This window comes from Ammospiza caudacuta, chromosome 9 (genome assembly GCF_027887145.1).
Source record: "Ammospiza caudacuta isolate bAmmCau1 chromosome 9, bAmmCau1.pri, whole genome shotgun sequence".
Classification (NCBI taxonomy): Eukaryota; Metazoa; Chordata; class Aves; order Passeriformes; family Passerellidae; genus Ammospiza; species Ammospiza caudacuta.
The window spans coordinates 31,345,017-31,396,323 of record NC_080601.1 but is presented as its reverse complement, the minus strand read 5'-3'; the positions used below and the strand labels follow the sequence as shown (position 1 = coordinate 31,396,323).

General features: G+C 41.2%; 1 protein-coding gene across 2 annotated transcripts; it reads right to left on the bottom strand.

Moving 5' to 3' along the window:
* Positions 1-16,470: 16,470 nt before the first annotated feature.
* Positions 16,471-43,387, bottom strand: TRUB1 (TruB pseudouridine synthase family member 1). Of its 2 annotated transcripts, none has more exons than XM_058810720.1 (8): positions 43,222-43,387; positions 41,475-41,567; positions 38,154-38,209; positions 24,901-24,982; positions 20,588-20,660; positions 19,267-19,412; positions 18,105-18,161; positions 16,471-16,716 (listed from the first exon to the last, which is right to left on the bottom strand). In XM_058810720.1, the coding sequence occupies exons 1-8, from the start codon at positions 43,361-43,363 to the stop codon at positions 16,502-16,504; spliced, it is 864 nt and encodes a 287-aa protein (XP_058666703.1). In that variant the 5' UTR covers positions 43,364-43,387; the 3' UTR covers positions 16,471-16,501. The 2 variants fall into 2 exon arrangements, with proteins under 2 accessions (XP_058666703.1, XP_058666704.1); XM_058810721.1 differs by having other exon boundaries at positions 19,273-19,412.
* Positions 43,388-51,307: the final 7,920 nt, after the last annotated feature.

Genomic DNA, 51,307 nt, shown 5'->3' with positions numbered 1-51,307 from the left:
GCAAATAATTATACATAAAATATAATTTATGAGTGAGGAAAAAAAAAATTTGCTTGTGATGAAAACCCCTGCATTTCCTACAGGGTTTTCTGAGGAGCTGGGAAAAATATTCTCCTTTTCAGAGGAAAAGGAACATTTCCCTTGCACTGTGTCTGCCCTACAGCTAAGGAAGGAGACAGCATGGGCAGTGGTGGGTCAGGACAGCATGGAGCCAGGTCAGGCAGGGCTGGGCAGCTCTGCCCACTCCCAGCCAGCAGAGCTGCCCCTTCCCCACGGGGTGTGAGCCCGCAAGCTGTGCCCAAACGCTGCACATCTCATTAAATGCTCCCCAGCTCCTCAGAGCTGCTGATCCGCGTGTCAGCTCTGCTCCTCGGGAAAGAGAGGCTGCATCATTAGTGGCTTTCTGCTACAGAGAGGGAAAAAAAAAAAAAAAGATTGTAACATCCCTTCAGCACAGACATGACTCAAAGCGCTGAAGTTTTCAGGACACCGGCTTTTCACATGGAGAATGAAAAATGTGTTCCCGGTGAAACAATAAGAGACATAAAGAAATGGCATCAAGAGGTCAGCATATACTCCTGAGGTGGCTCCAACAACCACCCACTCTCACTGTGCACCTTCAGAGCCACCCTCCCACCAGCTCTGCAGGACTGGACTGCCATGAACATCCTCTGCCTGCAGATGCTCTCACACCAAAGCCTAAACCCCAACCATTTTGTGCAGACAAAATCAAAACAGAGCTTGATGTTTTAATTTTTAATTATTAGAATTTTTAATATTTTAATATTTTAATATTGATTTTTAATATTTTTGAATTAATGTTATCTTCAATTATCGCCAAATTTCAAAGAGAATTCTTTCTCCTATATCAGGGTGTCCATGGCACCATCTACTCCCACCCAGCTCAGAGAGCCAGGGCAGCCACCCACAGCCCAGGATGCTGCTCATCCCTGCAGCAGCCACAGCCCCTTCCTGACAGCCCCAGGAGGGTTTGCTACTTTTTGTTTCATCCAGAGCACGATGAGCTTTTGATTAATCATATGGTGATTAATTACTAGCACTGTTTCTGGTGTGGATCCAGCATAGCAATCAGCTCCTCCCAGCAGCATTCCCGAGCTCTGGAGGTGGGGATTACCTGTCACTGGCTGCACAGGGACACCTCTGCACATTCCTCATGTGCTTGGGTTCTGTTCCTGGAGCCCTTGCATGGAAGAGGCAAAAATCATCCCATTGAAGCATCAGCACTCTGCAGTCAGCACCACGCAACAAGAGATATTTTTAACACCTTTTAAAATATAACTGTAACTTTTCACCAATGTTATTGAATCAAGAGGCTGACCCAACAACATTTGTTATAAATAGTAAATAATAAATACATATAATATATATAAATAAATAATATATATATTATAAATAATAAATATATGTGACCAGACAATGTATTTTCAAAGCAAAATTTTCTTACATACACAAATATCTATTATAGACAAAAATATTTCATGTAGTAGAGCAGAGGCCTATATGGGTGAAGACAAAAATAAAACTATGTCCAACTTAGACATGCAATATGTGGGACATACTGCTTTTACCTGAGGCTCAGCTATAGAAAAATTCCCATTTTTCAGCTACAGAAAAATTCCCTCTGCCTGTAACAGGCCCATCCTTCCAAGGATCAGTGGACTGACAGCTCCAGGAAGGACAGATGTTTGTCCCTACATAAGCCCATCTGTGTCAGGTCACATCCAAGACCATCAAACCCAATAAATTACCTTTGGCCATCCTCCAATAAGTAATCAAAACAAAGAACCAGCACAGGGAAATTAGGGAGAGATTAAAGTACTGTCCCAATCTCCAGTAGCTTGTGGCTCAGACCAACTCAGCCAGAGAAGGTTTAACAGCATTCAAGTAGAGAACCTGCAATTGTAACTCTGCCTTTTATGGGTTTCTGACAGTTGCTTAAATCCCAAATGTTCTTTCTAATTAGCATGTACATAAATATGCATGATCCATCTACACTCCTGCCTTGTTTGGGGCCTTGGGAGTGGCAGAGTGCAGGGCCTTCTCCCATTAATAGGAAGTTACCATTTTTGTGAATTATCTGTTAGAAACAATTCTCTTTTTTAGTGCTGAAAACAAAACCCAAAATGGAGGTTAACTACAAACCTATGAAATCTATTGTCTGATTGACATTTTAAGAAAACCACTGCTTTTTACTTCACTTATGCTCTTTTCCAGGCTTAGGACTGCAGAGCTGGAGACCCTGCATCAGCACAAAGCTTTAAATGTTTATTTTATTTGTAGGCAAAGCATCGTTGAGCCTTACACAGAGACACTTTCCCAGCGTATCTCCGCCTGCTCACTCGGTGCCATTTCCCCAAGATCTGATACAGTGTTTGAGCAGAGACATTGCCAGAGTAATTTTAGAAGTTTCCCTGGTAACCACTGCTGACATCTCTAACTCAAAATTTAAGAGTACAGCTCTCTGCAGCACCCTTCCATGGCAAAGTGCCTCGCATCAGCTCAGCTCAGGAACCTGACAATTCAATTCCTTCTGCTGTTCACAGAGTTAAGGTACATGCCCACAGACATTCCCTTCACTCAGAGAAAGCTGCCCCCACCTTCCCCAGGCTGCGGAGAGGGAAAAGGCACAGATGAAACCCTCAGAAAGTGGTTCAAAGGAGGGAAAGTGAGGCTGGGAACAGGTAGATGCTGGAGAGAGCTGGTGAGAGACACCAGGGAAGGGAGGAGCTCAGGAGCAGCAGCATTTAGAAGGCAACAGGAACACCTGAAACGTGTTGAGCTGGCAAGAGAGAACTGAAAACAGATGATTTTACAGAAATGAAGAAAACCATGAAAAAGGGGGAAATGGTATTTCTTTAGTCAGTCATTCAGTGTATTGTCTGGAGGACGCTCACCTTCCTCTCCAGGTCTGGGAGGGAGGTAAAAGGAAAAGAGGGTCACTGTGAAGGTAATACCTTTAATGAACAGCACTGCCATACCAGTCCACACCCTGCAGTCCCTTTCTGTGCCCCTGGGAGCTTTCCCCACTCCTGTCCATCCCAGAGGCTCCTCCTGCCCCTGTGCCCCTGCCCTGTGATTGCTCTGGCTCTGAGCTTATCCATCATCTCACACTTTGGAATTCTGGTCCACAGCAGGCTCCTACTGTTACAGGATCCTAGGTCAGGGTGAGACAAAGAGAAGGATGAATACCAAGAGACATGAATAAAGAACCAGGGAGAAAATCACTTTGAATAGAGAATATTGCCTTGTCTTCATTCTCCCATTTTCCCAGGTACATGAGTGCATATTGGAAGAAATCTCTAGGAATATATTTTCCCCCTCACACATCTTACTGCTTTTGTTTTAACTCCTCAGGGATTGGAGTGCTGTAATTCAGCACAGGAGATTTCTTGGGCACCACTCATCACTCTGGGCCCCATCTTTCCTCCCATCCTTCATCTGCCACGTTTCAGGTTCTTTGACATAGAACCTCTCCCTCTGTTTGTGTATTGCTTATCACAAATTAAGTCCAGTTTCTTGTTTTGGAGCTGACAATGAAGGGAAAGAAAAAACAGTAAATAATACAGCTAAGGGCAGGATAATTTAAGAAAATGCTGGAGAACCCCTGTTGATTAACCTGCATTGTACAGGAAACCTAGGGAGTGTGGTGCTCATTAAGGTGTAAGGAAAAATAGACAATACAAAGGGATAGAGGAAAGGAGAAATCCAGCTGTTTGGGCCCTTGCTACAGCAAAAACAGCAAAAAAATTCTTAAAAGTCAAACCACAGTGCCAATCAAGGACAGAGAAAAAAAAAAAAGAAACAACAAAAAATAAAGAATGTGTGTAGAAACAGTAGAGTGGGGTGAAGTAGAGACCAGAGAGCTCTAACCCATTATAAACAGAAAATGCTGAGGTAGGGAACTAACACTGCCACCACAGAGGTCACCAGGAAACTGCTGGGAGAGGGGAAGGAGGAGTGAGGGGGCATCCCTGGGACAGAATTCACCCTGAAAGGGTCAGAAATAGCTCCTGCCAAAGCAGGTTAGCTATAATTAGTGCATGGGAACAGACAGTAAAAGGATTGTGATGCTAATGTCTGGGATTTTCGAGGTATTCAGAAAGCTTTTTGTTCTGCACCACTTGGAGCCCCTCATTGTCTTTGCACCCCGGGTTATTGATGGTTTCAAGCACAATTTGAATGCAGAAGGAACACAGAGCTGATCATCTCTGGCTGCTGTGGCTGAGCTCAGCAGCCCTTCAGAGACAAGCAGGCAGTGTCTCCACGGATGAACATTTCCCCTCTAAAATCTCTGAGCCATCTACCACAGCCCCAAGCTTGCAGCATTCCCCCAGAATCCTTTAACATGTTTTTTTCTTAGATGACTAGATGTGAAAATGTGCTTTCCACTCTTATTATTACATTGCTGTGCCTTCTTTCCCTCCTCTTCTTTATTTTCTAACTGCTTTAACATGGTTGAGAACAAGCAGTGCATGAGAGTGCAACTTGCACTTTAACAGGCTTCCATAAATTGAGACTGGAACTACAGTGCTGGTGCCATGCTGTGCAGCTGCTGGGGGGAAACTAGGCCAGAAGAGAGGAGTTCCTGACAGAAGAGATTTTCCTGTAATGGCACTGTTAGCTACAGCCCAAGGGTCAGCATCTCCACTTTCCAAATATCTGCAAAGAGGCACAAACTCCCTCAGACTAGCTGCAGTCCAATATTGCATAAAATGAAAACCAAGTAATTTATCTTCCAGAAAGTCTAGACTCATCACCTGAACTTCATGGGATACAACTGCCTTGGCTGCAACACCACAAACATGCCCACAAGCAAATGAAAAATCAAAGTTTTACTCTCTGCAGTTCCTACATTATTGGATGTGTCTCTCCTTCCTCCTGCACTGGCCTAAAACTAAACCAAACCTTCCAACAGCATCTGACAGGGCTAAGGGAGCTACAGGTTAGGACCTGAACTGAAAGAGATTTAAGCTAAACTGACATTTAACTCTGCTTGCAGGTGGCATCTGCAGAGTCTAAATCAAATCTTCCTAACAGAAGACACAATCCTGCAACCTTGGCAGTGAATCCAGAAGAAATTTTAGCTTTTCTCACAGAATGCTGGATAAACTTTCTCCAGGCTTTAAATCTTTGTCCGTGGTAGGGAGAAGGCAGGAGAAGGTCCTCAGAGTCCTCAGAGAAGATCCCATCAGGAATGAGGATAACAAGGACCACAGAACAAATTTCCAGCCATGAAATTTCTGGTCCATATTCTCATGAGTGGAATCTGTAGCTGCACATGGAACAGCTCTGAGGTTTACCCTTCATCACCAGCACACTTCCATAATTTCTTAACATTTTCTCACAGAGCCTCGTGCTCCAGGGCATCACAGCTCCTACAGTTCTTCAACATTTCCCAAAATGCAGGTGACAGTATTTACTTGTTATATGATTGTAGTGAGATTCTTTCTAATAATTTATAGGCCTTATATTTTTATTGGTTTAGTACTAGTCTTGTAACTAATAGCAAATTCGGTTTATTTTTGCTGGATGCACTAATTGGCTATACATCAGTGATTTCTCTGATCATGCTAGAAACCAATGTTTTCTATCAATCTGTTTGTAAACCAAAAAAGTTCTGGAATATCTATTCATTTGCAAAAGGTAATTTTATTCTCAATTCTGCAAGGCTGAGGATGAGCTGCTCAGTCAGGGTGGCCAGGGAAGCACAAGCAAGGTCTGGGTGATAGTTTGTCCTGTTTCCTCTTCACAGCTGGGAATTGCTCAGTGTCTTCCCACCCTGGGAAGCTGCCACCCCAGAAATCCGCCTGCAGCCTCTGCTGAGGTGGCCCAAGCTGCAGTGGTGCCACACCAGGGCTGTCTCATGCAGGTACAAGAGAGATTTTTTAAATAACACAGTCCTTCACTACCCTTCCTCTCTGCTCAGCAGAATTTACTACCTGCTAATCAGGAGCTGATGATAAGGTTTTCCTCAGGCTGCTGGAACAGCCAGCAGTGTGAGTGGGCCATTGTTCAGTGCTCATTAGGCACAGGGAGCCCACCAGGGCACACAGACGTGGGACTGCAGGTGCTGAGTTTGCTGCCAGCTGCTCAAAGCCCTCCCTGGATTCTGCAGCTGCAGAGCTGGGGACACCTCACCCCACAGCTTTGCTGGCCCACGAGCTGCTCCTTCTCATGGATCCACCAGCAGATACCACATTGAGCCCACAAGCATAGACCCATTTATGTTATGGTGTTCCTAAAGGCCAGAATGAAAGAGGCTTGCCCACATTGGGAAGGTATTTTTGCCATAAACAACTTCAGAACAAAGCAGCAGGTAAAGGAAGGGCAAAGACAGAGCAGTCAGGAGAGGTCAAGGTCAGTGAGATGGAACACAGGACCCTGCACTGCTCTCCAACCCTCTCCTAACTCATTATTTTCCCAGAGAAAATCTGTCAGTGCCTCACCACTTGACTAAGGTGGAACCCTTAATTAACATTTGCAAATTATTTTCCTATCCCCAGGTAAGAGATGCAATACGAATATGTGGCATTATAAAAGAACAGCCCTTATGCCCAAACTCCTTTAGTAGTGCTGAGTAAAAGGAATTACTTAGAGAATAAAGAAAATAGTAAAACCCAGACTTTGAAACGCCATCTGCATTTTTGACCTCAGAAATATAAAAGTATATTTAGCTGGGACATTTAAAGAATGCCAGAACCTTCCATGTTAGCTTTATCTCTACCCAAAACAGGACAGAGGTCATTGTTCACTGCATCAGAAGATGACTTGTTAAAGTGCAAAGCCCTTCTCAGAAAGCTCAGTGCTTTGAACACAACATCCTCGATTACATTTGAAAGTAGCCAGTTCAACAGGGCTCAGATAACAGCTCAGGCAACCAGCAAAGCCACAGGACAGGCTGATTAAAGGGACTCCCAGCAGCGACCTCAGAGATCAGCCCAGGGCTCACAGGAGACTCCTGGGCTCTGGGCTTTCTTTTGGAACCAGGACTGAGCCAGCAGCTGATGGCAGAGCCTCCCTGCATCCCTCCTTTGTAACTGGGCACAAGCAAATGGGAGACAATGACAAATGGCATTCAACTGTAACATCTTCTTTTTGTGCTCTTATTAAAAAATGGCTTTTGTGAATGCCTTTGGGGTTCCACATTCTCCAGGGCAGATTTCTGCTCTACATCACACAAGTATTAATCTGGAATAATGTCAGTGAAGTCAGAGGAAATATTTGGGCATTACACAGACAATTTTGAGCTGAAGTGGTTAAGACTGATCTAATTACAAGAAGGGACAGGCAGATATTCTGCCATTAGTGAAGGGGTGAGGGGAGCACAGCGGGTTGCACGTGTTGTTTTGATCAAATTTGACTTTATCACATGCAAGCTGGAAGCTTTAAGGCACATAAAACTATTCCCCAAAATATTAAAAAATAGTTTTATACATTTTATACATTTTTTGCATTTCCTGCCCTAAGGGACCAGTTTATATTTCCAATAACCTTATGTACCTGAATCCTAAATTATACGACAAGCAGAATTTCAATTTGGTGGAACAAGCCACGATCCAGGTAACTGCTAATCTCAGACTGACTAAGAGATCTGTTAATCTTAATTGCTGTTAAGAGTTCACACCCATAAACATGGATGTTTATTTCCTCTCCTCATGATTTGTCTGGCTTCCTACTTCAACTGGGAAACATATGGAGAGGTAAAACATCATCTGCTGTGATACACACACTGTCTGGGAAGCAACTCTAATGTTTCACATTAATGCTGTCTCATTCACAAGCCAGATCCTACTCTAAGTGAACTAAAATCCTCAATAATTGCCTTAAAGCCCTGCTTGACACCCTTGTGACCATGAGTCAACAGTCCTGAGTCCACCATTTGCTTATGAAATTAAAGCACATTAATTCCTTCATCTCCTGGACTCCTCCTCTGTGAAGCATCACTGGGCAGATGAAGAACTTCCAGATGTGCAAGACAAGCAGGTAAATATTAATTACTACTCAAAAATGCCTTTACATGACACAACCTTATGACACTGACAGTTCTGCAATTAGCAATAACAGCTCTGACCTGGACAATTTCTGTGAATTTGCAGCTTCTTTTCATTCTACCTTCAGCCTGCCATAGACTGCATAGACTAAGCTTGAGTAAACCAAATCCAAATAAATGCTAATAAAATAGAGTTGCAAAGCAAAAAAACCAAAAAAATTCCCTCCTCCTCACATTTTTCCCTGCATACCTGATGCCTACTCCAACTTCTGCTCCTTCATACGATGCCTTTTTCCTACAGAGTTAATTCTGATCTCTTGGACTCAGCCAGCTGTGTGGAAGCTCTCAAGCTCTGATGCACCAGGCTGTAACTTTGACAGAGCAGCCAACAAACTGACCAAGTTGGCATGACAGAAACACAAGCTCAAATTAAATCCTGTTGACTTAGCAGGAGCCTGTGAGGAGCAACCCCTGAGCTGGCAGTGAGGCCTGAGCAGCTCCCTGAACCCACTGACCAGAATATTCAACAGCTTGTCTAAGAATCTTCCTCTCTAAACAGACATTAATCCCTGCTTTGGAAAAGTTCCCTGCTAACCCTGAGATTACTGACAGGTTTATTTGCCAAAATAAATATTTCAAAATACAAATATTTTTTCCGCTTTGGAATCATTCTTGATACTCACTCTCTTTTTAAAGATTTTCATACTCAATGAAATAACAAGATCAGCTGGGCTTGGTTGAAGTCCTCAGCTCACACTGGAGTCTACAGAGAGCAGATTTTAGAGGCAAGAATCAGATCTCTCTCTGCAGTTATATACTGGGATGCACACAGCAATGGGGTTGAATTATAATTATTGCAGAATTAAAGTAATCCCCCATAATGAGAGAACATCCCAGGAAATTAAATAAGCTGACACAACAGAAAGCTTCTTATTCCTTTATGCAAATGAATTCAGGTAACTGTAGCCTAAAATTTCTTCCATTGTGGGCACACACCTGGTATTTCATCAGTTTGGAGAAATAAAGTGTTTTCTTCCCTTGGCTGCAGCTCCTCACTGGTCTCTCTGGGTCAAATAAATCTCCAGAATGGAAGATGAAGCCTGTGGCTTGGGTTATATATAACAGACAAGTCACTGGGCTGACCTTACCTCCAAACAAACGCTGAAAGACATTTTTCTCACTGAAGGGTAAAATACACTAACGTAGAGGCCAAAGATTTCTTTTTCTTCCCAGCTGAAAAAAAATCCCTGAAAAATGCCTCAACCTTCATGAGCAAGAACTCTGCACCCCACAGAATGGAGCCACAGGGCCCCCTCACTCCTCCAGAGCTGCTCCTTGGGAAGTGCACTGGAATTCACTGGAAATTGAGGTTGAATTCCAGCCTTGCTGACAACCTATTGCATTTTACTGAAGGATTTACATATACAGAAAATTCTGCCAGAAAATAAACAAATGCTGTATCAACTGAGCTTCCCAAAACCTGCAACAGTGTGACTGGATACCAACAATCCCACTTTTCTGAGTGCTGTTACATTGCTGAGAAAGAACAAAGCCAAGTGCTGTAAAAACACCTTGGAAAGCCAAATCCCATTTTTTTGCAGCCTTGCACCACACCAGTGTTTCCAGACACCAGCCATTTTTCTTGATTTACCAAGACCTCTCAGATGTTTCTGCCACTCAACAATTACTTGCTCCTGGCCAATTTTTTTTCTCCTTTCCAGACCACAGTCAGCAGCATCCCCAGACTGTAACTCTGCTTTATAGCCTCGGGCCAGTTATGAAACCAGCTCATTGTGGCAGTGAGAGATAAATGATTCCAAGGTACCAAGGAGCAGGAGGGCTTGGAAAAAGCTGTCCAACTCTGAAAAAAAACCCCAAGCGTGCACATGATGCAGAAGTGATGGGAGAAAGGGGTGTTTTTCTTACACAGGGAGAGATTCATGGGATGGCCTCTCCTATGCCAGGTTTACCTGACACAACAGGCACAAAGCAAAAAGCCTGTGCCTGAAACAGAGATGCTGCCAGGCATTCCTTTCTATTTTTTTCCCTCTAAACTAAAAAGGTGAAAATTTAAAAAATGCAGAGTCAAGAGCTGCTCTCTGAATCACATCTGGTGTGTACAGAGTCACTGCAGGAATTTTGAGAGCTGACCAAAGAGCTTGAAAACTCACCTTGGAGTGTGAGAGTCAAACAGAACCAGTGAGCTCCTTTAGCAAAGGAGAGATGAGAGTTCACCCAATTACTCTGATAATCCCACTGAGAAATGGTGGGAACTTGACTCCTGTGATCCTGTACTCCTGATGCTCTTCTACAAAATGCATTCCTTGGAAAATCTCTCTGGTGTGGTGTGTTCAGTATCAAAATATTGATTCATGGATAGGCAATCCTGCTGAGTTCTCTCTTTGCCCCCCATTTTCCCCAATTTCATCTCCTGAAATCCCATTCATTGCTTTCTCTGTGGTAACATGGCTTAGTTCTGGGTTGCTTCTATAAAATTCTGAAGGACCAACTTGGATTTGTTAAGGCAGGGGAGCAAAGGGAGGATGTGCACTCCCTATTTCCACTGCTGGAAAGGGATGGCTGAACAGCAGCTTGGATTGTATCACTGTGCTCTTTCCAGGAATTCACATCTATGGTACAGCAAAGAAAACCAGACAAAACTGGTACAGAGGTACAGGGATATGGCACACAATTCAATAAAAATGTTCCTAACTCTAGAAATAGATCACCAACACACTCAAATAAGTTTCTCCACTCTGTACAGCCTTTAATAGCACTCCCTAGAGAAATTAATTTCCTAGATAAACACATTTTTTTAAAAAATAGCACTAATTCTATTCTGACAATTTCTGTGTTTAAGTAGAAAATAGAAGTGCTACATATTCATTAGACATGGAACAATTCTAAGTGTTGTGCCACACCATTAATATTTATTTTAGTCTCTTTTTCCTTCTGTAGAAGCAATACAATTTTTCAAACCATCAGTTCGCATTACTAAAATGGAAGAAAAAAACCCCAAAACATGATAGGTGAAAATGAAACACACAAGGCCTTAATTCAGTGAGTAATAACTTACATAATTTAATAAAACAGGACAGGAGTCTTCTCATTGAGGTCAAAAGAAATGATCACATGTTTTCGGTGAGCTCTGTACCCACAGGCCTCGCTGTTGTTTCCCATCGATTCTTACTTGGAGGGAGAATTACTGGAAAATTGTTGTCCCCTGTTGCTCTCTCAATCTTTTGCTGGAGGTTATCAGGACAGCAGAATGAGGCACAGGCTCTTCTCCCACCATTCTGCTTTATTTGCACCATGAACATGCCACAGAGCAGCCCATGGCTGGCACAGGGGGGGTGACCACGCGCTCCTTTCTGCCGTCCTTGGGAATCCTACGGAGCAAATGGAGAGGGTAAAGCCAGGAATGTCCCTGTGTACGCAGCAGCTGGGGGAAATTAATCACCTGGACAAGAAATCAACAGTCTGCCAGTGCCCTTTGTGAAATTAAGAGTAAAAAACTGTACACAAAGCAACTCAGCACAGCAGCAGCAGTGAGGTTTAACGCAGCCTGGATGTTGTTTCACCAAAAGAGCAATCTGCATAGCAAAGATTACTGAGAATTTGTCCTGTTTCCTAAATACATTTGGTGTTTGCACAAAATGTTCCATTTCCACTGGGAATGCCTAGTAGGTACCTGCAGAACTTGAAACAGTTTTGTGATCCCCAGGACAGCCAGCTGTGGGAAATGATTTACTGTGAACACACCACTCACAAGAGGAAGTTATGCCAAGGATTTACTCTAATTTCACACAAGCAAAAGAAAACACTGCCTTTTGAAGGGCATCACAGAAAACTATCTTTTCAACTGCTGAAATGAAAATAAATGCCTTTTTTCACATCAGCACACAGTAACAATCTCTCAAGCATTTCCACATAAAAGCTTCTTAAGCTTTGAAATGGCATATTTAAGCTAATTGTTCTGTGCTAAAAGAAATAGAAAAGGCAGTAAAAAATGTGTTCCTTCTCTTTACTTTTTCTCCATTGTAACACTTGATGTCTTTTCTTACATAATTACCAAAACTGAGTTCATCTACTTTAAAAATATAAGAACTGAAATATGCATTTACCTTTGCTGTTCCTTTTCTACCCCCCTCCTTTTAAGCTGTAAAATCATGTTCTGAAGCCACTAAAAGTAGCGTGACATCTGTGAAATGATGCATTTTGTTTCTAATGCATGCACTCAGCTGCAGATTTGACTTTGAAGTACTTAAATCTGAAATATCTAGAATAATCCCAGATCCCAGGGAAATGGCACTAAAGCATTCAGAACCATGTCTTTCTTACAAAAGGGTCATGGTGAGAAAATGGCCAGACACACCTCATTCTTTTCAGTTCTGCTTTGTTACCAGCTTTCCTGTCCCCCAAAAACCATACACCCCAAGGCTCCCATGTCTCCAGAGAGGAATTCAAAAGACAGGATAAGAAAAGTTTTAGGATGAACTGTCTCAGACAGTAGATAAGGTAATGGGATGCAGAGTGGAAAGGCCAGATACAGAGCTGTAACCTAAAATGAATATGTCTGGCAAGAAGGAGGCTATTTTGTATTTATATTTCAATTTCCATTGCCTCATTTTTTGTCCTCCTCATTCTGTTCCTGTTAACTTCTGGGCAAGCCACACAATCCCCTTTAGAGCCCAGAGTTTGAGCTGGAGATTGCTCCAGTCCCAACATGGAGCAATGTGACATGGAGAATTTGGGGAGAGGCTGCAGCTTTGATTTAACCCACTTCTTGGAGCTAGAGGTGAAGAGGGACAAGGATTAAAGTCCCAGACGTTCACATTCATAACAAAACCATAGGCCTGTTTCTCAGGCAGCCATGCTACGACTTTCTCTGAACCATGGCATTGTTCCCAACATTTCCCCAAAACAAGAATTGCAAAATATTGGGTTTTTTCTTGCAATGTAGTCCTTTTCTTCTCCATCACTGCAACCACCCACTGCCAATTACCAATATCTTGCTTTGCCAGTTTGCACCTATATGATCTTAGCAGCTGATGGCAGAGATGTGGCATGTCCTCACCCAGAGCAGACATAAGCATTCACATGATAAACCTGCCTGCCTCACATGCCTTTAACTATTGGTGATTTACCTAATCAGGTCTCACAAAGAAGAGAATTAAACCCATGGCTATTAGAAACAATGACTGCCTTTTAATAGAGACAGTAATTTTGCCCAGGCTGGCTGAATCCATTCACTGTCTCTGTGATTTCCCTCTGGCTGTACATTGCAGTCACACCCTCACTTTGCTTCTGCAAGGACTTTTTAATCAAATTAACACCTCTGCAAACTCACTCCTTGACTCTGCCAAGCAAACAGCATGACCCTACTCATTAGTTGGGGAGCCATTCATACACAGAGTAGAAAATTCATACAGAGAGTAGCAAATTCACCATCTATTAAAATAAAAAAAATAAGGTATCCCAAAATTGGGGGAGTTACTCAAAGTTTTACTTTGCTGGTAGCAGGAATATATTATGAAGTGAAAATTACCATTTAAATAAGGAAGAAAGGCAGCCAGCTAGGCAGAGACACTAAAGGGAGACAAATTCTGAAGCCCTTGTCAAACTCACCAAAGCAGCAGCAGCACTGGAGCACTCAGGGCCAGGCCATGGTACCAGACTTCCATGGAGACAGCAAGTCCACACTAGGACAGACAATACTCAGCCCAAAAAGCAGGACACACTTTGGCATCAGGACTTTCCTCATGAACAACATTCATTTAAATCAGACAAATCTTTCAATCTGTGTCATGGGTATATTTGAAATGGTAAATCACAGACACATTTTCTGGCCAGAGTACCATAAAATTTCTATTAACTACCATTTGCTTCAGCTGTGATCTCAGTACTAACTCTAAATCTCAGAAACTCTTCTCACAGTACTAACTCTAAATCTCAGAAATATTGTATACACATTTTTCCTCTTGAATGTTATCATGACTGTCAGTAACCAAATCCAGGATCATGAGATATTTTCTTCTGACAAGAATACATTTTGCTGTGGATATACCTCAATTCTGAAGTCTGGTAGCTCTGGGATGAGCATGCTAGTAAGAATAAGGAAGTTAAAACAAGTATTTCTCTAGGTTCCCATGGGAACACAACATGTCCAAATCTGGATAGTTTCAAGATACTGGGTTAAACACTTATTAAAACATAACTAAAAAGGCTACTCCAGAACTTTTCAGCAGCTTCCCAGTAACTATTCAGTAGAACTACAAGCTCAGGGCACAGAGAACCATTAAAGCATGGAGGAACTTGGGATAAAGCACACAGGTGAGGCCCAGCACACAGGGAAAGCACTGGGAAGGAGCCTGAGGAGTTGGAATGTTTGAACAGATAGCTCAAGTGTTTAGGAATGGAATGGGAGTGACACTCATCAGTGCTTACTGCAAAATGTGTTCATGGCTTTAGTGCACTCTGCACACTGTGTTTTCCAAGAACACTTCCTGCTGCCTGCCATGGGTTTGTCCAGCCACTCACAACTCCAGCCAAACACACCTGCTACCCAGCTGCTGAGGGAAACACCTTCTGTACTTCAAGAGGATTTATGTGGGGAGAAGTTTGTCATTAACTTGAGATAAAGAAATTCTGCCTTGATTTCTGATGCACTGGGGAAGAAGAGAGGATTCCAGGAAAAAAGGCTAAAGCTGGTGAATTGGTGAACTTGGCACTGCTGGGGTAATGGTCAGGTCTGATGGTCTTTAAAGGTCTTTTCCAGCCTGAATGATTCTGTGCAGATTCCTGAACATGAACAAGTGCATTCCACCTCTTCCTGTGCTTTCCATATGTATCAGGACTTGCAGCCCAAACCAGAACTTGTTGATGCCCACAAGATGCCTTTTTTAATTACCATTCCATTCCTCTCCAGTGACTAGACTATGGAGCAGATCCTGTCTTCTCAGGATCACAGATCTGTTAGCAATATTTACAGCAGACCACTTGCAAGCTAACCAAAAAGCTGATGGAAATAGAATTGTTTTGAAACTAAAAATATCAGGGGCTCTCAAATGGAATAGCAAGAAAGGCTTGGTGAGCATTAAACAAACAGATGAGATTAAGAATGTGTTAGACACTTACAACACTGTATCCAAATGTACCCTATTAACAGAGACATTTCTCAATTGCACTGATTTTTAAAGAAACAAATCCCTGAAGATGAAAGAAGTAGACTAATAGAATTATATCTACTGTGCTATTTTTCAAAAATCAGGAAGATAAATAAAATGAGAACTTAATCTAGAAAACCACTGGGATAACATAAACTGGAAAATACAGATTTGGACAGTAAGAGAAGCTGTGTTTCAATGAAATGCTTTGATCATTCAAGATAAGTATACTGGAAAATTAAATTTTCTGCTTTTTTTGATTTCTTTAGGAAAAAAATCTCTTGTTTCCCTGTTTTTACCCAAAGTACCAGAAAACACACTCCAAAAAGAAACAAAAATCTCCCACTGTTACCTCACTGGACAAAAGTTTTTCTTCATCCTTGAAATCAGAATTTCTTGTATCCATTACTTCATTCATATTGTACTTTAAATATGCTGCTGCTGTAGTGCTCTACCATTTCAATTTGCTTGTGCTATTTTCAACATTTCCTTTAAGTTCTTTACAAGAATATAAAAAGGAAGAAAATTGTTTACTGAATAAAACAAAGTCTATTCTCCGTCTAAACAAAATCTTCATTAATCTTGCATAGACTTCAGTTTCTTATTGTATAGAAAACAAAAATAAATCCTATAGATTCTGGAAAGGTACCCTGCAATGAGGAACTTCACAATGTTCATTTAATTCTTAGACTGAAAATAAGTTTGGAACCAACACTTAATGTACCACCTTTTTGTAAGATGCAGGCACAAACCCATCATCTTCAGGGATTGTTTGTACTTAAAACTATTCCCTTAAGTTAAAATATTAGCACCCTCATATACTGCATTCTAGGAACATTTGACTGGGGAACAACCTGCATAGGAAAAACTCTGGTAAAATGGATATATCCTGAAATGAATTTCAAGAAAGCAAATTGCCACACCACATTCTTGGGTCCTTTAAGCTATGAGAGACTTGTCACCATGGCATTTCAGGATTTGATTACCAGCTGCAAAGAAAAAGAAACATATTTTGGAACACATTTATCAGACATTATTGTATATAATTTTTTTTATTGATGAATTCTCAAGAGCAGCCATCTTGCATCCTGAAAGTTCTTTAAAAGTCTATAAAAATTTGGCATCAGTTATGGTGTGCAAGAAGGAAAGTAAACAATCAAGAAACACTAAGCACTGAATATTTTCAGTGCACATTCTAACCCCAGGAAACAAAAGAACCATTTCTCTTGTATTGCAGCTTGTCACCTTCCCAGCAGAGACTTGTAGATTTACACAGGAGGCCAGACAATCCCAATCATCCAGTCTTTTTCCTTGATCCAACTTATCACTTATCCTCACAGACCACAGCAGTTTCACCAGGATGTTCTGTCTTCAATTTTTTCCGAGCTGGCTCTCCCAGGAGCAGAGCTCTGCAGTGCTCCAGGGACTGAGCAATTTCATCAATTGTCCACTTGTCCTCGTGCAGGGCGTGCTCCTCCAGCGTGAACGGCCCCTGCTTGGTGCGCGTCAGCTCCTGCACCGAAGCACAGGTGGAGAGCTCTGCAGCAAAGGAGGAAACAGGGACTGGACTAAGCACATGGATGAACTTTAAAAGTGTAACCACTTCCAGCTCACTAAATATACATTTTTGTATGTAGCCTTTTATGTTATTCTGCTTTGTTTGACAAGGAAGGTCATGAAGATTCACCACTCATTTGTATCTTCTTAAATTTGACCCAAGGATGTCCTTTGATTTCAATAACTGTCCAGTGTAGTAAAGAGTTCAGAAATTGACAGAAAGCTGTCAAGAGTTTTCCCAGATTTAGATCAGAATGGAAAGTGAGGAAAAAATGTTGTAAGATGTAAGCAGAACATTCTGCATTCTCAAGTGACCTTGAACTATTTTTTTACACATTTTGAGGCCTTAGCACTTCTTGCCTTCAAGAGGTATTTTTAACATTTTTATCCTGTGCTGCCTACCAGGATAACAGAAACTAAGATAAGGAAAAATAAAAAAATATACAAATGCTCTCCTATGTTAAATTAATACCAGCAGGACATAATTACATATCAAAAAGCTACAAAACATAACAGCAACAAGCACTGACTTGTTGTCAGTGTAAGCACACAGGTACACTAAAATATTCTCTCCCATACTTTCTGATGCAGGAAGCTTTTTATTTCATTTTCAATTTTTGAAAAGAAGCCAGCCATGGACAGACTTTATCTTGGCTTTCATTAAAGGGCTAAACATAAGCCAGTATTCTCAGAAGGCAGTAACAGAAACTTGGACTTGCCGAAGCACAAATAACAACATTGAAATTCATAGGGTTATCCCACATTATTTGCCTTCCTACAAATGTATCATTTAAAAAAAAAAAAGAAGTTAGAAATGGATTATATATTCTCCATCATGCAGTTTGATAGATACAGATGACAAGACAAATAACCCTGTGGGAAAGCAAAACTATTCACTGTTCAGGCAGAGGAGAAAGAAAACACTCAAAAAATCATCACCAGTGTGGAAGTCTTTCCAGCAAATAGGGTTTATTATGTGCATGGTAATGTTCTGTGCAATCTGTTTTCAAAATGTGATGAATAATGTTTAAAAAGACAGTATCTTTCTTCTTCTCATCCTTAATCTGAGTTAGCTTTAACACATGAAAGAGAGGGGGGGAAAAAAGTCCCCCCCTTGCCTTGCATTATCTTGCTCAGTGCTATTGCTTGCTCCATTTTTATCAGCTCGCCCCCAAGGTCCCTGGCAATTATTTAGCCATCATTCCCCCATGCCCCTAAGGAAATTACCTGAGTATATAAAAACAAGTGATAGCACTACAGTTCTGCAAAATAACACACAGGTCTAGTTACTTGAGATATACAGAATGACAAATTTTTTCCATAAACATACACTTGTTCCTTACATTGTCCTGCAGTTTTTTCATGCCTACCTTTGCCAATGTCATTGACCAGGCTCCTGACATAAAAGCCACCGCCACATTCAACATCTGGAATGTTAAAAGTGACATGGTAAATTGCCAGTGCCACGTGAAATCTACATAGAAGCCATGCCCCCACATAAATGTAAAAATGCGCTAAGCAAACAACCCAGTGATAAAATATTTATAGGATGCAACATCAATTATTCATCCTGGAACATATGTGAGGGTGAAATTGCTAAGCTAGACAGGAGGGAAAGCAAATAAAATGGCAACTGTACTAACTCACCAGAATTTAAGAACCTGCTATGGTATGTTAAGAAATGTTTCAGTCCTATTCATTTTAAGCATTTCAGGTTGATTCTGTATTTCTAATGATGAAAGCAAATTACTTCTAGTATGGCCTAAACTGACTGTCAGTGCTGCAGACACTGCAGACTGTCAGTGCTGCTGCTCCATTAAAATTTTAAAATTCACCTTTAGCTTTCCCTGCTCTCTCAGCCCTCCCCTTTCCCCTCTGCCAGTGATCAGCTCCTTGTCACCCAACCATAAAGGGCTGAAGTCACACAGCACTGAGTTCTGTCACTCATACCTGCTCACCATAAAACATCTGGTCCATCACAGGACTGGGGATCAACTGGGCAGACAGATCAATTCAAGGCATCATCTTGACCTTACAGTAGCATTAAACATTTACAAGCGTATTTTCTGGTTTATTTATTAATATGCTTCTTAATGTACTAGCCAAGTTTCTTGATGAATGACAGAAGGAAGGATAAGATCCTGCCTCCTCAACAAGAAAGGGGGCTGACAATAACTGAAACTGGTCCTGAGAGAGATGCCAGCAGGTCTGGGAATCTGTGAGTAGGAATGGCAAAGTGCAGTAAGCAGACCTGAGAGAGGAATGAGCTGGAGGTTGCAAAATCATGGACAGATGCAAATAATCCCCTGACCAGTCTCTCAGAATTTTGCCTCACTGAGAGATTAGATATAATCAGCTTAACTTAAAACCAAAATACAGGGCTTTTAATACAAAGTGAAAGTCTCTGCACATTGTCTCACACCAAAATAAGTAGCTGAGTGAAATGAAACCCATTTCACTCTGTTAGTCCCAATCTGAGAGTAAATAAACATTAACAAGCTGGGAGCATTGCTCTATGTAATAATCTTTGACCTTTACCCAGCGTGAACAGCGGTGGCTGGAACTGCTGCAGAGAAAGGCTGTACACTCTCACTGGCCGAGCAGGCTTTGCTTCCACTGCCTCCCCTCTCTTCATCAGAGTTGAAAGCCTTTCTCCATCCTTCTTCAAAGCAGAATAGCTGATCAGACAGAGCATGAAAATGTGTGTCATATGGTTGTAACAGAACAGGCTTCCCATTCTCCAGATCCTGGTAATATTGTACTAGGGTAGCACACATTTTACAACTCTCCAAGTACTCACAAAAACCCACAAAAACCCAGTGAGTGCTGCTGAAATCTCTTGGACACAGAATAATCCCATTTACCAGCAGCTACATAAACCAGAAAACAAGAGATGGCCTTGTATTTCTCTCTTGCTCTATGGTTTTAAAAGCATTTTATCACTCACTTTGCAGTTTATGAAATAAAAGGGCTTCAATAAGGGTTACAACACTTGCAGCTGCCTCTAGCATCCTGTGTCTCAGCAGTCAGCAGGGCATCCTCTGTTTTCAGTGTGAGCACTGGGAGCCACTCAGGCAACTCCTGTCATTCTACATTGCCCCTTTACTTGTCCCACACCAGGATCTTTCCTGAACAGCAGCTGCCACATTCCAGGATGTTTAGGGAACCACTACAGAACCACAGAAACTGATTTCACTGATTACATGGAACTTTATCCAAAGCTCCAACTTTGGTCATGACAGAAAGATGACCACAGAAAAATCTAAAAGGATCTTGCTGACCATTTTAGAGGGCAATTTGAAACAGGTCACATGAAGCAGAACACGTGGGGCATTACTGACCTTACAGGGCTCACACTGGAAGCACAGTAAGTGACACATGGCAAATGCAAAGGAAAGCAGGCTGGCTGAAACCACCAGAAAAGCCATCTGTCACAAGCTAAGTCATGCACACTGCCAGCTACTATGGCTCACCTGACCACATGAAATTTGCTAAGCTACAGAAGCTCAGTCATTAATCACTCAATCGTACTATAAGTTTTCAAAAAACTAATTCAAAGTCATTTAAGGCACTTCCACAGAGATGGCAGTGAGATTGGAAGACAGAAGACAAGCCCTGCAAAGCTGTTCAAGACTTTGGCTACTTTACATTTACCCAAAACACCCACAGGTCACCATTTGTGCTGGATCTTCAAATAGGCATGACCTGCACTTGCAAATGTTAAACTCCTGACTGCCCGGCCTCTATCCTTTTGTCAAAATGTGTCTTAATACTTCTGAGAGAGCTGACTTCTGTTGGCAAGGCCTGACAGCTGAACACAAGTGTCAAGAGTGAGTGAATACCATGAACTTACAGTGGGGGAACTTGCATGATGTCCCCTGTGAACTTCTGCAGAACATTTTCAAGATCTCCTTTTGTTACCTGGTCTGTAGAAAGAAAACAGTCAGTATGTTAGTATTGATTATTCACATGGCACTAATGGCACCAATCACATTCTGCAAGCAGACACAAGTAAGAGTTCTCTCTCTTCAGAATTTAGATGGGGTGAAAAACACCAAAGAAAAGAGATAAAAAACAGATTGTAGGCAGGAATGTGAATTATCACAAAAGGAGTGGAACAAACTGTCCAAGGTGATCAGGACAATCTGGATACTTTCAGAAGGGCACAAATCCTCCTTAATACTTTCTTTTGTAATTCCCCTCTTAAGGCTGCAAACTCATCTTTCTTGGAAACTATACAAAAGCTACAATGTTTGGAATATTCTTATTTTTTTAAAAAAGCACCAAAAAGAATAAAATGTTCATCTAACCCCGGGAACTTCTCTCTAAAAGAACCTAACTGCAGGGAAAAAAACCAACAGATTATCAGAGAACAAAACCACCGGTGTAGAAAAAGACTTTATCTGAAACAACACATCAAAATTTCCCTGTCAAACAACTAACCTGCAAATGTACTCTGGGGTATAGTTATATATTAAGTAAGGCAATTTTACTAAGAAAATTCTGTAAAAGAAAGACAGCTGGTTTAGGCAATGTACTTTCTTTTAAGAGTACACATAGACATCTGTCCCACTTTTATTGGAAGACTATAACCTAAGTAGCTGATTGCACTGGTCTTCTGAAGCTCTATTCAACAGAAATAACATCCATCCCTAATTTTTTTAGAGAGTGCAAACATAAGATCTGCAATCACAATGCACTTCAGTGCATTTCTACTGTCTAGGGTTTGACTAGCCCTGTTTCTCATAAGTAATATTTAATTAGTGTCATCACTGCTAAGTCAACAGCATTCTGGAACATAAACTAACCAAATTTATTTTTCAAGCCTTTGTTGTATTTTGAAACAGATATTTATTTGTAAACATTAAAAGCCAGATGTACTTCATGCTGTAAGTAGAAAAGATGAGATTTCTTTTCACAGCAGCTCTGGGAGATGATCCTGTGGTTCCTCACTTCTAAAAAGCACACTCTGCAGCCCCAATGGCCCAAACAGCTGTCCCAAGATGTGTTATTAACAGCAAGGTTGCAAAGCACAAGGCACAAAACTCTGAGATGCTGAGAGAGACCAATTTACATCAGAATATAGACTAGGAACAACAAAATCAATTGTACAGTAACTCTGAATCTTCTGAATATTTTTTACATTGTTATTTCAATCTTGTTTCTATTTAACAATGTATCACAACAAAACTACATGGTGGAGAGTCAGCATGACTTGGCCCCATGACAGCGATGTTGTCAGCCTTCTTGTGAACCCCAGGCTGCTTCAGGTTAAAATTCTGTATTTAAGAAGTAAGCATAAGTGCCCCTTGGAGTTCTCCTTCCAATCTTCACCCCATGAACCGTATTTGTGGCCAGGGCATTAAATGAGCCACCTGAGTTCAGCTCTGGCTCTGATCTCATATTCCCTTGACTGAGAGGTTACATGTGGCCTCTGAGGAAGTCACTCATGATACAGGCAAGCTCTGTCTCAGGAGAAAAAATATCCCCACGTGAAGAATGATGCATTAAGCCATTAACAAACAAGAGCTGGTTGTGTGTTATCAAAGTAAATATTTACAGATGCATTTGCTAAGATCTGGTGTGCTTTTGAGCACTGGTGACTATTGACTGATTTTCCTGCTGCAAAGGAAGGAAAATAAATTTACCAAACCCAAAGGTGCCATTTGTGCCACAACCTCAAAAAGCCTTCAGTGAAGGGTGATTTTGCTCTGTGCTTGTTAACAAACTACTCCAAAGGAGAACACAAGAATTATCTCTGACAGCATACCAGAAGTTTAGCAAATTACCTCAATTCAGTCTGACCCAGCACAAATTATCTGAAAACAGACAACCAGAATCCTGAAAGGACTACACTATCAAAATGAATCAGGTGCCTCTATTAAACATATATTTCAGCATAATCATCAGAGACCTGAGAAAAGCCTCATTAATTTTGTTCTCCATGTCTGGATATAGCCTGTAGGCAGCTGGGAAGAAGTGGCTTTCAGAATGTACATTCCTGTACACAGTTACAAATATTAAAAAAGGGCTACCAACATTAATGTGTCCAAAAAAGCATCAGAGGAATACTAAATGCTACTTGCTTCCAAAGTCAGCATCTGACAGCCTGGCAGCAGTATGGAATCATAACCTCATTTCATGGGGAAATGCAAACTCGTTGTCTGGTAAGAAACAAAAAGCTATGAAAAGTTCAGAAGGGGTTAAAAGCATGGAGTTCTCTTCAGCACATCCTGACATTGTGACTAACTGTACAGTTTGCTTCCTAAGCTGCTGTCTAGGGACACTTGGAGCACTAAAATGTAACACTTCCTTACAGTTAATATAGCTGGCAACTTTCTGCAGGCACTTTCCTCTTATGTTCCAATGAAGTCACTCAAGAAGAGTTTTGTACATCTTGCAAACTGGTTTAGTGCCCTTTCTCTGCACTAAGGCCCAATCCTGGATGATGCTGGCACTGCAGGATTTATTCCCTTGCTCTGCTTCTCCAAGCATTCTCGTAGGTGTCAAAAGAAAACTGAAATTGAACTTAAACATCTGGTTTGCCTTTTCTTGGAGTACCTATCAGGGTTAGAAACTAGGGATGGTGGGCCAAAGAGAGTATCCTGCAGAAAACCAAACTGTTTTGGAGAAGACATTGGAAAAGATGAGGAATACAAAACATGTAGGTACCATGGAGAGTAATAAAGGAGTATCCATGCTCTTCTCTTTCTGAAGAAATCATATCTGACTGATTTGCACCAACATGGAAAGCAATTGAGACCAATGTCATGAGCATTTCCTTCAGCCATCACTTTAGGCAAAAGGAAACTGCACCCCAAAGAGCACTGCCCCAGCAATGCCAACGCTGCTCTTCATCAGACCAAGTGATGAACTGAATCATCCAACTGATCTCTGTTTAAAATGACAAGCAACCCAAAAAAAGGGGATGTTTTCAAGCCAAATCAGCTCCCCAAGCACACAGCCTAACAGAAAGGTGGTGCACAGAAAGCACACACCACAACAGAGGTGGGAACTGCTGTAACAGGAGCTGCCAGGGAGAGAAACACACACAAAAACAACACTCTAAATTCCGTCTGCAGTAAACAGCACAGAATGAAAAAAGCAAAATTAGTGTTTCAAAAAATGGATTTTTATACAGATAAATACCAAGAAAGTGAATCATCACTTCATTCAAGCACCATGAGGTATTGGCAACTCTAACACCATGTGGATGCTCAGGCCTCCAGAAGCTTAGAGACTTAGAGCTTGATCCTGAAGCATAAATAAATGATCCAACATCTCTGAATAACACTGCCTAGTAATTAACACTATTTAGAATGTGGACAAGAAACTATTCTTGCCTGCCTCATGAGAAAAGGAAAACTGCAAAAGAAAGGAGATGGGAAGTGAGAAATGAAATCCAGGCTTTTCATCACACCATTAAAAAAGATTATTTACTTCATGTACCTATTACCAGAATGTCAGACATGTAGAGTTGCTAAGCAACTGGTTACCTATTATTTTTTAATTTTTTTCCACAGGGTTGTGAAAGAACTAATAACAAATACATTTACTGTGTTACTACACTGTTTCTAAGATGCCCAGCAAAGCAACAGTCAGGATGAGTTCTGAAGCTTTATACCCTTGCCCTGTGCTCTGTCAGTCAGAGAATTTAATTTATTAAAGATGTAAGCAAGACCAAGATCTGGAAAACAGCCATATGTAGAATGTAGTTTATGCCATCCTCATTAAATGTTAAGCAGTCTATAGGTGAAGTGGTGTCCTAGAGGGAAGATCCAAGTACTTTATTCCTCCACTGGCCTTAAAGGGTTTTACTAAAAGAGGACTCCTGGGACTGCACTGTGAGAGAGGAAAATGGACACAGCACGTCATTTGTCAGCCTGTCAAAGATTGAAAATGACACAGTCCTGCCCAATTCTATTTCCTCCCTCCTAATCTAATGCCTGGTTTGTTTTTTTCCAGCAGAAATGAACACTTGCGTTGGACATAATTGCATGAAGCTGGTTTGAATTATATGAGCACTGAAGTTGAAGATGAAATAATCTTAGTTTAATTTCACATTTAAACTTAATTCAGAGTCCCAAACATCTCTTCCGCTTTCCTATGACAGAAACCACTTATGCCTTCAAATTGCATTGAGTGTACAGATACATTTATGCTTACCATAAGGTTTTTCTTCAGTTACTTTTCCTGTAGCATCTAATGTATCAGTAGCCTTGCCCAGCATTCCAATGGCAGTGTACTTCTGGGAAGGAATAAAACAGATTACTGAGCCAAGTCTTCAAGGTTGTTTCTTAGCATTTTTTTCTTATTTTTTTAAGATAAAGATTGCAACTAACAATTGCTTCAAATCAGAACAGGAAGAATATTGCCTAAGTGGTAAATCCAGCAACTCTGGGTAAGCAGAAGTCAAGATGAAAAAACACGGAATCAAACAAAAAAGTAAATCCTGTATTACATGTGACTGTGATTTCAGTTTTAGAAACCCAAGGAAGAAGCAACATGGAATCTAATTTTTACTATAAATGCATCAATACCATAAAGAAAATAATAGGGTAAATAATAGGGTAGTAACATCAAAGTCTCTGTGGGGTGTCGCGTCATGGCTGTAGCAAGGCACAGAGGAGTACCTTTCACAGACAATTTTTGTTCCTTTGCACACTGAAAAAAAAAAAAAAAAGACACAAAGACCTTCAGTTGTGAAAGCAAAACACCCACTGCCAAGACAAAGCATTACAATGGCTCTGCCATGAAATGCAGGGATTTGCAGCAGCCTGAAGCTGCAGTTTTGAACTCCCGGGATCTGGTATGGACCTTGTGACCAGCACAAGGAGTTCAAGGTCATTGAGTAACATTTCTGTTCATTGTGAGTTCTCTGAATATTTGTTTCAGGGTTTTTCAGGGTTCTTCTCTAAAAAATTCTTAAGTGTATACGTCTGTAGTTTGCAAGAAGGAACCAGCCTGACCCCAGGACAGCAGCTCTTGTCCTTACATTTCACCTGATGCCCTCCTTTCCCACGTTTTCACCCTAAGAACTGCCATGCTCTGAGCACACAGCACAACCTGCTGAAGCTGACAGAGGCTTCCCCTGCACCAGCTGCTCCATGACTTGTCACAAGGCTGTCAGCACACCAAGGCTCACTCTGAAACAGGAGTCTGAGTCAAGTTTAGGGATACCATCAGTATTACATCAGTGGTTTGACCCATTGCCTATCCCATTCTGGTCACCTCAACTTCCCTATGCTAAGTCCAGAAGCCTTCAAATAAAGCCTGGGAGAGAAAAATCGAAATGTTCCTCTATTTCCCAGTAAGGCTCTAGTGAAATTACTCCCAGCTGAACTAATACAAATGTGAGGATGTGTCTTTTAGAAGCTGGCTGACCAAACTCTACTGGAACACATCCAAACAGACATAAGCACTAACATTTTACTGTGAGAAGCAATGCATCCTGCTTCATGTACTTGCAAAGTACAAACAAGCTCAAGTAATAGCAGTGTAGGCATATAAATCACACCCACACCACTGGACTAGTAAGACATGCCTTGATTTTGTTCCATGTGACAACCTGCCACTTCAATGTATTTCTTCAAGCAACTGCTGCAAAATGGAAGCAGCAGAAATAGTCAGACAAAAGGCAGCAGAGTGCAGACTTTAACATAAAAATAACTGTATTCTTTCCTTACTTCATGTGCTGGGTTAGGCTGGGAATACAGAGAACTTTCTTCATAGTAGCCGGTATGAGACTATGCTTTGGATTTATGCTGAAAATTTGGATTTATGCTGAAAACAGTGTTGATAACACAGATGTTTCCATTACATTTATTAAACTGCCTTTATCACAACCTATGAGTTTCACCTTCTTTCTGATTGGGTCCCCATCCCACTCCAAGGAGTGAGCAAACAGCTGTGTGGTGCTTTAGCTGTCTGCCATGTTCAACCACAACACCACACTGGGGCTATGTTTTCCCTAAATATTGCAGATGCCTGATAACTCTGCAAAATTTGGTATTTTAAAATAAAATTCATCAAGTTAACACACTTCTGGAATGCATGAAAAAATTATTCAATTTAACACACTTCTGGAATGCATGAAAAAAGAAACAAAAGAAAGAATGGATGAATGCTGCTCCACAACAAATATTTAAATAAACTTTAAGGTATATTATCTTTTACTACTATATTAGCTGTTAGGACCATAAAATTGACTGCTTCCTGAGACATCTAATGATCTGGTTCTGAACATTTAATTGCACTGCCAGAAATACACTATTCAGCACCTAACCTAGAGGTTAATAAAAACACGTGAGCAGATCATCATCATCCTAAGCATGATGAATGATCTTAGCAGTTCAGCAAAATTCTAAATCTGAAAATTTACAAATTCTCACTCTGTCTTCTGATGTTTCCAAATCAAAATACTCATACTACTTCAGTTTAAATTATTTCTTCTCCTTGAATTCTGGTTTTGGTTATCTTGCTTTAGGCTATCTGTTACAATAACATGTTGTATTTGATCTGCCAGCAACAGAGATAATGTCTCATCTGTTAATATGTAAACACAAATGGCATGAACAATACAATCCACATCTCAATATTTCCCTTTTAATTTCTGCAAAAAGAGCAAAAGGGTTTACAGTTTGTAAAAAGAATGTCCTTAAATGTTAGTCACAAATCCCCATTCCTTACAGGAGCATTTAAGGAGTCACAAAATACTCAAGCAGAAATGCAATTATCTGCAAAGGAGGCTGTAACAGGGTAGGAAATTAAGAATTACAGTTGGTTTATGATGAGTCTCTGGAGTGCCCTTGGCTACCTACAATTATATATCAGAATTCTTACTTGCCACTGGATAAGGTTTACTTCCTCCCCTTTGATAGGGTGCAAAACCTGGAGGTTGCAGGAGATAATACAAGAGTCCAGAATTATTTGTGTCAAAATTCAGCATTAACACTCTTTACACTCTCACTCACACTGCCCTCAGAAGCACCAATGGATTCTGAGTCATTTAATAAGTGTTCAGTGACCTTTTCTCACCTGTGTTGGCAAACATTTATTTCTTTCAGTTTTATGAAATACATCTAGGGGCATTCTCACTGTACTCTCAAATTACAAATCACTGCAGGAACACAGACAGAAACTGCTCACAACCCACTCAACGCAAAACAAAAAAAGCAAGGTAGTGGGTGTTGCAGGCAGGGGCAAAGCCTGACAAGAGCAGACTGTGACAGAAAGCACCCCTATATTGCAGCTCCTCAGAGAGCATCCTGCCAGCCCACAGCCCCTACATCCTTGCCCTCTACTCAACTCAAGAGACCAGGACTCAAATCATTTAAAGATTAAAAGCAGCATCTCAACTTCCCCGTGGATTGCAAACATGCAATTGCAGCACATTAAAAGCTGAGATCCAGCGTTCCCAGTCACGACTTCCAAGTGCTGCAGCATTAATTCCAACACAGAAAGCTGGGCTGGTCCCAAAGCAGAGCCTCACAACTGCACAACAGCACCCTGAGGACAAACAGACCTTTCCAAACCATCCTGCAGCAGGGAATGGCTGTGCCTCTCAGCCAATCAGAAAACCACTTTATTGGAAAAAAAAACCATTATGGCAAGTGAAACAAAAGGCAGCAAAGTGACCAGAAGCCCTTGAGTATAAGCAAGGGCTTATATTCCACCATTCACAGCAGTGAGAAGAAAGCCTTAAGAAGATGCTTTACAGTGACAATCCACTGCACTCTGTCAATGAAAGTGCACAAACTCTGTCACACAGACTGGGGGATGTGCTGCATGCAACCCCAGCAAGACCAGACACACACTGAAATGCTTGGGTGGTCGTGCATGTGCACCATACCCAGGACCAGAAAGAAATACACCATAAAAAGCCAGTACTGGATAAAAAAATCGGATTTCAGGAATCTATAAGAAACAAATTACAAACCTCTAATAAATCTCACAGGTCTTGGGAAGAGGAATTTTGTTTTAGTGTCACAACCACAGGGCACAGTCAACATTCTCACAAATAACAAACCATATGTTTACCATAATATTTTTAGTAAGAGAGTAGCTATAATTTGGCTTTTTCTATTTTCATACCCAGTTTCAGAGAAGTGCTTAGACTAGCACAGAAAGAGAAAGAATATCCATAAAAAGAGAGAGAATAAAGGCAAGACTTTATCAGCATGCATATTTAACTGGGAAAGGGGAAGAGGAGGAGGAGGAGGAGGAGGAGGAAGACTCCCCTCCCATTTCAGGGGCTGCACAGGCAGCAGAGCTTTCAGCTGCACAACCCCACCCAGGGGGGCTCCAGGAGGCTGAAGCCCCTGGGCTGACTGCCAGGCATGTCTGCCCCACTTATCAGTGCAAATGCCAGACAGACCATGCAACAGAGCTTCTCAGTTTTAACTGTTGAGACATCAAGGTTTTATTTGGAAAGAAGCCAGAGACTGGAAATCTAAATTGTAATGTGTTTTAAAAGCTTTTTCATACATGGAGAAGCAACACTTTAGAAGAGCTAGACAGAACCACAAGTAATTACAAAACAAGGTCACCAGTAGCTGTCAGGAAGATTTTAAGATGGCTCCCACTACAAGAATTTCCCAGGCAAGCAAGCTCTCTGGAAGAGGCAGTTCATAAGAGTTCATCCAAGGATGACCCATTTTCTAATCACAGCAGCAACTGAACACAGAAGTGTAAAAGAAAAATAAATAAATTAAGGCTACAATCCCCTGTGCAAGAGACTGAAAGCTGGGAAAGAGAAGTCATATTCAAGAGAAACAGAAATTCAATTTATGTAAACTGATGTCTGCGTGTGGTTAACAAGTTTGAACACAAACAAACATAAAACAAGTGCTCTGGAGAACCTGATGGAAATCAGGGGGAGCACACAGCAGGCAAGCACTGATCAGAATTAGTGATCCTGTGCCAAAACCATTTGCTCTGCACTTACAGATTTGTAGACTTAGGCCACTGAGATAGTGAAGAGACCTTAAACTCTCAGTTTTGTAATGACATTCAGTTTGTGTTCAATGATTTCTAAAGCACAAATAAACAATTCTGGATTTAATATTTACAGAAATTATTTTGCTGTTTGTATAACAGTAGCAGCTACCACTGGTTTCCAGTATGCTAATCATCCACCAAAATGGAGAAGTGCATGAGGTAGACAAATAAGCTGGAAAAAACCCCAAGGGTTGCCATAGTTTCAATTATTTTCCAAAACAAAGCACTCTCACTAAGCAGATTCCAATATATTAAGAGCACAGAGCCCTAATCTCTTAAAAGCAGGTTGCACAGAGGGCAAAATAAAGACTGCAGGATGAGGGAGGAGTTTCAGTTTTACAATAGAGCAAATTCAAAATTATCAAACACCAAGCATGACCTTTTGATATACATAAACATTTACAACTTCTCTACCATTCCTTTTTTTCTCCTAAAAGAAAAAGCTGACTTTGTGCTAAGCCTGCACTAAATTGCATTTAGTGCTGGATGCTGTAATTGCACTGTCACTGCTGAAGAACTATCTGATCTTTACTTTGTGGACTAACAGGATTTTCTGATCTCTTATGTCAGCTTATTTTAAAGAGCTCACACATTATGGGATGACTAGACTTTTCATGAGAAGGAAGGACCAGAACTCCCTCTAACAGGAACCCAACTGAAGATACTTTGCCTGTAGCTCAGAGAAACTCAGCTAAAAACCGTATCAAATTTAAATTTAGGAGTCAGAGGGAGTGCAGGAAAGGGGGCAGGTGAGAGAACAGTGCCAACAGTCACAGGAACCTGAGACAGACCAGGCCACACATCATCTACAAACACAATGCAGGCTCACACATCCAAGAGGGGATGCAGGTTAATGTGCAAAGGTGGCTGTTTGAAACCAGAGTTTCTTTCTGCAAACCCTTCTGGCAACTGCTCTCTGTGGAAACCTCCCTCACTCATCAAAATGTCTCAGGTTGGCTCTTAAATGTCATCCTCAGCTTTAGTATCTGTTCCACCATTCTAGTGCCCATATAACAGATAAAACAAAATAAAGAAAGATGACCTCCAAATTCTACCTGGGAAACGGAGTTTTAAGGAAATACAAAATTCTCTGTCCAGAAACAGAAGACAGTCTACCCAGAAGGGTAAGACTTTATAGCTACATACAAAATCACAGATAAAACTGAATGCATGAAAGTCTTTGGCTGAATTCAGAAGCATTGACAAGACAAGATGCACCAAATTCTAAAAGGCATTGCTAAGAGCATCTCCAAATTACTAGAAATGAACACTAGAGAAAATAGTGTAAACTGGCTAATCTAAATAGGTTACCATTACTTTTATTTTTTGGCTATTTTTAAGAAGAATGAGAAAAAAGCCTTGCCATGTTGCAGTCTTGATTTTATTAATGAAACCAAGCTAGAATTGCACATGAAGCACAGCCATATGCACAATTATAGAAAGGTCAAGACAGAAGAAAGCACCACTGACCTTGTGAATGGAAGAACAGGAAAATCACACCAGAATATGCTCTTAAAATATTCAGCATTTGGGGAGGAAAGAGCAGCACAATAGGTGCAGTCTCCTCAAGATTTTCAACAGTTTAAAAAAGAGTGTGAATATTAATAGAGCATGAAGCTGAGCTATTAATAGATTAGGCCTCTGGGGTGAGCATAAAAGAGACTTGAGCACTACACAGCATGTTCAGCCAGCTTCCTGATGGTATTACTGCAGTACAGGATGTATCTGTACTATTCAACACCTTCTTCTTCTACAACGTTGTTTCAGAGATATTGGGCAGGGCAGAAAAGATATTAAAATCAGCCTCTCCTCCTATGATTTGTTACCAAAAAAAGCAGGTTAAAAAAATGTATCATATGTTTTGCAGTAATGGGTAATTGAAGATGTTGACAGTGTGTAAGGCCATTCCATCCCCTAACATTTTAGCCCTTCCCAATTCCTGCATCCCCCACTGTGCAGGCTCAGCATTCTCTCTCAGTGCAACTTCTTTTGTACAGACATCACTTCAAGTTTTGCTAGCACCTTCTACACATTCTCTAAACACATCAAAACCAACTTAATTCATGCATTTTCCCAGCCTTCCTTTTTGTAAGCATTTTCCTTTTGACGAAATAAGGAAGACAATCACATTGTCTTCAATGTGATTTCAAAAATTGACACTGATCTAATATATGGTGGCATTTGGGGAACAAGAAATTCATTGTCAATAAGGTAAACTAACACACAAGACAGAAACCAGTGCCAACAATGGGTCTCTGAACCAATCTCCTCTGCTCTAGAGAGCTCATGGAGTTATAGTACAAAGTTCTGGTTCTGCAAAACCCTTCTCAGGTGCCAGTAGTGGTTAAAAAATGCCCACTAAACTATTACAGCAATTGCTAGATGTAGTTGTTAAAGGCTACAGATATTAAATAGGACAGGTTTTATTAATAGACATCTTTGCACTGAGTTGTGCAAACATATGAGGAAGTATTCCTTGAATGTTTGCACAATAATAACAAATACCACAGAACAGAAATGTCAAGACTTCTCTGTCCTATACCTATATTTCAGGAATGTATTATACTTCATCAGAATAGTAACTAAATGGGTGAAATTAAGCAACCAGTATGTGTCAGGAAGAATTCACCTAGCCAGCCTACAAGGGCTGAAACGCATCCATCTGCCCATGGGTCAACATCTCTCATAAAACAGTAACTCCATCTCCAATCTGCCAGTCCTGCTCCTCAAGGAAAACCCATAAAACATCTTTCCAAACAAGCCTGGGAACTAAAATTCATAACTCCACTGGGCTGAAAAAAACCTATGGACTCCAATAGAGATATTGGATTTCAGGCACACTATGATGTTATCTCACATTAACCCCTCCATGTGCCACAACATATCATTTACCAAGCTCTCTCCTTCCCCTGAAGAGGATGATAACCTTATCATCTCCTTCTTCCCTCCTCTACTATTCCCTCTATTCCACTAAGCTCTAAACAAATCTGAAATATGCTTAGTTTTAAAATCTATGGCTTCTATTTTAGACCCGAGAGAGGGCTTGCATATCCAAGCACCTAGTTTTCTGTACCATAACAATTAGTCTAATAAAATTATCTCCCTTGTAAGAAAACAATAATTTCTTAGGGCTTGAGCAAAGGCAAAGTAGTGACATTTTGTGTAGCTACAATCCATTTTCTTTTAATGAGCACGTCACATTCTGCACTTTATTTGTTACCTCTCCCATCTCACTACAAAAAGAAATTCAGTCACACCCTTGGTTTTCCTGGATGGGATAGCATGAACAAAGAGGTGTGAGAAGGTAAACCTGTGACATAAACCATAGAATGAAAAATGACAAGGTGCTGCAGATGAAAAATTTCTGAGGGAAAAGGCTAAAGAGCAAACAGACAAAAAAAGACAAATACTACAATTTGAAAGCAAAAGCAGATGAACACAAGCATGGTGGATCTGAAGAATCATCAAGCTAGCAGTAAGTCCTCCTTGCCTTATGCCTGGGAAGTTGGCTGATCCATTGTGAACAAATCCTTGCTGCCCAACTCAGGAAATAAAACTGTTTTCTAAATGTATTTTATTAAAGCAGGTAATAAAATGCAGCCTATCTTTGTGGAGCAGTCTTGGGATATTACCTATATAACTGCTTGCCTACACAGAACTGTTTGTAAACCATACACACAAGCATTACCTACTTTTTATTTCAGAAGTGATCTAAAAGATACCTATTCCACTAAGCTCTAAAAAAATCTGAAATATGATTAGTTTTAAAATCTATGGCTTCTATTTTAGATCTGAGAGAGGGCTTGCATATTCAAGCACCTAGTTTTCTGTACCATAACAATTAGTCTAATAAAATTATTACTACTACCAAAAAATCTTGTCCTTCCAAGATAATGTTAAAAATACCAGAATCTGAAAAAGAGAACAGAACACATCCCTGTGCACTGTATGAATAAGTGGGTTGGGTTTCACCAGCTCCAAAAGAAAGCACAATGAAGCACAGAGTTCAGCTGGTGATATTCTAGAGACATTTTTAAGACTAAAAGTAAGAGCACACACCACCAAGAGGATCCTTTGAAAGGAAAGTCAGCTCAATTTTCTTGCACTTGCAACTCAAAAATGAACTGGAGCACAAACACTGAAATACACTAAAAAGAAAAAGCAACAAACCAGCACAGTGAGGCTATTTAAAATGAAAATGAGAATTTCAAAAGAAATAGCACTTACACCATCATGGTGTGCATGTCAATGTGCAAATACACAAATGTTGGCAGAAGAATAGAGGTCTCAGAGATGCCGAGTTCTTATAAGCCTCCTGAAAACAGACAGATAGAGGAAATAAATCTATTGCAGCTTCCACTAAGAAGGGTCCAGAGGGAGCCCCACTGAATTACTGGATACCAAAAAGTCCACATGGGGCTTTGGTGTCTAACGAGCTGTAAACAAAGGAAGTCACAAGCAAAGGCTTCATTAGTTTTGCTGCTTGTAGAACCACTGGATGTGCTTTCTGATGTGTTATTAATTCACTGCACTCACTGCCAAAAGATGCAAGCAAAGGACTTAACTGAAGAAAAATGAATTCATGGAGAAAGCTTAAAGTATGAGAAGTTAATAATAAGTAAAAACTTGATTTTAGGACAGTAAGGTAATCATAGGAGGTAAAGAAATAACCTTGTTTATGGACACTCTGTTCTGCAGGATCTGATGCCACCCCTCCAGAGGAACAATTTTGCAATACACAGGCTCAAATCCCAGAATCACACTGCAAAAAGCAATTAACATGTCTCAGAAGTTCTGCTAGGTGATTTGAACCAATTCCTGCTCAGACAAGCCCTCTCTCACACCATACAAGTGTGACTGGCAAGATTTAAACCTAATCACTGATCTAGCACTCATTTTCTACCCAGGATTCATAAGAACACAAATTTTAACTATTATATGAAATGAAAGTTGTCACATATCAAGTGACAGATGTATCTTCATTCTGCCCATAATTTCTTCTTCCTTTTCTAGGCTTTGAGAACACTTGGAGCTTGGGTTTTACTCTACCCAGAGGTTGGGGGGGGAGTTTTGGACAGCTTCATTCTGGAGAAGCCACAACTTTTGAGATTAAATTTTCTATTTTAATCAGTCATTGCCCCAGCTTGTGCCACCACCACAAAGTACTCAGGGAATTTCTTTCACACAGAACACTTGGGGAGGTATTTTGTATGTGGAGCATGACAAGAGGTTGCATCCTCAGATAAAACCAATATACCCCAAGCTTTCCACTCATAGAGAGGCAGGGGTTGCAAGGACAGTCTGGTGGATGGTGAAGATCTTCATTCACACCAGTATGACTAAAACTCTCTTAGCCTGAACCCAGGTGCTATGTCACTGAAAAATAATCAAATTAAGCACAGAACTGAAGTCTGAAAGTTTCAGTTATCCATAAAGGCTCTGTGTGTTGGGAGACATCTCCTCCCCATGGAAAGTATTAGATTAATGAAGAATTTCATTGCTTAGTGCTTCTCATTTTTTGTTCTCTGATTAGCCCATGATTATTTCCCTCATTGTTTCTGTGTGCCTCACAGCACATTCTCATAGATGAGATGTTTTAAATGGGACTGCCACTTTGGAAACTGTGCTTCCATTTTCTAAACCATTTCCTCCCAGAAAAACCACACTTCTGCATTGTGTTTGAGACAGACAAGTCATACCTAAGACTGAATTGTTCAGAAACAATTTACCATAATAAATATTGGTCTACCCCCATCATGTTAATTTTACTGGTGAAGCATGAGATTTTTTTTTCATTCTACTCTATTTTGTCAACATGGTTAAAAAACCAAATCTTTAAAAATCATTAAGTGCAAAAACTCCAAACAAGACCAAGTGCAAGTCCCAGAACAAGAAGAAAAAGTGATTTTCCTATGGAACATCTATTAGATGTTCAGTATTTAAATTCCAGATCCAAGAGCATTCAGCTTCTCCCTCTCACTTGGAACATTTGAAACAACAAAAAGCAAACAAACAAAAGCTAAGCCAGCTTGTACATATTTTTATTTCTGGGCAAATATTAAGAACTCAATGAGAAATCTGGAACACTAAGCAGGTATTGCCCTTGGCTGTACATTTCTGTTTGTCTTGAGTTAATTCCTAAGGAGGTCAAACCATGAAGAACTCAGTTTACACATCAAGAGTAAAACTCTTGCAGAACATGTGTGAGTTGCATACCAAGGGATAATGCTCAGAGCTGCCACACTAAGTCAGGAAAGTTTCACACAATGTTTGGGGAAAAGTCAGAGCCAGTCCAATTCCTGGCAGAGCCACCATATGGAGTTTACTGCAGTATCATACATTTTGGCCACTCCACACAGCTCTGCTGCCAGCAATGATAGACTGAAGTGTTTCTTTACAAGCTGCATTCCTAGAAGCAAACAGTAAATCCTGGCCAGAGAGGGTCAGACAGCTCCTCTGAATCTTTATAATAACAACAGGAACAAAAGAAAAACATCACATTTCAACAAACACTTCAGCATCCAAAATAGTGGAAAAAAATTAAAGAAGAGTAAATTCCAAGCACATGGCAAGGAAAGCAAAAAGATACTCAAACTTATTTAGTCATGAATGCTTCTCTTGATTCATTATGACTTGTCAGTGTGGTCAAAAAACCCAACAGGCAGACATCTGTGAGAGATCCTTCAACCTCCTTCAGCCTCACACATTACTGCACGCCTAATTTATTGAAGTACAAATAGAAAATAGGAAGGCAGAGACAGGAAGTAATAAATGCTGCAGAATCCATGCTTGGCATGGATGTCAGGTACCTCACACAGGAACAGCTGCTGAGCTCTGAGCAGATCCATCTTTGCTCACTGCAAGTGCCCAGAGCCATGCAAGGCCAGGGATGGATGTGCCTGGGAGGGCTCACCAGGCTGCCCCACTGCACATTGTCCCCTCCCTTGTCCTCAGGAGCAGCTCTAAGCCCCTGTGAGCCACCTGGGAACCAGGTTTGGCTGGATAGCCCTGTTGTGGGCCACAGGACTTCACAGTGGTCAAGGAACCTGAGCATACCCTCTTCTGCCAAAAAGGCTGCAAGTACTTCCTCCACCACAGCTGTTCCCACTGTGAACCTCAGCTTAAGAGATAATTCAATTGCTTTACATGTTTTTAAATCAACAATTTACACATTTAATTGTGATGACTAAATTTAGCTGAAGTAAATCTATGATTTATTTTAAAATTCTTTCAAAGGAGGTGTCAGGTGGTAACTGTTTACATTTCCACTCTAGTCCAGCTGTTTACTGCACATAGCAAAACACAGAAATGCACTCATGTAAACCAAATGCAAACCCATTACAGCCAGTGCAGAGACTGGCACTGCCTACCTTGAGTTTGGGATCAGACTCTACAGCTATGTCCTTTTATCCTGGTTGTTTTCTTTTCTGCCAAATTATTTGCCTCTGAGTTGAACTGAAGACTGTCAAACAAATTCTACCTTTAAGCTATCAGCTCAGCAGCTGAAACAGATCTTAAGTGACCAGACTAGAAGAGAATGGGAAAAATGGCAGAACATAATGTATTATTGACTTTTCCTGCATTTAAGATGAAATTTGGAAGGTTTAATTGATTTCTACATCTGTCATTCTTATCTAAACTTCTCATGTAAAAATAATGGCTAAACCCATGGGATTTGACTTGTGAGGAAGGAATCACCACTGGGACATCACTCTTGGGAGTACTTGCACTTTTTTGTGTATGTAACACCTACAGTCTGAGGGGTCACCGCAGTAAAATTAACACAGTAAAATTAATCAAATCCAGCAATGAACAAAATTTCTATCTGTCAAGGCTCTGGTCTGGACTCTCTCCTGCAGCCACAGGGCTTTTGCTACCTTTGGCTTCACACATGTGTCTGTTTTTGGGTTTGTAGAGCATCCCTCTACAGCAGCAGCAATGCAATCCAAAACATTCTAAATTCCAAAAAGTGCCTCTTAAGGCCTCATGGTATTCAAGAAGACAGAAAAGAAACAAAGACCATCTGTTACTTCAAGCTAAATAACAATGAAGTTATCTACACATAAGGAAATTACCAAAAATTGAACTGTCATTCACAACTACATCCCCACAACATCAGTTTCAGTGCCATCTTCATTAGTTTTTCTTTTAGTACACTAAATAGTATAGAAATCTTCCTATAAAATGGTAATTTGGTATTTATTAACACTTCTTATAAAACTGAGACAAACAAAAATTTTTAAATAACCAGTGTGGACATTAAAGTCTGACTAACACATTTCTGACTAACTGCAAAAGGAGCTGAGCTAAATATGCAGCATGGCTGACATATCTGCATGTTGGTTCAGCTCTTCACTGACAGAAAAAAGAAACCAGCAAACAAAACCCCCTGCTAATAGAAGTCATTTAGCATTCCTTACCTTGGAACCTGCCAACATAGTCCCCAGCATTTTTGTTCCTTTTCCAATACCAACCACTGCAAAGACAGAAGAAGAAATACAACTTCAAAACAGCCCTGCAGTTCCTTTTTTCAACACCATTCAATACTAAATATTATGCTAGTCAGAAACTCAGCCTTTCATGCTCTGCTAGCATATGAAGAGAGTCAACACTTTTTTGAGAATGCATCTCTGATGTTCAAACAACATGGAACTAGTGAAAGGAAAAAAAGTCTAAAGCAAAAGATAAATAACCTTCATCTATTGTTAAAATACTTTAATTCAACTGCTACATTTATTTATCTTTTAATCACCAAAGAAATGGAGAGTGCAATTAACACTGCCTCTGGTTTGATGAAGGTTATGGCTCACCAGTAATGAATGAACCCTTCTTTGTAAGCAAATAGTCCTTTTAAAGGTTGACAGTGACCAAGAGTAATACAGCCAAGACAGCATCACAGAATGGTTTATCAGACTTGCAGGAAGAAAGTAAAATAATCAAAAGGTCCAACTGCTTCTTACTGTGCATGTACAGATTACAGTTATTTCAATCTTAACACCAGTATTCTAAAAAACAGCAATCAGTCAGCTTTTCATAAAAGAAAGACAGAAAAAGAGCTCTATTTTATATTTTACCTCAAAGCTTTTTACAAGATGCTTGCCTTTAAAATGCTTTCCTATTGATTTTCCCACATACAGCAATCCGAAGAAAATTTTAGAAGGAAATTAGTTTTGTGTACAACTCATAGAATGTGTAACAGCTTATGTACTTTATTTTAATAAAACCAGAGGAGTGAAGGGAGCTTTCAGGAAACCAGCTTCATGTTAATCAAGAGCCAGGATGGAAAACATCAAACTGAAAATGAACTTTAAAAAAAAATTTTTTACTTGTGTTCTAATGCTTCTCAGTTTCTATGCTCTGAGACCCATTAGATTCCTCCTTGTTCTCAATTACTGCTCCTCTTATTCCTGAGGGTTTTCAGTCACACTTGTGCTTGTGCTCTCATGCATCTTCAGTTCAACCTGTTCCTGTTATTTGCCACATAGGGAAGAGCTGCAAGAAGGCTGAGAAAAGGAGATAAGCACACAGATAAGACTCCTAACCATGCACTTTTCTTGCAACATGATGACATAACTGAACACAACTTCAACAGCTGAGCTGAAATTTGCTGAAGAGTGTCAAGAGAATCAATGGAATAATTTTAAAGAGACACTGAATGCTTTTGTGAACAAGGTACTAACAATTTTCTCCATTAATCATCAGCTTATGGAGAATGTGTTATTGAACAGTGACATAAACCCCATGTGAGAGACTACACTGAATGTAGAAAGATTTAACTGAATTTTTATTTTTTTATACTTTTTCATGTTTTCTTCTACTGTGGAAGCATAATTCATTACTGCCATATAAAAACAAACCAAATAAAATTCCCATTACACAACAAGAAACAGCAAGCTGGAAGCACAGCCCTAGAATAACACCAAAAGAAAATATTCACCAAGACTTGACCTTGCCTTTCTCTCACATGTCACAGAGCACTGACCTCTGCCTCCAAGACCCTTCCTCATTTACATTTGCTGTCAGTAAGAGAAGAAATTTAAAGTATGTTTTCTGATAAAGAGCACTCCCAGTGATTGGCAGTACACCTGGCACACTAAGCAGGACTCTATCAATTAATTCCCAGGACAAAGCTACAGACAGGCAGTGCATAAAACCTGGGAGAGAGCAGTACAGATCACAAAGGGGTTTCAGAAAATTTAATACTTCTGTCACGCTCCTGTCCATGAGGAAGGAAAGCTTCCAGCTCCACCACTCCATCCTGGAAAGCAGCACACATATTCTGAACAACTTGTTTTTCTTGTATCCTTCCCTGTCTCCTCATTACCTTACCTGAACAAACAAGAAATCTGGGCACATTCCCCTTCCCACTCCTCTCCAGTTTTGTCCCTTCCAATGTAGCTACCATTGATTTTTTCCTGTATGTTTTGTAGGGCAGTGAATGAAAGATCCCATGCCTTTTTTCAATCTACCCACAGCTAATGAAGGTGATGTGCTTCTCTATCTACACCAAGCACATCAAGCCCAAATACTTTTTGTCATGCCACAGAAGCAGGCTTTGGAGACTGCTGGGTATCAGAACAGTTGGAGAAGCAATTAAAAAAGCACAAATGATTGTGCTTTTCCTATGGATCAGTGCTGTTGACTTTGCACAGTGAGAAGCAGCATGCTCAAAGGGAACACCTGTGTAAAAGGAAAATGTCTGCTTCAGGAATGCACACTGAATTCTCTAGTGAGGCCACAGAGTACAGGAAATTCAAACCCAAGCAGGCAGCGCTCCATTCTGACCCAAGAATGTCACATTCTGCCAGGTTCACAAGTGACAATTACCAGCTACAGACCTCTAGCAACACTTGTAGCAACCAACCTCCCCTTGAAGCTGAATCTTTCCTGAGAGAAGTCATTCATGAAAACTCTGAGCATTCACTTTCAGGGTGTACTCAGAGTTGTACCTGTTTATTTTCAACAGCAAAAATGTATTGCTGTTATTTCTCCAAGCCAAGGAGAGCTACAAGGTTATGATCTGAGCAAGCAGCAGTCTGCATGTTACTTATCAATAAAACTGCTGGTGACAAAGTGTGATGTGGGAACAATCACATCCACAGCTGAGGTTTTAACACCAGCAATTGACACATCCTGTTCTTTATAAAACAAAAAAACTTCAATACATGGATTGCTATCAAAATTAAAATTTAAAAAAAACTTTAAAGATTCTTCTTTATGAAGCAAGACAGGACAGGTACCCAAGTTCTTCTGTGCTGAGCTTCAAAAAAGCAGCAGCTGAATTGTTCTTATACATATTTTTTTTTGGTAAGTATTAGCAGCCCTAAAATCTCCCTCAAAATCCCACAACAGCATTACTTTGAGACAAAATAATTCAACAGATTATGATGACTATAAATCCCCAGCTTAAGTTAAAAAAGCATCAATTTCTCAGGTGCTTTACAATTCATTACACAAGAGTTTGTATTTTACCACATGTAATAACCCAGAAATTATGTGAGGATTTGGAAGAGAGGAGAGAAGGTAGGAAGGAAGAATACAGCCTTCTGGTAAGAAACATGTTCCATGCATGTAGAAGTATATGCACAGGAAATTTAACCCAGACCATTCTTCCACTGTAATCACTCCTTCCCCAGAACCTGCCATGTGTATCCCAAATTGTTCCTCCACCTGACTTCATGCAGGCACGAAAATGTCTCCTGAAATCACATTTTGATGACTATAATTATATTTTTCATTACCCAGAACTCCTGTGGCTGCACTGTCCAAAGTTCCTCCATGTCCAATTTTCAACACCTGATTTCTTTTGTTCCCTTTTGTTTGCACACCAGCTTCTGCAAATAGAAATTAAAAGGAAGCATTATAAAATAACCTTAGAATGTAGGAAAAACGGCACACATTTCCAGACTGCTAAAGAAAATAAAAATCAAATATTTAAACTATTAATTAGCAGTGTAGAAATTACTGTACTGCTGAAGACCTATGATTAATTTAGATTTACTCCTGTAAAGGTATTTGTAAGGTATTTTCACTACATGCTAATGAAGTCTCACATACCATTACAAACAGATTTTTGGAAAGTACTGGTAGCAAACCTGTGAAGTTCCATTAACAAAGCATGGAAGAACCAACAGCAGAGTTCCCGAAACATCTATTACACATAAATTTTATGCTACATAATCTGAGCCAATTCTGCATGTATTTACTGCCTTATACTGGGACATGTTCATTTGCATATTCACAGCCCTATGGCAACTCTGCAGTGGACTGAACTCATTCACTGCTGCTTTCAAGCTGTCAGCGTCCCAACCCAGCAAACTTCCTATGACACCAAGACACCAAGAATTTTGCAGAGCCCAATACCCCTTATTTATCAGTATTAAATATGACAACTGGTCTAAGCTCCTTTATCCATATCTATTATCTCTCCATTCAGGGAACCTGATTCTCCCATACAAAGTGCATGCCTACACTACAGTTCACTACAGAGTAAATCAGGCTAAGCACTCACTAGTCTGAAAGTACATTCTCTCTTCATCAGCAAGTGCCCAAAAGCCCAGACTAGATGATCAATTCCCCATACCCATTATAAAATAAATCTAGGCCATGGTCGCTCACACCTTTACAACGATCTCACTTTTCTTTCCCTAATATCTGACATACAGACTTCCCAGCACTCAGAAAAAGTAGTTTCTGCAGACTGCGTCCAGGACTCTCAAACTTTTCGAAACACCATGTTTTCCCTCCTTTGGTGATATTTTGTTTAACGGCAATAAGCAGTGGGACCGCAGCAGAACATCCTGCCGGTGCTGTGCTGCAGAGATGCTGCTGGCACCGTTGTGGCAGATGGCACACGCTGTCCCCGGGACCCTGCCCCAGCTCTGCAAGCAGCCCGGGACCCCCTGCACTGTGCCCCGCAGGACTGGGGCTCCCTGCTGGGGCAAACTCATGTCCACCCAGCCTCAGGGCTCCGTCCGGCTGTACCCTGGTCGTCAGCAGGGACCTGGCACAAGTGCATGTGGTGAATGTGGGGTCACAGCTCACCGTGCAGTGTGAACATCACTGTCTGCCTGGGACAGTCTTTCCTTAAAGGCCTCTAAGGACACAACTCCACCACGTCCCTGCGCCACCCATCCCAATACCTAATCGCGCTTTCTGTGAATAAATTCCTCCCAATGTCCAACCTGAACCTCCCCTGGCGCAGCGAGCCAGGAACGGCTCCATTCTCCAAGGTGGGCCATGCCATGGCTATGAACTACTACCAAAACAAACAAAAAACGCACAAAGAGAAACTAAACCCCGCTTATGCTCCGGTTTCCTGAGCGCTGAGCAGAGGGTGGAGTGGTTTGCCGAGTGAAGTGCTTTGCCGGGAGTTGTAGCTCCCGCTCCCCAAGGACCGCACACACCCGGCCCCATCCCGCAGCCGGGCCGGGCAGGGCGCGCCTGGACCGAACTCTCCGGAGGTGCGGCCCGGCCGCCGCCGCTCACCTGCCAGCAGCCTCTCCTTGAGCAGGTTGAGCACGGCGGCCGAGGTGGGTCCCTTGGGCTTGCGGACGGCGAAGAGCCCGCTGAGCGAGAAGAGCTTGTCGGCCGCGCGGCCCAGCGCGCCGCCGCCCGCCTCCCCCGCCATGCTGCCGGCAGCGCGCCCGGCCGGGGCCGCCGGGAGCCGCGGCCGCGCGGGCGGGACGCGAGGGAGGAGCCGTGAGGGAGAGCTTTAAGGTCGCTTGGAGAGTCGCCGGCCAGGGCATCGGCGGATGTTTAATGTGAAAACGAAAGTAAATTCGTTGCTAAAATCTAAAATCAATCAATCTAAAATCAATTAATCTAAAATCTAAACCAAAAACCAACCCCAAAATTATCTGGGGGCGGCTCCACCAGACACAGAGCGATTTGCAGGCGTCGCTGGGGAAGTTCGCTGAGCAGCGTGTTGCCCTACCTTCCGTGGCCAAATGGAAAGAATTGTATTCTGACAGGACAAGAGGACACGGTTTCAAGCTGCGCCAGGGGAGGTTTAGTTTGGATGTTAGGAAGAATTTCTTTGTAGAAAGGGTTATTAGACACTGAAACGGACAGCGCAGGGAGGTGGCGGGGTCACCGTCCCTGAGGTGTTCAAGGAAAGGCTGGATGTGTCATTCAGTGCCACGCTCTGGTTGACACAGTGATGTTCTGTCACGGGTTGGACTCGATGATCTCCGAGGCCTTTTCCAACCTAATTGATTCTGTGATATTCTGCTGACTGGTTGCTGTGTCCATTAATCTTCCTGCCTCTGTAGGTGTTTTAATGTAAAGAGAGCATTGGGAAGGCTTCTCTCGGATCTCTCGCCTCCCTTCATAAGTACAGTGTGTGGGTTTCCTCTGCACATCTGATTTGTGCAGACTCGTTTCTCTGACAACACTCCCAAGGCATCTAAACAAGTCATGCTTGAGCAAGGCACCAAGAGCTTGGATGCTTCATTCATGGATTTAATTTATTCATTTGCAAGAGCCTGCAGATGAAACCATGAAGAAGCACCTAAAAAAATTACATGTCTAACTAAGGGCTGTGCATGTTCCCAGATGTTTCCAGAGCTTGAGAAGCAAACCTTCCTGCTGAAGTCAATGGCTGTCTCTGTGCAGAGCAGGATCAAGGTCCCTGTGTGGGTTTTCAGCCTGTGCTGGAGTCAGTGGTTCTTTCCATGCCTTCCCCAGAGGTGCACAGGGCACAGAGCTTCCAGCTGCAGCTGCCACCACTGTGTCCATGAGATTGGGAATGGCTTCCTGTCTCCAGCAATGCCATCCAGCCTCCCCTCACTTCTCTTGTGCATATTATTATCCAGGCAGCTTATTTGCTTGGATCTCATCTGCAGAGCTGTAATGTGGCTGTGGAAATATTCCCTGTTACCATAAGCTGCAAGGGTGGATTCCCTGGTGAGCGGTGCAGGTCTTTGCAGGACATGGAAGTGAGGTGTGAGAATCCTTCTCTGGAAGATGAAATGGCAAAGCCACACTGGGGAAAGAATTCAACAGGAAAATCACTACTGATTTACATGGAGTTAAAATCCAAGCACTGTGTGGAAGGCATATTGTAAATGGTGATAGAGCTTTTGTTGCAGGCATGGTTTAATCAGGTTGTTTGAAAACCAATTCTAGCCAATTCCCTGCTAAAAAGCTCTTGAACACAGATTGCTCTGTAAGTGGGCTCCAGCAAAACTATTTAAACATGACCATTAAGAGATGGTGTTAGTGAGCTTCCAGGCAGGGAGATTGCAGCACAAGGACTGAAATGCAAACCTGTCACGCTGTCGTGGGCAGCAATATTGTTGGGCAAGCAGACTGCTCTGAACACATCACAGAGGATCAGAGGGAGATTATATAGAAATGAGAGCTCCACTCTTGGCGTAAAGTTGTCCTTAATTCATCTCAACTTTCCAAAAATGCAGTAGCAGACAGGCCCTGTGACAAAACTCCCTGTGCTGCCTTCTCAGGATTGACCTAAGCTGAGAAGAGTCTAAAATGAGGCCATTAACCTGACACAGGCACAAGCTATGAGCCGAGGGCAGTGTCTGACCCCCAGTCTGTTTCAGCAAATGGCTAACAGCTTTTTTTTTTTTAATTTTTTTTCTTTTTAAGGGGAGGTTTTCAGGTGTCTAAAGAAACTACCCCCACTCTTGTTTTCAGTATTGAGCAGGAAGTTCTTGTAGGTCTCCCAAACTTCTGCATCCTCAATTAAAACACAACACTTTGTAATTGCAGCAGATGGAGTCTTTGAAGGCTTAGAAAGAAGAGGTTTGGTTTAACTTCAGTGGGCATTGGATAAGGGCCCAAAATAAAAATTGTGAAAAACAATTAATGACTGCCAGTGTTTTAGTTTGCTGGAAGTGTATGTGTACATAAATCTCAAATGGCTCTTTGTGGGGCAAGGTTATTCAGCATTCAAAATGGTGGGAATGATGTACCAAACTGTTCATCTCAAGGGCTTTATTTCAGATTTTCCTTGTGTTGCTTGTGATTAAAAGTCATTACCATCTGCTCAGTAGCTTATTTGAAATGAGATGTTTATTTCCAACAATTCCCAGCCAAGCCAGGATTCACAATGACCAAAAGCATGATTAGAGTTATTGACTTTATTTGCAACCCTAATAAAGTGGCTCAGCAAATGGCTGAAAGGATGATCTTGTTTTGTGCATGGAACATGACAGGTCTGGTAGAGGCAGCCCAAATCCTCCACTCAGGTCACTGGAGCTGCACAAAGCAATGCCTTGAGGACCTGGTGCAATTGTACAGAAGAGACAATGGGTAGTAGCTGCTGTACATGCAAACAGCAGATGAGTGCTATTGCAGGAGAGGAGAAATCCCTGACCTGCTTGTGCAGAACAGATGCAACACTTCCTTCTACCTCCCCCAGCAAGATGTTCCCTGCTTTGTGTGCCTTCAGACTGGCTTTGGATGAAGTACTGCTCACAGACCACAATGCAGAAGGAGCTGGTGCTGCATTACAGCTTTGGAAGCAGACTCAGCAGCAAGAGCCCATTCCTGTGTTTGTGCTCATTTCATGATTCCAGCTTCATCATCTGTGCCCAGACAACTGCAAGGAGGTCAATCACAGCTCAGGGTCTCCTGTAAAACAAAGAGTTGCAGCTGTTTGAAAGTTCAGGTCGCAGTCACATAAACAGCTCCCTTGTCAGACAGAGGGATTCTGTCTGGAATAGGGATTATCAAAGCCTGAAATATTTAATTTTTTCCCTTTAACTGTTCCATGTGTTTGGATAAGAAGCTGTAGATAAATAACAGCAATTTGTTTGTTCATTCAGTGCCATGCAGACAGGCATGAAGCACATCATTCATTCATCATTTGTGAGCAGCTCTTCTGAACAAGGCAGGTTCTTCAGGATCTTGTTGAACTGCAGTAGGTTTGAAAAAAGAATGGCAGCTACAGAATGTGAGGGGAGGACAGAACTACCCACAGCATACACCAATCCTAGGTTTGGCAATTAGTCATTCTCCCCATAAAAACAGATTCCTAAACTGCAAGTATTTAATGAGCAGATTTTTGCATTTTGTCCAGAAGATCAGCAGTCAATGTTTACACCAATCTGGATTTTAAGTCTAGACTTAATTATTTATAGAAATATTTTCTTTAGATTTTTATGCTGGATTCTCTGTTATTAGTGGGATTCTTTTTCATTGAGAATAGTTTAGACAAGATGAGGTTTTGGTGAGCTGATTCAATGCAGACTTAGAGTGCCAATTTGAATTGGACCAGACAGACTACAGTAGGATCCAAATGTTTTTAGCCATTTCTTCTTTATGTGAAATGCAGTTTTTGCAGTCAGCTAAATGAGAAAACAGCAATTTTTCCTGACCACTGGTACATGTAGTGATACAGAAAAATATGACAGAGTTTTCAATTGCTCATGGTGGACCCTTTATAAACATATTGCATTAGTGAGGATAGATCTGGAAAGTTACTTTTAATCTCTGATATGTGCCCAGGTCTGTCTGTAATGACAGAGGACTATGCATGCTGTGGAATCAGAAGATTCAGTGATGCTGAGGGGAAAAAAAAGAAAATACGTTTTGCTGATCTTTGATTTTTCTGCTAATAAAAGTCTCAGTGGGATTCTCAATTCTTGTTTAAATTCACAACATCTCTTGCTACAGATTCTGTCAAAGAAGTAATTTTCCATCAACCTGCATCATAATTAGATATGATGAACTCACCAGATGTGCATGTGGAAGAAGGCAACATATGAGAGATTGTTTATATATTGGACAATTTAAGTCCAACCTGCCCCTCTGTAAATTCAGAACATAAGGTTAAAAGGATCTAAACACTTTTACAGCTGAGAAGCTGTAATGCCACAGCTACAAAATAAATTCAGCAATGAGTTGGTCTGGAGTGTGTTTTCTTAAAAAATACTCAATCTTGATTTGGGGATTCTGGGAGACAGGGAAAAAATTAGATCTGTATCTTCACTAGCAGTTCAAATTTATACTTGTTTTCTCAACTGGCTTTGTACAATTTCAGCATTCAGATAAATGTGTTAATTATCAGCCCTTTGGCAACTCTTTCTCATCTTGTGAGCACACATACAGACTCTGATTAATGGTTTATGATTAATGTGCAGAAAAGAACACACCTGAGCTCCTCTAGTGACCTCTTTTCCTCACCTATTCACTTGAGGGAAGGAGGAGATTGTACCTCCAGGAAAAAACCCAAAAAAACCAAAGAAAACAAACCACCTCCTAAATTTATCATTGAACTCATGTTAAAGTTAAATAAATGTTGTGTAATTTTCTGGGCACAAGAAGGCTGAAGTCTATGGAGGCCCCACCTGTGGAGAGTGCAAAGCTTCTCTCCCAGGACACTCCTGCAGGTCCAGGTTCAGTGGCTGTCCCTGCAGTGGTGGCAGAGCCATCTCCTCTGCAGAAACAGGGGCAGCTCAGGTCCCAGTGCCACTGCTGGAAGCCTGAGAAATGGCTGGGGAAACAAGAATGGCACTGCTAGGAGTTTCCTTTTACCCTGACATAACTCCCAGCTTTTTGTGGTGAGCAGCTGGAGGTATTTTTAGCCAAAGCTGGAACATGGGCCATTATATTTGCCCTTTATCCACAGGTCTTCTAGCTGTTGTCTGCTCTGCCTAATTGCTCTGAAGCCATTAGCCCATTCACTTTTACTCTGTGCTGTGACTTTCTCAGGTCACTCAGTTGGAGGTTCTGTGAAGGAGTGCTATTTATTTTGGCCTCTATTTTGAGCTCCCTTGACTTGCACTAAGTTCCCAGTTATAGTACAATAAAAAATGAAAAATTCACACATTCACTTCCTCCATCTCTTTCATAACTTGAAAGGTCTTAAATCATATCTTGCTCGTCCCCATCTGTCTCCTCTCAATATGAAGAATCCTATTAATTCTTTCTGAAGTTTCTTATTGAGTTGCTCCTTAGACAGAGGATATTCTTTGTCTTATATTCTGCATGATTATATCTTCTCCATCTATTTTTAGATTTTACAACAGCCTTCTTGATATGGGGTGGGCAGTATTTTACAAAGCAGGTAAATCTGGCCATGCTCTGGTTTTATAGCATGACCTTCTGTTGTGATTTACGTTCCTTCCCAAAATTCTTAACATCCAATTTAATTTTTTGATCTCTCTATGAGGTGCAAATCTTGACCTCCTGGGCAAAGTTCTTGAGCCTCTTTTTGCACCTGGAGCATCATTACCAGAGCAGAGCATGGATGGTTGCAGTGTCCTTGGCCCTCACCACTCTTCCTGACTGCCTGACACTTCAGGGATTGCAAGGGAAGCTCTGATCCCTAAGAGCTGTTCTCTTTCTCCCTGCATCCTCCATCTTCCATTGCATGGATGCTTTTAGGGGGACAACGCACAAATTATTGGAAGAAAGTATAATTCTCTGCAGAAGTAGGATATCATACATCATTTTTTTAAGTAAGTCTTTCCTCCCATCTGCCAAGCCATCACACTCTTCCCAAGAGTGGCTTGCCCTGGGTGACTCCCAGCAAGGAAGTGAACAGCCAGGTGACAACATTTCTGCTTGAGACAAGCACAGAGATGAAGGTTCACTCCACATGAAGGTTCTGGATTTACAGCCTAAAATGTAACATTGCTTAAAAGCTCTGGTCTACCATATGTTGATAGGAAGAAAGAAATCTCTGTCCTCACACTGAAGAGGAAGAGCTGTCCAGAAATCCTGCAAAAGGCAGTAGTTAAGCATCTCAGGTTCTTCCTGCCGTGACCAACCCCTAGACATGACCTCAATCAACAAATCTCTCCAGAGACAAACCCCACATCAGTCATCCCACACATGGGCACAAACTGTGTTTTCTCAGCCTCACTCTACCCTAGCAGCTTTTTTCCAAGCCACCTTTTTGGTATATTCCCTGTAACTATTCAATCCTTTTGACCCTCTTTCAAAGACAGACAGTTCCCATATTCATCTACCTGACCATTTATCCCTTACAGTTGCTTCCTACTCTCTGCCCAGCTAAACATCTTTACTGTATCCCAGCAACTACCTGGTATAAGAAACTCAAAGCTGTGGATTTGCTGTCCATTGTCCCCAGAATGAACGTGGAGCTGAGGAAGTGTCTGCTCTGCTCCCTGGCCAGAGGAGTCAGTGGCCATTCCAGCAGGTTTGGGCTGGAAGATTCTGTCCTGGCATGAGGGCAGCTAAAGCCCACTTCCTCAACTCCCTTTTATTGTCCCAATCTCCCCTGAAAAAGCACAAATAACCACAATTTAGTTACAATTAATTCAGAAGTGCAGGCAAACAGAAGTAGCCATTGCCCAGGGGCAGGGGCAGCAATTGCATCACTAATGAGAACTCCAGGATCAATCACTGAGCAGCTCCAGGCAGTGAAACATACTTAAAATGCATGTTACAATACTGTTGACAGAAATGGTTCCATTTGCCATAAATTATTCAACTTTTAATTGTTTAGGCTTCAGAGTCTGTAAAGATGCTAATTGCCAAGTGTGGGATTAAATTGATAATGCCTGCTTTTTATTTTCATAAAGTTGCACTTAAAATTGCAGAGAGAAGAAAGACTGATTTTACATGTAACTTGTTAAAAACAAGGAGATCAAAAAGTTGATGAGTTCTGCTTTTCTATTCTGGGTTGCAATCATTAAAATTATGTTCCATATTTATCATGTCTGTGTGAATGAAGTAATAAATATTTTGACCAGCACACATACCTAAATCAATATTCCACTCACTCTGGGTTATCCCATCCCATATCTTGATCTGGTACAATGAGTACCCTGAGACTATATTTTTACCTGTCATATCTGAAGACCTATATTTCCTTTGAAATAGGAAAGTAAAATGGAGTCAAGTATTTCCCAGTTTTCTGGCATGTCTTCCAGGTTTTCATGTATTTTTATCATTCTTTCATTGGCTATTTTATCTTGCAGGATTAGTAAGGATATTTTCTAGACAGCTGACAAAGAGAAGGTTTGGAGTTTGTAGTAATCACTGTGGGGAAATGATAATGGAAGTGTATTCAGAAATATTTTTGTTTAGGAAAACAAAACAATTTGCTAGAACTGCAAAACTAGAAAGTCAGTCAATTTTAAATTTTTTTTGTTTAATTTGAATCTCTGTTTAAACTGTTTGATGGAGGAAGGAATTGCTGTTCTGATATCCTGATTCACATTCCACTTCTGAAAGGAACATCAGTGCATGTAATCTCAAACACACAAAAATAAGCTAAATAATCTTTTCCTCTGTTAGATGTTGAAAACCCCTTCCTGGAAAGCTGAAAAAAGGCCAGAGTATTTTTTTTCTTTTAGCTGAGAATTTCCCTTTGAAGCAGTATTCACTTACACAGCTGAAGAGCTTGATCCCAGGAGTGCTATCTGTTGAAGTCAGTGAGAGGTAAAGGATGCTGAAAATCATGCCCTAATTGCCAGCTTGGCTTGAAGGTACGTGCTCTGTCCTACTAAGGAGCAGCAATCACCCTCTGCAGGGGTGAAATCGTGGCAGGCTGTGGTGGCTGAGCTTACCAGGGAATAAACACAGCATTGAGAAGAGGCACTACACAGGGCCACCATGGCAGGGCAGTTTTGACAAA

Bases quoted from the DNA above. Each gene is read 5' to 3' on its own strand.
- TRUB1 (XM_058810720.1), bottom strand. From the start codon at position 43,363: ATGGCGGGGGAGGCGGGCGGCGGCGCGCTGGGCCGCGCGGCCGACAAG. The intron at 20,661-24,900 runs GTAAGCATAAAT...TTCTTTCTACAG, and splicing joins AACTGAAGAAAAACCTTATG to ACCAGGTAACAAAAGGAGAT. The intron at 18,162-19,266 runs GTCAAAGATTAT...TTAACATTCCAG, and splicing joins GCTGTTCACGCTGGGTAAAG to ATGTTGAATGTGGCGGTGGC.